We start from the raw sequence: 72,089 nt of genomic DNA on the forward strand, positions 1-72,089 counted from the left end.
ATTGAAAAAAGCAAAACTTGGCTAGTGAAATGTAGCTGAATTAAATAATGCGATGCAGAAGGAATTAGATTAGGAAATGAGACACTAAAAGCAGTACATGAGTTCTGCTATGCGGGCAGTAAAATAACTTGTGATGGCCGAAGTAGATAGGATGTAGAATGCACAATTGGCGACAGGATGAAAAGCTATTCTGAAGATGAGAAATTTGTTGACAACGAATGTAAATGTAAGTTTTAATTAATAAAGTAAGCAGCTAGTCAGCTGCTAGAAGTTTATTTACTGATACTTGACCTAGGTTTCGATACTACTATGAGTATCTTCTTCAGAAGTACGTGACGTTAACTAAATGGTTTCAACTAAACAAGCAATAATTATTAGCTACTAATTATGATGTAAAGTAATTAAAAGTCCCAGTTGGAAACTGAAACCATTACTTACTTGATTACATTAATTGAAATATGTTACATGAATCACGAGCTAACCAGTTCAAGGCACATCCAATAATCCATACATATTATAAAAGTGGAAGTACGTATATACGTGTGTGTGTGTGTGTGTGTATGTGCGTTTGTTTCACATCTCTTACTAAACCACTGGAATGATTTCAATCAAACTTAGCACACGCATCCCTTATTGCCAGACAACAATCGTTGTGGGGGTAAGAACAGCCTACTTATCATTGCTCAGGAGATACGACGTCATAAACAATAAGATGCTTGAAAAATCTGCCACTTAATGCATAACGGTAAAGTGTATTATTTCTGTGCTACTATCTGTATTTGCAACAGATTTCGCAGTCGACATATGCAAGTAGATGCAATAAAAAAGTATATCATGGTACCACACATAGCTCAGGAGATATGACGTCAGAACCACTGAGATGCATGAAAAACTGCCCCACTGTATAGGACGTTTAAATTTATTAGTTATTTTATAATAACTCTATTTGGAATGCATTTTTCAGGCAGTATCCACACGTGTCGTTGAATTTACCTACAAAATTGTATTGTAATAAGGCACATAGTTCAAGAGATATGAAGTCATAAACACTGATATAGATGAAAAAATGTCTTATCATGCAAGACGTTTTACTACATTTATTCTTTACTACTAAGACGCTCCTGCAGTCGAGTCAGCTTAAGGAAGTCACTGACACTTGTCAGTTTTCAACTGCGGAGCGCAAATGGCTGTAGGCGAAAACCATAGCTATTTTTAGAGCTATGAAGAGGCGTTACCATAGAGGTGTTTACAAAATCGCCTTGTACCCACTCGAAGCAGCTGCATCCGGTGTACACAATCTCTCCGGGATTATGTTTCTTAATTTGGATACGGTTGTCATTATTATTATTCACGTATGGGCCCAGTAGGACGAGGCGAGGTACAATCCATCAGTGTCACGTTTGATGGTTGGCCTTTCTTTGTGCCCAAATTTGTTTAATCCTTTCAAAATGAAGTCTCTTTGTTTCATCACACCACGATGTTCCAGTCCGTTTTCTAATTTCCCTCTGACCAACTTCCCAATCGAATGTCTGGATGTTTTCCTATCTGTAGGGTCTGCCTAAGTTATACCGGCTGCTTTAAGGTCCTCCTTAATCTCAGCAATCCATTTCATTGCCTCAGTTTTGGCCTTACTTCCGTTTTCGTAGAAATCTACTATTTGTTTTGTAAACCTAGTGGGTGCCATTCTTTTAATCTGCCCATAAAATTTAAGTCTTCGTTTTCTCATGTCACCATGTATATCTGTGTATTCTTCTGTTTGCCGGCCGCGGTGGTCTAGCGGTTCAGGCGCTCAGTCTGGAACCGCGCGACTACTACGGTCGCAGGTTCGAATCCTGCCTCGGGCATGGATGTGTGTGATGTCCTTTGGTTAGTTAGGTTTAAGTAGTTCTAAGTTCTAGGGGACTGATGACCACAGATGTTAAGTCCCATAGTGCTCAGAACCATTTGAACCATATTCTTCTGTTTCCTTATTACTCCTCAGCCTATAAGTTTCTACATCAGTAAATTGGGTACCTAACATTTTCCTAATAATCTTTCTTTTTTCCTTTTGAATTTCTTCGGTATCCCTCTTCCTATTACACATTAAAGTTTCTGCTTCATAAAGACATTCAGGTTTGATTACCGTATTGTAATGTCTATGTTTACCGAATTTAGAAAGTGATTTTTTATTATAAATATTTTGTGTTAAACTGAATGCAGTTGCCATCTTTTGACAGTGAACTTCATTTGCAGCTTTTTCCACACGGTTTTCTGGTATAATTTCCGCCAAGTATTTAAACTGAGATACCCTTTTTATTTTTCCATATTTTGCGTTCAAAAACTTTGGTGCTTGTTTGTTGCATGTCATGTATTCCGTTTATTCGAATCATATTTGTAGCCCTTTTCCGAGACTTCTTTAAGAATTTCAATTTGTTTTTGTGCTGTGGTAACATCCCTAGTTAAAATTGCCAGATCATCTGCAAAGCCGAGGCAATCTACTCTAATATCACTTCTACCTAACTTGATTGATTGGTCTATATTTTGAATCGATTTTTGTTCTCGCCATTCTGTAATTACCTTTTCCAAAACACAGATAAACAGTAACTGAGAGAGCCCATCTCCCTGTCTAACACCAGTCTTTGTTTCAAATGGTTCAGAAATCTCTCCCATGAATTTGACTTTAGATCTAGTGTCGGTTAGCCGGCCACAGTGGCCGAGCGGTTCTAGGCGCTTCAGTCTGGAACTGCGCGACTGCTACGGTCGCAGGTTCGAATCCTGCCTCGGGCGTGCATGTGTGTGAAGTCCTTGGGTTAGTTAGGTTTAAGTAGTTCTAAGTTCTAGGGGACTGTTGACCTCAGATGTTAAGTCCCACAGTGCTCAGAGCCATTTGAACCATTTTCTACTATCGGTTAACGTTTCCTTAATCAGTGTTAGAGTTTTATTATCTAGCCCTTGTTCCTTTAAAATTGGGAAAAGAGATCCACGATCAGCTGAGTCGTAAGCCTTTTTAAAATCAACAGATGTACATACGATATTGTAACTAGAAATCCTTTGGTGTCTGGGGATTAGTTTTAAAGCACGAATTTGTTTCGGACAGGATCTGTTTGGTCTAAAGCCTGCTTGGTATTCACCAATTTTAGGTTATAACTGTTCTTGGGCTCGATCGAGAAAACACTGCGAGAGAATTTTGTATGAGATTGGGAGAAGAGAGATTTCTTGGTAATTATTAACATCGGTTCTATCCCCTTTTTCATGCAATCGCTGAATTAGGGCAGTTTTCCAGTCCTCAAGTATTTTCTTGCTTTGCCAGATATGTCCTATTAGTTGAGTGATCTCTTTTATAGTGGTAGGGCCAACTGATTTTAGTAATTTGCGATTATATCGTCTTCTCCAGATTCATTTTTTTAAGTCTCTTAATTTGTTTAGTTATTTGGATTTCTTAGGGTTGGTGTTATTAGTTTGCTGTGGTTGGAATTTATTCACTAGTTTTCGGCAGTTCAATAGTTTTTCAAAATAATTAGCAACTACCTTACAATTTTCCTGGTTGTTGAGAGCCAAACTGCTTTCTTCATTTTTGAAGCAAAGACTTTGAGGTTGGTAACCGGTTGGTTTTGTTTTAAATGTTTTATAAAAATTTCTTTTATTGTTCTTTTGGAAATCTTTTCGATTTACAAATTTGGGCATTTTCGTAGTTTCTTTTAGTCTGTCGGATTAATTTAGATGTTTCCTTTCTCACACTTAGAAAGGTGTTGCACTTTTTTAAAGTTTTGTTACTGTTCAAATTTTTGAATGCTTCATGCCTAGACTTAAGTGCTGTTTCACAATCCGCGTTCCACCAAGGGTGTTTTTGTTTATTTCGAAGCTGAATTAAATTTTGTGCTGTTTTGATGAAATTTTTAGACTTTGCCAATTGCTGGATTGTTTTCTGTGAAGTTCACTTGTAAGATTTGGGGTTTATTTTAGCAGTGTCAAATTTTTCGGTGACATTTTTTGCCTTGAAGGGTTTTCTGAGGCTGAAGTTTTACTTTTATTCGCGTTAAATAATGGTCAGACTCAATATTAGTCCCTCTCATAACTTGGACATTTAAAATTTCTTTGTGGTTGGGGTATGACATTGCTACATGATCGATTTGAAGTTGTGCAATAAATGTATTGAGTGCCCGCCATAGTTTTTGTTTAAAAGGGTTGTTTTCAAAATGTGTTTACATGATTTTAAGGTTAAAATTTTAGCACATTTCAACAAGTCTTTGGCAATTTTCTTTGTCTATTTATGCGCAGGAAATCCACCCACAGTTTTCTTATATTTTTTCTCTTTCCTCAATAGAGCATTAAAATCACCCATTAAAATTTTAGCATGGTTTGATGGAATTTTTGAGCAAATGCTTTCTAATGTTTCCCAAGCTTTATTAACTTCATCAGGTTTTTTACGGTTATCCTCATTGACTGTAATATGGGCATTAATTAAAGTGTATGCTTTATTTGCGCATTTAAGAGAAATTGTCATTAGTCTATTATTAATGGATGTTACCTCCGTTATTGAGTTTAAAATATTTTTGGAGACTGCAAAGCCAACTCCCATATGTGGCGCATTATTAAGTATTCTTTTATCAGTTTTACTTTTAAAAAGACGATAAATGCCGAAATCCATGGTGTTACTGTCCGTTATTCGTGTTTCGTGAAGTGCCAAAATTTGAACCTCGTGTTCTTTTACCTGGTTGCAAAAGTTTTTGTATGTTAAGTGTTAGAAAAATTGTATTTGCTTTGGTTTTAAGTTGGCCAGAGGACTCTGACTTCCTGTGCTGAATCACATTGCATTTTAACCTGGTCGCCCCAGAATCCGAAAGACCAGTTCCGCCAGTTATACCGGCGGTGGATTGACTACTTGGGGTAATAATGTGATTATCAAAATACTCCATGATGTTTGTACCTGGAATCAGGTGGGGTTGAGCAGACTCATTGAGTAAACTCAGAATGTTAAAACTGGAAAGGTTATTTCCAGAATATGAATTTCAGCCGCATCACTAGTGAACAGACGCTGACCACTTCGCCGCTTGCTACAAGCAGATACAAAGTGGATTTGGTTTTGTTTTGCTTTGCCTTGGTCCGGGACGACTTACGTTGTATTCGCAGCTGTCCACGATATGTGATGGAACATTCACTATCCGCCACCTGTGACCCATCCAACACCCTAGGCACGGTTGGCTTCTTAGACTTTCAGTTACAAAGTCTTGAAGCCTGGATACTGGTCTGATACGTTTGTAAATTATAGATATTTCTTTGAACGATTGTTACGTAATTTCAGAAGTGTTTTCACAAATACATTGAAATGAAATTTTTTCGATACTTCTATAAAAACACAGTTCCTTTTGTTTTCGTTACTAATAGTAAATTGGGAGGATGAATTCCCAAGGCACTGCCGTGTTTGTCAGATAACTGAAATGTCCGTTGAAACTGATGAACAAAGGCAAACGTCGAACTGTAGTAGTAGTAGCAGCAGTAGCTTTATTCATCCGTAGATCTCTGTTTACACGGATATAGGACATGTCAAAGTATTTACAAGTTTAGATCAATTTAAAATAAGCTAATTCGTATACACATATATTTACAGACTTCTAGTTAAAGACAATCATTAGATTTACTCCTGGTATACAATACTTTTTTTACAAATAACTTATTAAATATTGTAATGCAGCACTGTTGACTCATATCTCACCATCAGTCACTGCACTCACTATATACACATTGTTTCATAACACTTTACTCACTACACAAACACACACACACACACACACACACACACACACACACACACACACTGGTGATCTCTGGGTCATTTTCTGTACTGCAACTTCCTATTTGCTGTCCTGAAAAACTGATTCAGCATCCCTCCATAATGAATGGGATGTTGTTCTCAGAAAGAGAGAGAGGTGTTAGTATTGTGCTATGCATAGCTTGGGGGTAAGTATTTCTAGAAAGGAAAAAAGAAGGAACAAATCATAAAGTGGAGGTGTCATGTGGAATGTTGGATAGTTAATAATCATTATTATTATTATTATTATTATTTATTTGTATAACATTTTTTTATCACACCCCTACTCTTTTTTTAGCTAAGTAATCCTTCAATGTATAAAATGCATTGCATAACAGGTTCTTATTAAATCCTTTTTTAAATAAGTGTATTTTTTGCAATTTCTTTAATCTCTTTTGGTAATTTATTGTACAGTTTAATTCCTTGGTAGAAAATGCTGTTTTGAGTTTTATGTTTATTTTTTTCTTGTTATATGTAAGTTGATTATGTCTCTTGTTGCATGGTCATGGACAGAGCTGTTTGTGCAGTAATTACCAATGTTATTTTTTATGTGTACAGCTGACTGGTAAGTGTATTCACATGGAGTAGTTAAAATCCCCAATGTTTTGAACAGATCTTTACAATGACCTCGACTAGTATTTTGGTTATTATTCTTATGGCTCTATTCTGGTTCAAATGGTTCAAATGGCTCTGAGCACTATGGGACTCAACTGCTGTGGTCATAAGTCCCCTAGAACTTAGAACTACTTAAACCTAACTAACCTAAGGACATCACACACATCCATGCCCGAGGCAGGATTCGAACCTGCGACCGTAGCGGTCGTGCGGTTCCAGACTGTAGCGCCTTTAACCGCTCGGCCACTCCGGCCGGCGCTCTATTCTGGAGTTTGGAAACTGTGTTCATATTTTGTGCATTTGTTCCACGAAAAAGAGTGCCATAGCTAAGAACTGAGTGTACATATGAATAATATGTAACTAAAAGACATTGTATGTTACACACTGATGACAAGATTCTTAGGGAATAACATGCTGATGACATTCTGTTTGCAAGTACCTTTGTGTGTTTACATCCTTTCAACTGAGAATCAATATTCATTCCTAAAAATTCTGCATTTGTTACACTGTCTATAGAGGTGTCATCCACATTTAATTTAACATTGTCATTTTTCCTCTTCAAACTGAAATTCGTGACATTAGTTTTCTTTATGTTCAATGTGACATTATTGCTTATTGGCCAATCGGAAACTTCCTTGAGAGTTTCATTTGCTTTCTCGGCAAGGAGTTCTCTTGTTTTCGCAGTGACTAAATTATTGCTGTCGTCAGCGAAGAGAATTTTTTCGCCATGAGTAACACTACTGGGAAAGTCATCGATGTATATCAGGAACAGTATTGGTCCCAATATGCTACCTTGCGGAACCCCTATACTAATGTATTTTGGTTCTGATAAGTGTTTTTCTAAATGTTTAAATCTATTTGAAGTATGTGTTTGTACACTATTTGTTAGGTATGATCCAAACCAGTCATTAGCTACCCATACGCTACTGAACGCGAAGCATGTAGAAACTATTCGGCCACAGTGTATTGCTGTTGACCTCCAGTGGCCGTTATCGGAAACAGGCGGAACGTTGGAGTAAGCGTGTACACTGGTGACTAAGGAAACCGTATAGCACTGTGAGTGATTTCAAGATAGTTGTACGTATACCACCAAGTGGTTCGGTGTGTCCTCGTGAAATGTCACAATAAAAACTCACGTTAAGTGACCAAAGCACTTTCACTCCCAGGTGCAATAATACTATGGTTGACTAATACAGTGCTTACACAAACTACGGCAGAGCGAGCCACATGTTGCGAGCTGATGCCATAATATAAAGCTCAGTTATGTAATATTTATCATTTTCTGCACTAACGTAGCTTCGTAGAAAACAAACAATAATCTGTGTTGTTACCGATAGAAAATAGTGTAACAGTAATGAAGTAGCAATATGTAAATTAAAAAGAAAAATAGAAAACTAGTAGATGGTCTTAAATGAAGTAACTACTGCATTTTTTCGTAATAACGAGGTTATAAAAAATATGTATGACATGAAATAATAAATTACTCCGCTGCAGGAAGAAAATTTCATTCTGGAATAAATTACATATTTCTCTAATGAAAAATTATGGAGAAAATTAAAGCTCTGAATACGACGTTACAGAAAATACATCGTGTGCGCAGGAGCTGAAATGCAAGGGAGGAGAAGAGGTATTGCAGCGTAGCGGACGAACAAAGGGGTTAGAGACGGCAAGAGCGTACATAAGCGAGCTTATTCTACAAGTATAGCTATTTGAAACATGCAGTTTCTGTCGTAAACAGTAGCTTCACTGTTAAGGAGATAAGAAAACGTTCACAGACATTGCGAGTAATCGCAGACACAACTGCAAATCTATACTAATAATAAAAGTGTAAAACTGTTGTTTCTGTCTGTCTGCTTGAATATGGTAATCTCCAAAACTGTTAGGCGAATTTTCATGGAGTTTTCAGAGCTAACTTGAGTGTAGCTTGGGGCAACGTATAGGCTTTATTCAATCAAAATTAGATCACGGAAGAAAAAGAATTTTATGTGAAACAGTCGTGACTGTCCGATTGTGTATTTGAACACAGTACTCTTCAAAACTGCTGGACAAACTTTCATGCGGTTTTCACAGGTAACTAGAGCGTAGCTCGAGGCAGCATTTGGGCCTTAATTCATCAAAATCAGAACACGACAAAAAAGACGTTGTAATTCAAATTTTTTATGTAAAATCGTCTGATCAGCGTAGTAGTTCGGGTGTTTAATCATCACAGCGTAGTACTCCAAATAACCAATAGATGGCGCTGTCAGTTTTGTTGTGCACCGAAGAACAAATATATGGCAACCTCAGTTTTTTTTAAAAAAATAAGTGACAGATGCAGTTTCTGAAGTTTTGTCAGTGAGAGAAATAAGCACTGCAATCTTTTCTTCACAAATACAGACTAACAGAGAAATTACTCAACTAAGATATATGGATTTACTGATTTCGTTTCGTGTATTAAAAACTTAACGACGTTGATTTGCTTCTTTCAATAGGTTTTATTTAGGTTATTTGCTAGGACAACGAATTTATTAAGTCTGGTTTTGAGTTGGGTGTCTACTCATTTCGTTTTGTTTGCGAATAAGGTTGCCTGCAAAACGATCGAGTCTTTCTGAATCCACCAGAAAGGCTAAATGATTGAGGACTATGCGGTCTCAAGAATCCAATGAAGATTGTGAGGCGAGTCTGGTTGCAGCTTGAGATCATCAGGATTCAAATCGCTTTTTGGAAACTCCTTCAGAAGGTGACGCGCGACGTAAATCTGATCGAGAGTGTCATGCATTATCTCGGTCCTCACAACCCTTCACTCACAGAGACCTGAAGTTACTTCTAACCTGGATAACATCACAGAGGCGGAAATTTGACGGAATATGTTGCAGGAGAGTGAGTTGTTACACCCAAAATCCCGCTTATTGTTAACAAATTACCATTTCGCTTTAAACGCGTACAAATCCCTGTGAGCTTATGCTATGCTTTGACCATAACCAAAGCACAAGGACAGACACTGCGTGTTGCGAGTGGGTACCTTAGTACCAGTTGCTTTTCGCAGAGCCAGCTCTACGTGGCTGTCTCCTGTCTTAATTAATCAAAGAAGCTCTTCTTTTATGTTCCCAATCACGCTACTTCAAACGTTGTATACAAAGAAGCTTTATAATGCATTAGTGAATTTCATTTGTACTGAACTTACAGTTATAAACAAATAGCCAGGTGATATCATGTTGCTAAGGTAGTTAAAGATAATGCAATTTAATATTTGACTTCATACTACGGATCTTACACTGTCACTATTTCCAGACACAAAACGAATGTAGCAGATGGTCTACCCTACGCTTTTTCATTTCAATAGCCGTTTCATTTTAACTTCCACTGGCAGTGTCAGTTGATTAACTTTCGTCTTCAGTCGGGAATCAGTGTTTCTTCCACCGCTACCACTATTCGAGTCTGTACCACCTCCAAGTTCCCGATCACCTCCAGCGAATGGCCGAGTAAACCTTCAATTTAAATATACGGCACTTCAGTTTTATTTGTGTGCTCCTGGCGTTTCTTCCAGACTTCTTTTGTTATGGAGGTAATTTGTTCATCGATAAGTGTTAATAACGTGTCCATTCTTAATGTTACATTACGCTCAGAAGCGCCGTTCTTAACTCTTGCCCATATCGGCCCTATAGCATTCCGATCTGAGTGGTATGGAGGATGTCGTAACTCAATGCGGTCATGTCGAATTGAAGTACTGACTATTTTATAAATGATGTGGTCTGGTTTGTTAATTTGGATCAATGAATACAAGCAGGGTCTCTCCATGCCCTTGTGGAAAAGAATTCACTTTTCTGTTAACCAAGACATCACTTCTCTCCTCGTGGAATTTGATGCTGGAGCATGAGTCTGTGGCTCATTGGGGTAAGATGCGTTTTCTACAGGGTGTTTCGGAAGATCGCGCAAAAATTTAACAGGACATAGGGGATGCTCCACTGAACAATTTTAGGTAGAGAACCTGGGGTCGGAGAAGCCAGCTTAAGGAGATAATAGGAATAAAATCACATTACTCTCTGTGTCCGCAGCTCGTGGTCTAGTGGCTCGCGTTGCTACCTCTGGATCACGAGGTTCCCGTTTCGATTCCCGGCAGGATTGGAGATTTTCTCTGCCCGGGGACTGGATGTTTGTGTTGTCCTCATCATTTCATCATCATCTTCATCATTCGTCACAGTGGCTAGTTTGGACTGTGAAACAAAAAACTGGAGTGTGAACAAATTGGGACTTTGTACGGGCGCTGACGACCGCGCAGTGAGCGCCCCACAAACTAAACATCATCATCATCATCAACAACATTACTGTGTACTTTTTTATTTACATTAGTTAACTCCAAATACCATCGTTGACACAATGACCGTACCATTTGTACTGTGTCTTACAAAATATGCTGAAACTAACGGCTATCAACCTCAATGCAAGGATGACATTGCGAACAAGATTCCGACGTACCCTGACGTGTTTCGAATCACATCGCAGGCACCTGTAGCTTTGGCAACTAATTCCATCTCCTTATACAATGGGGTCTCAAACACAAGTGACTTTGGATATCCTCATAGGAAATAATCGATGAGATTCACATCAGGTGACCTCTCAGGCCATGGAATAGGACCTCCCGTTCCAATCCAGCGATCAGGAAATACTGTGCCGGTACTGCTCCGTCGTATTGTACTGTACGTCTCTGAATAGCACTGAGTAACGAATGGGTCTGCGTTGATTCATAGCACGTTCTGTCACGGGACGATGTAAATACTATATAAGGCACCCACCTTATGGAAAGTAAAGTAAACAAAACCTGCATCATGACTTCCTGGCAATCAGGCTTGTCCTCCTTGTTTCCTTGCAGCAAATAAAGAATGTACACATAAATAAACAGCTCAGTACTAGTAAACTTGTACGCTTTTTAGTTGCAAATAAGCTGGGAAACAGTAATGCTACACAAAGCGGTACACAAGTTTATTTCTATATCTCCTTAAGCTGGCTTCTCCGACCCCTCGTTCCCTAACCTAAATTGTTCAGTGGAGCATTGTCTATGTCCTGTTGCATTTTCCACGCTCATACGGAAACACCCTGTGTAACGAGGACAGTATGAGGCAGCAGGTTAGGTATTAGTATCTCCATGAGGCACTTTTTATAATCTGAGAAGTCCATGTCATTGCGTTAATACACAATTTTCTGGCTAGATTTAAACCTAACGTAGGCATTTGGTACAAAACCGTCCTCCGCGCCAGCACGAATGATGATAAATCTGGCGCGCGGGGTAGTCGTGTGGTCTTGGGCGCCTTGCCACGGTTCGCGCGGCTCCCCCCGTCGGAGGCTCGAGTCCTCCCTGGGGCATGAGTGTGTGTGTTGTCGTTAGTGTAAGTTAGTTTAAGTCAGATTAAGATGTGTGTAAGCCTAGGGACCGATGACCTTAGTAGTTTGGTCCCATAGGAGCTTACCACGAATTCCCAAAAGATAAATCTGAATCCCTTTGAAACAGGTTTCAGCAGATCCTGTGGTGAATTGTCACTGCATCCTTACGATGCTGTGTGGCAAGAGTGAACATATGTATCCTCCATATAGACGACTGGACGATACTTACGTCTGTACTATCGAATACTTTTTACGCAAGCAGTTCGTTTTTCGCTGCTACTATTTTGTTCCTGGAGAACATTTCGGTTATTCGTCGTCTTATTCCACAAAAATACCCGTGTACAAAGAACTTTATGAAGTACGTCTATACATCCTTCAAAATGTATGAAACTGTGCAACTTTTTGTGGATTTCCTTTAAAATGGGTCTTCTTTATCTGTAATGTAGAAATTATTCACCACATGGTGAACGAATTGCACATTAAAATTATCTAAACTGTTCTTCCGGTATCTTCTGGACCCTTCCTGATGAGGTGTTGAAAAAGTCGAATATTCTCCAGGCTGGACTCTTGCAAGTTCTCTCTTGATCCGCCTAACGGAAGTAAATGATACATCAGTTACTTCGGCCACTTGTTTCGATGTGGATTTTAGTTTTAGTGTATCATCTAGTACAGTTTCTTTCTTCATAAACTGGTAGACATTTGCAGCCGGCTGCTGTGACCGAGCGGTTCTAGGCGCTTCAGTCCGGAACCGCGCTGCTGCTACGGTCGCAGTTTCGAATCCTGCCTCGGGCATAGATGTGAGTGATGTCCTTAGGTTAGTTTGGTTCAAATGGCTCTGGGTACTATGGGACTTAACACCTAAGGTCATCAGTCCCCTATAACTTAGAACTACTTAAACATAACTAACCTAATTACATCACAGCATCCATGCCCGAGGCAGGATTCGAACCTGCGACCGTAGCGGTCATGCGGTTCCAGACTGAAGCGCCTAGAACCGCTCGGTCACACTGGCTGGCGGTTAGTTAGGTTTAAGTAGTTCTAAGTCTAGGGGACTAATGACCTCAGATGTTAAATCTCATAGTGCTTAGAGCTATTTGAACCGTAGACATTTGAAATTACTTCACGTGTTTGACAATAAAGAACTCTGCCCTTTAACTTGCTTTGTGCTGGTGGCACCTTCAACTTCGATTGGGTTGTCCCAGAATATTTACAAGTGGAGCACTCCGTCTGAGTCTATGTCAACACGCCCGCCACTGGCGATCGACTGAGCGGGTCTATTGCTCATCTTGTTTGCGGTGTTCATGTCTTTTTGCATGACCAGTAACTGTTTTAAACCGTTAAGGAAATCTCTATTTCTTAATTGTAGCTGTTCATTTAAAAGAAGGCCGTCTTTTCCTATCGCATATCTAAAATATTTCTAATTATTCTGATACGTTTAATCTCCATCCTTTCTTTTATTTATGCAAGATCTCAATTTCTTCGACTCCTTATAGATTACAACGCGATGTTAGCAATGGTTCTGCGAATGTAGCATTATGCACAATAGTACCTTTTTTTACCTAAAAGGTGTTCTTTGTACCTAATTTTAAATGTGCTTCCAGTTTTTCCGATTTAAAGTACTGGATATCCATCACTTGTTATCCTGTAAGCACCTGACCTGCAGAAGGGATAATTTGCGGTTTTAATACGAGGGTAATCGCAAAAGTAAGGTCTTCTATTTTTTTTATAAGTACATAGACCTATTTATTTCTACAATGGTTGAGATCAGTTTACAGGTTGAACATTTAGCTATTTTTCGACATGATCACCATTTCTGTCGATGCATTTTTGTAGACGCTGTGGCAGTTTTTGTATGCCCATGTCATATCAGCTCGCCGCCATGCTGTTCAGAAAGTTATGAACTGGCGTGATTGTTGCTTGGTCTCAGGTGTAAAGTGGTATGCCCAGGTTTCGTCACCCGTGACAATTGAGTCCAGAAAGTTGTCCTGTTCGGGTGCAAGGGGTTGAAGAAATGCGCGGGAAGCATCAACTCGTTGCCGCTCGTGGTCCTCAGTCAGCATGCGTGGCACCCATCTTGCGCACACCTTCCGGTAGTTCAATGTTTCCGTTAAAATTTTGTGAACGGTGCTTCGGGAAACCTCAGGAACTAACATGCAGAGATGATTCAGGGTGATCCGCCGATTTTCACGTATGCTTTGCTCAACCTTCAACACCGTCTCCTCAGAAATTCACGGTCTTCCGCTCCTTTGTTCGTCGTGAATTTCGGTCCGACCAGCTGCAAACTCTCTGTACCACTTACGAACAGTTTTGACATCCATGCACGATTCACCATACACTTTCGTCCATTGGCAATGGATTTCATTCGGCGCAGTGGCCTTTGCGTTCAAAAACCGAATAACTGCGCGCTATTCGCACTTGGCGGTAACATCCAACGGGATCTCCATTCTCAACGCCTGCCAAGCCAAGACTGAGCGCCTCAGCACGGCGTGCGCATGTTTACACATAGCGCGTGAAGCACTCTTCATAACAGTGTGACCGACTGCCACGCAAACAGATTTCTGTACTTATAAAAAAATAGGAGACCATACTTTTGAGATTACCCTCGTATTATGAATTACATTTTTCTTTGGGTTAGTTTCAATGGAGAACGCTACTTTACAATAATGTATTTTAACCAACAATCGTCTGAGTCTATACGATTTTTATTTATTTTTTTGGTCATCAGTCTTCTGACTGGTTTGATGCGACCCACCACGAATTTCTCTCCTGTGCTAACCTCTTCATCTCAGAGTAGCGCTTCCAATCTACGTCCTCAGTTATTTGCTGGATGTATTCCAATCTTTGTCTTCCTCTACAGCTTTATCCTCTACAGCTCCCTCTAGTATCATGTCCTATAATACTGCCCCTTCTTCTTATCAGTGTTTTCCACATATTCCTTTCCTCTCAGATTCTGTGCAGAACCTCCTCATTCCTTACTTATCAGTCAACCTAATTTTCAACATTCGTATGTAGCACCGCATTTCAAATGCTTCGATTCTCTTCTGTTCCCGTTTTCCCACTGTCCATGTTTCTCTACCATACAATGCTGTACTCCAGACGTACATTCTCAGAAATTTCTTCCTCAAATTAAGGCTGATTTTGATATTAATAGACATCTCTTGGTCAGGAATGTCCTTTTTGCCACTGCTAGTCTGCTTTTTATGTCCTCCTTGCTCCGTCCGTTATTTGTTATTTTACTGCCTAGGTAGCAGAATTTCTTAACTCCGTGTACTTCGTCACCATCAATCCTGATGTTAAGTTTCTCGCTGTTCTCATTTCTACTACTTCTCATTACCTTCGCCTTTCTTCGATTTACTCTCAATCCATATTCTGTACTCATTAGAGTGTTCATTCCGTTCAGCAGATCACGTAATTCTCCTTCACTTTCACTCTGGATAGCAATGTCATCAGCGAATCGTATCACTGATATCCTTTCACCTTGAATTTTAGTTCTACTCCTGCACCTTTCTTTTATTTCCATCATTATTTCCTCGGTGTACAGATTGAACAGTAGGGGCGAAAGGCTACATCCTTGTCTTACACCCTTTTTAATATGAGCACTTCGTTCTTGGTCGTCCACTCTTATTATTCCCTCTTGGCTGTTGTACATATTGTATAGTTTATCCCTACTTTTCTCAGAATTTCGAACACCTTGTACCATTTTACATTGTCGAACGCTTTTTCCAGGTCGACAAATCCTATGAACGTGTCTTGATTTTTCTTTAGTCTTGCTTCCATTATTAACTGCAACGTCAGAATTGCCTCTCTCGTGTCTTTATCTTTCCTAAAGCCAAACTGATCGTCAACTAGCGCATCCTCAATTTTCTTTTCCAATCTTTTGTATATTATTCTTGTCAACAACTTGGATGCATCAGCTGTTAAGCTGATTGTGCGGTAATTCTCGCACTTGTCAGCTCTTGGCATCTTCGGAATTGTGTGGATGATGCTTTCCCGAAAGTCAAATGGTATGTCGCCAGAGTCATAAATTCTACACACCAAAGTGAACAGTCGTTTTGTTGCCACTTCTCCCAATGATTTTGGAAGTTATAATGGAATTTTATCTATCCCTACTGCTTTATTTGATCTTAAGTCCTCCAAAGCTCTGTTAAATTCTGATTCTAGTGCTGGATCCCCTACCTCTTCTAAATCGACTCCTGTTTCTTCTTCTGTCACATCAGACAAATCTTCTTCCTCGTAGAGGCTTTCAGTGTATTCTTTCCACCTATACGCTCTCTCCTCTGCATTCAACAGTGGAATTCCCGTTGCACTCTTAATGTTATCACCCTTGGAAGAAAAATGAGCATTGGCCGTATTTTGTTGTTTTATTGTCAGCTAAATCGATTTTAGGTCTTTTAGTGACGATCCTCAGTGCTGTAATATACAATTAAAATTGGTAGGCACTAGTATCAAGCTATAACCACAAGCTTAGAGCGATCACATGATCGCTCTAAGCTTGTGGTTATAGCTTGATACCGAAAATCGATTTTGCTGACAATAAAACAACAAAATACGGCCAATGCTGATTTTCTTTCCAATTCTATCCAATATTTGGTCGTGGTGCACACAACACGCCATGGAGTCACCAATCAAGTTATCACCCTGGTTTTTAATGTCACCGAAGCTTGTTTTGAGTTTCCTGTATGCTGAGTCTGTCCTTCCGACAGTCATTTCTTTTTCTATGTCTTAACATTTTTCCTGCAGCCATTTCGTCTTAGCTTCCCTGCACTTCCTATTTATTTCATTACTCAGCGACTTGTATTTCTTTCCTGAGTTTCCCGGAACATTTTTGTACTTCCTCCTTTCATCGATCAATTGAAGTATTTGTTCTGTTACCCATCGTTTCTTCGCAGTTACCTTCTTTGTACCTACGTTTTCCTTCCCAACATCTGTGATGGCCCTTTTCGGAGATGTCCATTCCTCTTCAACTGTACTGCCTACTGAGCTATTCCCTATTGCTGTATCTATAGCCTTAGAGAACTTCAACCGTATCTCGTCATTCCTTAGTACTTCCGTGACCCACTTCTTTGCTTATTGATTCTTCCTGACTAACGTCTTTAACTTCAGCCTACTCTTCGTCCCTACTATATTGTGATCTGAGTCAATGTCTGCTCCTGGGTACGCCATACAATCCAGTATCTGATTTCGGAATCTCTGTCTGACCATGATGTAATATAACTGAAATCTCCCCGTATCATCCGGCCTTTTCCAAGTATACCTCATCCTCTTGTGATTCTTGAACAGAGTATTCGCTATTACTAGCAGAAACTTGTTACAGAAGTCAATTGGTCTTTCTCCTCTCTCATTCATTTTCCCAAGCCCATATTCTCCTATAAGCTTTTCATCTATTCCTTCCCCTACAGCTGCATTCCAGTCTCCCATGACTATTAGATTTTCATATCCCGTTACATGCTGTATTACCATTTCAATATCCTCATACACTTTCTCCATCTCTTCATCTTCAGCTTGCGACGTCAGCATGCATACCTGAACTATCGTTGTCGGTGTTGGTTTGCTGTCGATTCTGATAAGAACAACCCTATCTCTCAACTGTTCGCAGTAACACACCCTCTGCCCTACCTTCCTATTCATAACGAATCCTACTCCCGTTATACCATTTTCTGCTGCTATTGATATTACCCTATACTCATCTGACCAGAAATGCTTGTCTTCTTTCCACTTCACTTCACTGACCCCTACTATATCTAGATTGAGCCTTTGCATTTCGCTTTTCAGATTTTCTAATTTCCCTTTCCAGATTTTCTAGTTTATATTGGCTATGAAATACGTGAAATGTGCCTTCCATTTTCACTATTCCCGTTTTAACAGTCGCCAAACGTGGTACCTATGTATCTTATGTTCTACTCAAAAATCTTGTTTAATATAGATGGTTCGTATCCATTATTATAGGCTACAGTCTTAATTAAATGCATCTGTTTCTCTATTGTTTCAGGAGTTAAAGTTACTGTCAACAGCCATGTTCAAGAGTGGTAAATTTAAGTGTTTGGAAGACTTTTCTGAAGGCATTTGTCTGTAGTGTAGTCTTTCACGGAACTGAAACGTACACTATAAGCAGACAAGAAGAGATTAGAAGCTTTCGAAATGTGTTGCTACAGAAGAATGCTGAAGATTAGATGAGTAGATCTCGCAACTAATAAGAAGTTCTGAATAGAATTGGGGAGAAAAGAAATTTGTGGCATTACTTGCTAAAAGAAGGGATGGGTTGATAGGAGACGAATGCATTAGGTAGGTTCAAAGGGGATGGGGGCTGCAATGGATACTAGAAGATGAAGAATCTTGCACAAGACAGAACAGCGTGGAGAGCTGCATCTAGCCAGTCTTTGAACAGACCACCACGCCAACAGCATGTACAATGTGTGCAATTTTGTGAGTTTCAGTAAAGACAGGTCGAAGCTATAATACAGGGTAAGGCATATAAAAGTGGCCCAGAGGACAGAGCTCGAGGGCACAGAAAAACCAGCAGAGGAAAGCAAACACAGTACTAATTTGACTTTAGCAGATGTTGAAAGTGGCCACGACTTATCTCTTGGCACTTTTAGGTCCCGGTCAGCAAGTTGCTGAAGGTGAATCGAAGTTCTACTGCTGAAATTGCTGCAAGGTCATACGAAATGCTGTGCTGCAGTTCTTGAAGACTATGAGGGTTGTTGCGATACGTCTTATAATTGAGGGCTCCCCACACAAAGTAATGACATACTGACAGATCTGGTGATGTGGGTGAACAGCTACTAGATTGTCCTCTGCTAACAACTCTGTCAGGCACGAAGATTGTGCCAATGTGCTCCAATGTTCGGCCGGCTGTAGGTGCAGTTGCTCCAGCCTGTTGGAAGTAACTGTTGGTCTTTTCTTCCTCTTTTAATGCTACCACAAATGGTTTCAAAACCACCGAAGTTAGCGGCTGATGAAAGAAAAAGAGACCAATAATGCGGAGTGCAGGCACTGCACACCAAACCCCAACCTTCTTACCATGCAATGGTGTTTCGTGGAAGTTATGCGGATTCTCCGCTGCCCAGAGCCTGTGATTCTGACACAACCACTCAAGAGAACTCAGGCTTCGCCAGACATTAAGAACAGATCCATGACCAAGCCATTCATTGTAATCCCAGTGAAAAGCCACTCAGAAAACTGGAGGCGCTGAGGAGCATTGGCTGGTTTTAATGGACGAACAACAGACACACAGTAGGGATGCTCGTGCAGGTTCAGGGGGAGTATTCGTCCGCATAATCGACGTCGTATGTCGGTCTCTTGTGACTCGCCTCGGGTTGATTTGGTAGGACTCTGAAGCATTCTCTTTTTATTTATTTATTTATTGTTCCGTGGGACCAAATTAAGGAGAAGTATCCATGGTCATGGAACGAGCCAATACATGAAATTATAACACGATAGTAGAAACAGATAAAATGAAATATAAGAAGCATATTCAGGCGACAATTCGTAAGTTTAAATAAAGAAAATCAACAATGTAACACTGGAATTTGCTTAATTTTTCAGCTCTTCCAGGAGCTCCTCAACAGAATAGAAGGAGTGAGCCATGAGGAAACTCTTCAGTTTAGACTTAAAAGTGTTTGGACTACTGCTAAGATTTTTGAGTTCTTGTGGTAGCTTATTGAAAATGGATGCAGCAGAATACTGCACTCCTTTCTGCACAAGAGTCAAGGAAGTGCATTCCACATGCAGATCTGATTTCCGCCTAGTATTAACTGAGTGAAAGCTGATAGCTCTTGGGAATAAGCTTATATTGCTAACAACAAACGACATTAAAGAAAATATGTACTGTCAGGGCAATGTCAGAGTTCCCAGACTATTGAATAGGGGTCGACAAGAGGTTTTCGAACTTACACCACATATAGCTCGAACAGCCCGTTTTTGAGCCAAAAATACCCTTTTTGAAGCAGAAGAATTACCCCAAAAAATAATACCATACGACATAAGCGTTTGAAAATATGCGAAGTAGACTACTTTTCGTGTTGAACTGTCACTTATTTGAGATACTGTTCTAATGGTAAATAAAGCAGCATTTAGTTTCTGAACAAGATCCTGAACATGGGCTTTCTACAACAGCTTACTATCTATCCGAACGCCTAGGAACTTGAACTGATCCGTCTCGCTTATAATATGCCCATTATGTCTGATCAAAATATCGGTTCTTGTTGAATTGTGAGTTAGAAACTGTAAAAACTGATTCTTACTGTGATTTAGCATCAAATTATTTTCCACAAGCCACGAACTTATTTCATGAACTACATTATTTGATACTGTTTCAATATCACACACAAGATCCTTCAATACCACGCTGGTGTCATCAGCAAACAGAAATATATTTGAATCACCTGTAATACTAGAAGGCATATCATTTATATAAATAAGAAACAGCAGTGGCCCCAGCACCACCATTGGGGAACGCCCCACTTAACAGTACCCCATTGGGACTGAACATCACTACCACTCTCAATATTGCGGAGAATTACCTTCTGCTTTCTGTTCTTAAAGTAAGAGGCGAACCAATTGTAAGCTACTCCCCTTACTCCATAATGGTCCAACTTCTGCAGTATTATTTTGTGGTCAACACAGTCAAAAGCCTTCGTTAAATCAAAGAAAACATCTAGCGTTCGCAACCTTTTATGTAATCCGTCCAAAACCTCACAGAGAAAAGAGAATATAGCATTTTCAGTTGTTAAACCATTTCTAAAACCAAACTGTACATTTGACAGCAAATTATGTGAATTTAAATGCTCCAGTAATCTTGTATATACAACCCTCTCGATAACTTTAGCAAACACCGATGGCAAAGAAATAGGTCTATAATTGTCAACATTATCCCTGTCTCCCTTTTTATGAAGTGGCTTGACTACCGAGTACTTTAATCGGTCAGGAAACCGACCACTCCTACAGGAAAAGTTACAGATATGGTTAAGTACTCGGCTAACATACATAGAAGAATACTTCAGTATTCTGCCAGATACCCCGTCATATCCACGAGAGTACTTGGTCTTTAGTGATTTAATTATCAACTCAATCTCCCTCTTGTCAGTATCATGGAGGAGCATTTCAGGTAACAGTCTCGAAATACTTTTTTCTACGAGCGCTATATGATTCCCTGTTGGGACTAGGTTTCTATTTAGTTCACCTGCTATATTCAGAAAGTGGTTATTAAATACTGTACATATATGCGACTTATCAGTAACACGGACATTCCCACTACGCACTGATTCTGTATCCTCGACCTGTCTCTGCAGACCAGCCACTTCCTTTACGATTGACCAGATGGTTTTAATTTTATCCTGAGACTTAGCTATTCTATCTGCATGCCACATACTTTTTGCCTTCCCAATAACATTTTAAGCACCTTACAATACTGTCTGTAATGGGCTGCTGCATTTAGATTTTGACTGTTTCTAACGCTTTGATATAACTGCCACTTTGTTCTACAGGATATTCTTATCCCTCTAGTCAGCCACCCAGGCTGCCTGTTTGTGCTAATACTCTGTTTTGAACGTTCTAACGGAAAGCAACTTTCAAAGAGCACGAGAAAAGTCTTGAGAAAAGCATTGTATTTATCGTCTACTGTATCAGCACTATAAACATCTTGCCACTCTTGTTCCTTGATAAGGTTTACAAAGGTCTCTACAGCAGCTGGATCAGCTTTCCTAAAAAGTTGATAACTATATTTAACATTTGTTGCAGCACAAAAATCTCTGGTGAACTGCAGATGCATTTTCTGGTGTGCAGGCACGTTTCGGATTGTTTTTCACTTGTTCAAAACAGATCCTGTATGGTGAAATATTCGGAGTAAGCGTCTCATGGCACTCTTTACTGGATCTTTGACACCATTAAACTTCCCAGCAAACAAGTGACTAGACCATTTTCACGAATTTCTAGCCACATAACTTCCCAGAACGAACACAAGCTCCTCCATTGTGACTACCATCGTTCCCTTTGCACTGCTCCACTCGCACTGACACATCTCACACTACGCTCTGAACCACTGTGGATCACGTGACTTGCGTACACGTGGTGTGCGCGCTACGGGGTGTGGCTACATCCATACATTCACGTCCAATCGTCTCCACTCGTCCGGGCCACTTTTATTTGCCCCACCCTGTATAAGGAAGATGGGCACGCTGGCCTGGGTCAGTTGGCTTTTCGAGCTTGGTGAGTCAAGGTGTACGCTGCTGGGTGGCTTGCAGTCAATGTTCAAAATATTTCTGGCGACAAATCTAGGGATTTCCAAATCTTCTGCACCTGTTCAGGAACTTAGAGAAGTTTTCAATAGTCGTTTTTGTTGCTTCTAACTCTAAGCAGCAAAGTGGTTTCAAAGCTTTGTAAAATGTCTGAATCCGTTAGGGGAATTTTATCTCTGAACAGCAGCACAGTGTTTAAAGACTTGTAAAATTTATCCTTAAGTGGTTCTTCGAACTTTAATTTTGAACACCTACATGGCATGCCGGAATTTGTGCAGTCTTGATCGAACTTGCTTATCATTCTGACGTTCCGCCCACATTATTGAGGAAGGGTTTAATAAATACGGTAATTTATGAACAATACCCAACCTGAGTTAAGAACATTTATTCATTTCTCCAACAATAATCCCGCCTGCAATTTTTTGTAAGAAGTTAACAGAACAGTCGCCGGATAATGCGACAGTTGTGTGGCCGTCTCCTAGACACTTACACATGCAAAAACTATAAGAACTTGTCATGCATTTAATTAAATCCTTTAATTTAAGGAGAGTGTGTAAGGAAACCGTATAGTCGCGTCCCGGCATAGGTCGTATCACCAGCTTGGACGAAAGTGTGGTCTGCATAGCACAATAAGGACGTTGATGACAACGTGGGCTGAGGTATACGAAGTCAAGTGAAAGGGTGTACGTCTCCCAGCATGTTTAGAACAGGTGATTCTTGAATGGAGAGGAGATGTGGTGATTCGTGAGAGGTGGGAGGTGAGAAAGGGTGCAAACACTTAAGGGTTCGTTTTAAGAACAGTTTACTTTCCCAGTTATTCTGGTTAATATGGAGAGATGTCTTACAGTGGCTGTATATCTTTGCAAATAATGCAAATCTGTATGTTATGCCGTTACAGCAACTCCCGATTCCTGAGTTCTATGTTTCACTTTCAGATATATGCGCCCAGCTTGCAACTCGTTCCGACACTACACGATCAAATCCTTAAGCGCAATTGGAGACAAGTGCGAGCACTTGTTCCTTCCTATACTGACACACAGAAAATATCAAATATTACTCATTGCAACTAATGCAATTACATACCTTACTAACAACAGGCTGCAAGTGTGAGACAGCACGTGATCCTCTTTATTTTCTGCACACAGAAAATATAAAATATTACTCGTTGCTCCTAAAACAAACGCTATAGTTCTTGTTTTTCACTAAGGGGCAGAAAATATAATAACTCTTACTGGGTACTTACCGGAACCTCAGTTCTGCTCCCTGAGATATGTGCAGTCTGCTCGTAGTTTACAGCAGCAGAATCAAACTGTCACTCTGAAGTGACTGTGGTACTGCTTCAATGACTACCAGCTTTGACTGCTTCCTGGTAACGAGTCCCACTGCTTTTGATCCTCTGCGCTAACCGCTTATACACCAGTTTTTTAGGGACAATTGTGCGATTTACTCCCACAGAGAAATACTGAATTCTTCGAAGGTCGTCTTGCGGACGAGATTCTTCCAGAACCTACTTGAACGTTCCCCAACATTCTGATCATATGCCCGTGTCTGTTAGTCCCTTGGTGCCCAAGGGTGCTGTCCTCGCTTAGCTAATACAACGCTGTCATTTCCTCAACAGGTTGTCAACAAGTCTTAGTTCACATCTTCCTGATGTCCACCTGACACCACGCCTTGTGTGTTGCCTTAATGTTACTCTTAATAAAGTTTATCTTCTTTCCCCGCAGCCATCCCACTTTTTACATTAATAAAATGTGACACGTCTTCCCTAAAATAATTAATGTCAGCACGTACAGCGTGCCATTAATTCTTTTCAGTTTACGAATACATTTGTTTTCACATGCTGTTTCTTGTAACCTAGTTACATGATGTCTATATTTCTCTTCTACTTCTGTTCTTTAAGTACATTTCCTCCTCTTCTTCATGAGGATGTTCCTCTTAAATGACAACATAATCTGTTCTTCTCAGTTGAGGAGACTATGGTGTATTAACTATAATAGTATTAGTAAGTACTAACTGGCAATAATTTGCACCACCAAAACAGTCTGTAAGAAACTTATGTATGTGTGATGGCTAATCGGGTTGGGTTTAAGGAGGCTAGATATTTCTAGGATGCCTGTTTTTGAGTTTCTTAGAACAGAGTTTGTGTAAATAACCAGCTCCTTAAAATCAAGTTTTTGCTTGTCGGCAAGTTTCTCTCGCCCAAATCACTCAAAGAAAAACAAGTGTATCTCAATACAAACAATGTGAGTTTAATGTCACTCAGAATTAGTAATGATTGGTACTAGACTAATGTCTCTGATTAGCTGTTAAGGAAACTGGAGATCTTTCAAGAGAGTTATTTCTGCTGGCTGTTGAAAGGAATACTTTAACTCCCTGTTAATATCAATGAAAATAAAAGGTTTTGTCCAGGACTGTATATGATACAGTAAAAAGTGAAAGCAGATACACATGCAGTAGTAAATGCCCAGTCAGAGTCAATGCTTGCTTCAAACGGTCTGTATGGTAAATTTATATCCTGTAAATAAGCGTGTGTGTCTAAATGTGTTCCATATGCAAACAAATTACATAGCTGAAACATGTTCGTATATTAGAAAAACAGAACGCAAACTTCTCTGTAAACATCTACGGTATCTAATATTTATATTATGAATGTATGACTGTGGAAGACAAGAGAGATGAGAAAGAATTTCGGGTTGTACCACTATATATCACAAAGCATTATGGTGAGAAGCGCATTTACCTATTAATGATTTAGATTGATAACACAGATACAAAACATTTCTACTGCATAAGAAGACATTTCGAGGGTAACAAATAGTACTACTGTCGCAGAAGAGACTGAATAACGCAGTCGCCGTGGTGTGGTGGTTGTGATGCTGCATGGAGGTGGTCGTGAGTTCAAAATTCACCTGGACTGTAAAATTTTAATTTCTATATTCGGTTCGAGTACATTCTAGAAGTATCCACAAATGTCAAGAATCATTGTATTGGAATGTTCTGTAACTGTAAATATACTATATGTGTTCTGGCCGGTGGCAGTTCGCTCCGCGCTCTTGCATGTGCAGGTGCTGAATAAAACTTCCTTAAGTGAAGTTAGTATTCGTCATTCATCTAATTACACCTTCCTCTAGGTGACAGTATTACTGGTCATCACCATTGAGTTTTAGTATGTCAACGCTGTCAGCGCTACTTTAACTCCAGAGAAACGTTAGATGCACATTTAGTTGATTGTGTCCAGTCAACAGTTTCATGCCTAGTGGCAAAACCAAGTTTATAAAATTTACCAAATTTAGCAACAAACTTGATGACGGACATATGCAAACGAACGACGGATCGTGATAAAGAAGTTAAACTAAATCCACCACATGTTTTTCTGTTGACACCGAATTTGAAGAAAAATAAATTATTCTCAAGAAGTATTGTAGTAATGCAGCAAGAGAGGCACGGTAATATAAATTTACAATATATCGATTCAATAAATTGCTTGAAGTGCTCACTGAAAAAGTGTGCATCGTACCTGACATATTTTCCTGACGTTACAAAATTAATCTGATTAATCAGAAATAACTTTGCCATGTAAGTATGTGAACGATGAATCGTTTTCACTGGAAGATCATTTACTCTCAACTGAAAAGTTTAAAAGTTTATTAACAGGTAGAACGATAACAGAAGATGAGTTCCAAAGAGCTTGCAATGTGTGAAACACATTCAACTGTAAAACACTTGGGGACTGTTGCGATTTATATTTGAAAATTGGCAAGCTGCTCTTTACCGACGTATTCAAAAACTTTAATAGTCTACGTCTTAGCTTCCTCAATCTTCATGGAGCATATATGCAACTTCCAGTTTTTTCTATCTCAGTCAACTAACGCAGCTTTCTGTGCCTGATTGTAGCGTGTTTTTCATGCCATGTGCTTTCTGTGCATTGCTTGTTTTCGTTTCTGCAAGCTCAAAGTATATTTCGGTAGTGGGCCAGGGCGGGTGAAAGCACCAAATTCAAGGTCACAGAGTAACCAACACCCCCCTCACGCCTCTTCGGCAAATGCATGTGCTATATTCAAAATCACCTTGTCACATGATACATGTCACATGTCAAGATAACCTTCCGCCCATATCTCTCGGGCAATTGTGTGACATAAAAATGGTGGGAAAGTGAAGGTCACCCATCCAGTATTCCGGTTCTTGCCCCAAAATCAACGCCGTGCCCTTCCCCCTACCATTGATCTAACCCCACTGCATAGCTCAAACTGGAGGGACACCAGGTTCACCAACCCTCCCTCTTCCCCTTCTTTATCTTATGCAATTGCGTGAGCCTCGCCATTTCTGCTCCCTGCACTGTACTGACAGGATCATCAGACAGAGATCAGCTGAAGATTTAAATGAAATGGTGAAAATATTGTATTCATTTAAGATATCATACACTTTGACATTACAGTGTGTGACGGAAATTCGGAGGGGTGGGGCACTCCAGAGTGAGACCTACTCCCATTGTAATTTAGAAATTTTGGTTAACTTTTAAATTTTTGGACCAATTGTCTCCCATTTTTCAAATTGTATCCAAAGATGCACATAAATATGAGTCTCTTAATGTTTAACAATTACCACAGACATTATCTGAACAAATAAGCGATTGCTACTACCAAATTTACAAGGAACGTGTCCTTGCATTATTAATGTGTGATGTCATAATTTGTCAAAAATAATGGCATTATTTGTAAGTGCCCCAACGTATGACCACCCCCCATTGCCATTTAAAATTTTACGATGATTTTGTTACATTTTCCGTCTATTTTCTCCCATTCTTCAAGATCGCCATTCCAAGACACATTTAAATACAAGACTCTGAATGTTAAACAATAAGAACAGTGCGATATTTTAACAAATACTTCAGAATCTCACGTTAAAAAAGTTAGCACAATGCGATATTTTAAGAAATACATCGATATCTCACGTTAAGCAATCAGCACAGTGTAATATATTTTTTTTAAATACACCGATTTTCAATGTGTGGTGTGCGTACTGTAAGACCTTCGGTACACACACCATCGGATTATATGACTTGTCGCTCTAGCGAAGTAGGCGAGTGTCAGCAATATGTCTCGTGGTCTTATTGTGGCGTGTTTATCTTCTGCCGTTAGGTCTTCTGCCACTTGCACGCTTAAACTAGCAGATTGACGGTGACCAACTTTAAACAGAACTTGATTAATTTTCACACATGTTTATTAAAATAATAAAAAGCATAGAAATAACTTAACTTGGTTCTGGATGCTATTTGCAATTGACAATCTGAAGTTCCTTTGGTCTTGGTACGTTAATCTTATTCTCACATATCTCTAATACTTGACAAAGTGTCTATTCATTTATCTTCATGGCTATGTACAGGAATATGGTAATCTTATTAGGCGCAGACTGAAACTTGACTATAGACTAATGCAGACTGACTAATCGGAGGTCTGTACAGTCGTCACAATACCTCGAGCGTTCAGGTATCACTGCGCGAGTGTGATCCGCGAGGAGAAAAGGTTCTACGTTAGCAGCAATCTCATTGGCTGCGTTACATATTAATACGCGGATCGGCGGAAGCAGAATTTGCTCTGTCTCTAAGACAGCGCCATCTCGCAGTGTGGAGACGGACGAGCGCTGCGCCTGCGCTGTTGTGCTTAGCGCAGTTGAGCGCGCGATGCCGAAGAGTGCGGACAACGGAACGCGCGCGTCCGAGCCAGCCGGTTCGGTCGCGCCGGGGCCGGCCGCTGGCCGGTCGGTGGGGCCTGCCCCGCCGGCCGTCCCGGCGGCCGCTCCCCACAGGACGGATACAACGACGACGACCCCTGCAATGACAACGGATTCTGACGGGCAAGATAATGAGGACAGGACCACGACGAGCGCTATGCGAATGCAGAGCGGAGGACACCGTACGTCAAACCCCTGAGACGAGAGAAATCAGCTAACACAGAACGATCGGCAACAACGGGAACTAAGACGTGAAATACAGCACATGATTCTGCAAATTCAGGAAGTATACGACAACCGGACTAGTACAGTTCCTACTTCACAGCCTGAAGAACAAGTAGGCGACGTGGAACAATTTTCTCCACCGGAAGACGACGACGAAATGGAGGGAATCTCCTCTGAAGAAGTTTGGACCATGCAGCCCACCGACGGAGAGGGCGATTTTACACTAGTTCGCCAAAGAAAACGACTCAACGCTTCTCCTAAGCAGAACAACTCTCGGAAGCGACAACGTCCAGAAGAACTGAAAACTTCCAACCGTTATGCGGCTATTGCGACGGAAGATACTACGGATGCTCCAGAACGTATGGACCAGACGAGTGACGTCAATCTCTAAGCAGATAAAGAGGGGACAGATGGCTCTGGCCGTAACTTACTACGCAAAGTCCCGCCAGTTACTATTTACCATACCAAGAACTACATGGAACTCAACAAGGCGCTGAAAGCGAATATTGACGGCAGTCTTAAGGCCATCTACCAACGAGACAGGATCAAATATCATTTTGACTCCTATGAAGATCAACGGCGGGCCATAAATTTCTTTGTGTCGAATGACATCCACTTTTTTACACATCAAGCAGCAGAGGACAAGGACCTCAAAGTGGTTGTCAAACGTCTACCTGCCGAAGTTACGGAGGAAGAACTGAAAGACGCACTGATAGAGAAGGGTTTTCCTGTCATCAACGTCCACCAGTTTAAAAATCGAGACGACAACACGAAGGAATTACGACCTCAAGATGCTTACTGTGTCACGTTGCCAGCCCAAAAGGAAAACTACAAGATTTACGACATCAAATACCTTCTATATACTAAAGTCGTTATTGAAACCTACAACAGACAGGAAGGACCTGTTCAATGTCGCCACTGCCAGCGATTCGAACATACGGCTATTTATTGCAGCTTGCCTGCTCGCTGCGTACGCTGTGGCGGGCAACACCGATCTTCAGCCTGTACTCATCCCCGAGGGGCTCCGCCGAAATGTGCTAACTGTGAAAAGGACCATCCTGCCACATGGCGTGGCTGCCAGAAGTACCAGGAACTTCTCAGGAAATACAGACAGCGGTCTTCCCCACAGCCCTCTCAACGGAGGACTCGTGTAATACGGAACTCCAACCTGACGCCACACCCTCCGCCCCATCGTCAGCAACCGCCACAAGAACAGCCGGAAGCGACACGGCGGCCGGTAACACAGCCTCCTCCTGACGCACTTCCACCTCGACAGCACCGCCAGCATTACTCATACGCCCACGCAGCATCACCAAGCCGACCGGAACCGGAAACCTACGTCTCACCAGCTCATTTGATGGAATCTATAGCTCCAGCGCTCTCTGATGTCACGAAACTTCTCACCGCCGTGCAGCAACAACTAGTGGGGATACTTTCTTTAATCGAGAGTGTATTGACGGCCTTTGGAACACCTTCAGATGGATCGCCCTGGGACCACGAGAAACCTGAAAATCTGTATATGGAACGCCAACGGAATGAAACACAAGAAAACAGAATTCACTGAATTTTTACAACGTCACAAAATCGACATCGCACTTGTATCGGAGACGCACCTTCGTCCAACAACTGAGCTCAGATTTCGTAACATGTACGTCTATAGAACGGACAGACAAGGCCAACGAGGTGGAGGGACCGCAGTTCTGCTTAAAAGGGAACTGCGGCACCATCATGAAACACTACCACACCTCCAACATCTGGAGGCAACAGCAGTAACGGTTCGATCGGCGACAGGCAACGTCACTTTCATTGCGGCGTACAACAGCCCCGGTAAAAAGCTGGTGCCAGACGACCTAAGGAGTATCTTCACCAACTTTGACAAAATATTCCTCGGAGGTGACCTCAACAGCAAGCACGTCGCGTGGAATTCCCGGCGTACGAAGCCTCGTGGACGAACTTTGATTGCCATGGAAGAAGAACTGGGCATCACAGTCCATGGCCCACGAGAGCCGACACGGATTCCTTACGTCGATCGGCAAGAAGCAGACGTCCTAGATATTGCTATCATCAAAAATATTGAGACGAACCTCCAGCTCCGCACCGTCGACGATCTTTCGTCTGACCACCGACCTGTTATCAGCATAGTGGAACACGCAACGGCCACCCTTCCGCCCCCAACCTCACAAACTCTGAACTGGGGTCAATTTCGGAAGCCATCGAGATCGCAGTACAAACTTTGACGCAGAAGATAAAGGCAGCCAAACGGAGGGCAACTACTCACACGGTCTACCCTGTAGTAGCTTTCGATGAGTTCCCGCCTCTACTCCAAGAACTGAAGACACAGAGAAACAGGCGTAGGCGACGTTGGCTCCGCTATAGAAACCCGATCGATCGACGAGAAACACACGTCTTAACACGAGAACTGCACAGGAGAGTGGCCGAGTGGCGACAGCAGGTCAGGGAAGATGAGATGGATGAGTTCTTACTTCGAACCAAGAACGAATGGCAGGTAGTCAAGAACATACGACACCAGCGGCCACCTAAACCAGCCATCAGAGGACCAGATGGCCTCCTCTATGACGAACTCGCCCAGGCGGAGCTGTATGCTACGACTTACCAAGAACAGATGTCTACACCAGCGACCCCCGTGAACGACGTCCGCCTGCAAGAACAGGAAGCCGTCGTTACAGCAGAATGGGCTGCTTTTCGTGCTGCGCCTGTGCAGAGTCGCCCACAACTCACCACACCAGCAGAGATCCGTAAAATTATCCGGAAGACTCGGAATAATGCGCCGGGCAACGACTCCATAAGCAACACCGACTTAAAACAGTTGCCCAGGAAGCCAACTGTGCTCCTTACCCGAATTCTCAACAGCTGTCTTCTGCAGGGATATTTTCCTACGGCATGGAAGACCGCTCGAGTAGTACCAGTACCCAAGCCAGGTAAAGACCAAGCAGAACCCAACAGTTACCGGCCAATTAGCCTCTTGCCGACCCTTGGCAAGGTGCTCAAGAGAGTGCTGTTGAAGAGGCTCCATGACACGCTTACAGCGCTTGATGTTATACGACCCGAACAATTCGGTTTCAAGGACAAGTTATCTGCCGAACTTCAACTTTTACGGATCACCGAACGGATACAAGAAGGATACAACAAGCAGCACTTCACGATTGGTGTCTTCCTTGACATCGAAAAAGCTTACGATAAGGTGTGGCGGCCCAACCTTATCGTCAAACTGCATCGCACTACCCCTATTGCGGATTGTTACATTAGACTCATAGACAGCTTTCTGCAGGACAGGAAACTGTATGTCCGAGTCGACGACAAAAACTCCGAAATGAAACTGATCTCCGCAGGAATTCCGCAGGGCTCTGTCATTTCGCCTCTGCTTTTCAACTTATATATAAATGACATCCCAACAGTCCCCCTTGTTACGGCGAGTTTTTATGCGGACGATACGGCTTTTCTGACAACTGGACGACACTTGGACCAGCTAATCGCTAGGATGCAACGGCAACTTGCTGTAATGGAACGCTGGGCGCTGCAAAATAAGATAACGATCAACCCGACGAAGACGGCAGCCGTTCTGTTCACACGGCGGAAACCAGTTCTGAACGACAGACTCCAAATAGCTGACCAATTTATCCCATGGTGGCCGGGAGTGAAGTATCTCGGTGTCTACCTTGACAAAAAATTACTCTTTACGCAGGATATTGACGACAGGAAGACGGCAGCCCAGAAGATGGCCAGGTCATTGATTCCGTTCCTGAAGAGTAAGGATCTCAACCCTAAGACTAAACTCCAATTGTATAAGGCAACAGTGGAACCCACAATGTTGTATGGCCCCACCTCGTGGGGAACTACGTGCGTCTCCAACTTCAACAAACTCCAAGCGCTGCAAAACATTTGCTATCGATGGATCACAGGAGCTCCATGGTGGACAAGAAACGTCGACATCCGCACCGCACTCCACGAGACCACTATACAAGAGAAGGTCCATGACAAAGCTCTACGAGTTTTTGACAAGATCGATGCCCTTAGGGACGCAGTTCGACAGTTAGAATCGGTAGGAACGGTAAACCCTGCAAGATGGCACAAGTATCGAGTACCGAAGTCAATAACGTTTCACCCCCCCATAGGCAATCTGTCATAACACGAGGAAGCAGTCACACATAACAGCCTTGACACATTTCACCCTCCACAGGAGATAGACATCACCAAAGACAGCAGGCTAAAGGACCCATTGCGTGCCCAAGCCTAACTGAATGTGTAATAAATAATGTGTTTTCCTTTTATCCTTACATCCCATCCTAGAAGAATAAGTCATCAAGGATGATCTCTTCAGTCCACACCACAACCTATAAAAAAAAAAAAAAAAAAATTGTGCTTAGCGAGGCGCGCTCTAGTGGGAAAGTTGTGTGCGCGCTGACTACGCGGAACTATGTACACAACACAATGTTAAGCACTTGCGCACAGAAACAAGTACACTTTTGCTGTACATCAAGTCTATGAGGAATTTGTCCCTGAGTCATTAGGGTGTTATGGACAATGACGTCAATATAAGGTTGCCTTAGAAGAGTCTGACACAATAGAATACAGCAGACTTGTAAATAACAGCTGAAAAACCAACTATTTATACACATAACACGTTGCTAAATTTACACTGGAAACTTAACCAAAATTGACATCTTACAGGTTGAAGGGTGAAATGTTAGTTCCTTAAAGGGAAATGGATAGGTTGAAGTTAGACATAGTGGAAATTAGTGAAGTTAGATGGAAGGACAAACCGGAATTCTGATCAGTTGAGTTTAGGTTTATAAGTACAAAAACAAATAGAGGCAATGCAGGAGTAGGTCTGATAATGAATAATAACACAGGAATGCAGGTAGGCTACTACACTACTGGCCACTAAAATTGCTAAACCCAGAATAAATGCAGATGATAAACGAGTATTCATTGGGCAAATATATTATACTAGAATTGACATGTGATTACATTTGGGTGCATAGATCCTGAGAAATCAGTACCCAGAACAACCACCTCTGGCCGTAATAACGGCCTTGATACGCCTGGGCATTGAGTCAAACAGAGGTTGGATGGCGTGTGCAGTTACAGCTGCCCATGCAGCTTCAACACGATACCACAGCTCATCAAGAGTAGTGACTGGCGTATTGTGACGAGCTCGGCCACCATTGACCAGACGTTTTCATTTGGTGAGAGATCTGGAGAATGTGCTGGCCAGGGCAGCAGTCGAACATTTTCTGTATCCAGAAAGGCCCGTGCAGGACCTGCAACATGCGGTCGTGCATTATCCTGCTGAAATGTAGGGTTTCACAGCACAGGGATCGAATGAAGAGTAGAGCCATGGGTCGTAACACATCTGAAATGTAACGTCCACTGTTCAAAGTGCCGTCAATGCGAACAAGAGGTGACCGAGACGTGTAACCAATGGCACCCCATACCATCACGCCGGGTGATACGCCAGTATGACGATGACGAATACACGCTTCCAATGTGCGTTCACTGCGATGTCGCCAAACACGGATGCGACAATCATGATGCTGTAAACAGAACCTGTATTCATCCGAAAAAATGACGTTTTGCCATTGGTGCACCCACGTTCGTCGTTGAGTACACAATCGCAGGCGCTCCGGTCTGTGATGCAGCGTCAAGGGTAACCGCAGCCATGGTCTCCGAGCTGATAGTCCATGCTGTTGCAAACGTCGTCGAACTGTTCGTGCAGATGGTTGTTGACTTGCAAACGTCCCCATCTGTTGACTCAGGGATCGAAACGGGCTGCACGATCCGTTACAGCCATGCAGATAAGATGCCTGTCATCTCGACTGCTAGTGATACGAGGCCGTTGGGATCCAGTACTGCGTTCCGTATTACCCTCCTGAACCCACCGATTCCATATTCTGCTAACAGTCATTGGATCTCGACCAACGCGAGCAGCAATGTCGTGAAAGGATAAACCGCAATCGCGATAGGCTAGACTCCGACCTTAATCAAAGTCAGAAACGTGATGGTACGCATTTCTCCTCCTTACACGAAGCATCACAACAACGTTTCACCAGGCAACGCCGGTCAACTGCTGTTTGTGTATGAGAAATCGGTTGGAAATTTTCCTCATGTCAGCACGTTGTAGGTGTCGCCACCGGCGCCAACCTTGTGTGAATGCTCTGAAAAGGTAATCATTTCTAATCATTTGCATATCACAGCATCTTCTTCCTGTCGGTTAAATTTCGTGTCTGTTACACGTCATCTTCGTGGAGTAGCAAGTTTAATGGCCAGTGGTGTATGAACAGAATAGTGGATGCATTATCATAGTCAAGGTAGACACAAAGCCAACACCCACCTCATTAGTACAAGTGTATAAGCCAACTAGAACTCCAGATGATGAAGACATTGAAAGAATATATGATGGGATAAAAGAAATTATTTAGATAGTGAAGGGACACGAAAATTTAGTTGCGATAGAGGACGGAAATTCGATAGTACAAGAAGGAAGGGAATGAAAAATAGTCGCGAGCTTTCGGTCTCGGAGAAAGGAATGAAAGAGAAAGCCGTGTGGTAGCATTTTGCACGGCGCTTAATTTGGTCACCGACAGCTGTTGGTTTGAGAAATACGTGGAAGAGACCTGGAGACACTGGAAGGTTTGATTTTGATTACATTATGGTAAGACAGTGTCTTCAGAACCAGATTTTAAACAGTAAGACATCTCCAGGTACATATGTGGACTCTGACCACAAATTATTGTGTATGAGCTGTAGATTGAAACTGAAGAAATCGCAAAATGGTAGGCAATTAAATAGATCGGATCTGGATAAGTTGAAAGAACCAGAGGCTGTTGAGAGTTTCCAAGGTAGCATTAGGGAACAATGGACTGTGACGAGGGAAAGAAATACATTAGAAGAGGAATGGGTAGCTTTGAGGGAGGAAATAGTGAAAGCAGCAGGGGATCGAATTGGTAAAAAGACAAGGCCTATCAGAAATCATTGGATATCCCAGGAGATACTGAATTAATTGGTGAAAGGAGAAAATGTAAAAATGCAGCAAATGAAACAGACAAAAGGGAATACAGACGTCTAAATAAAAATAGCTAAGCAGAAATGGCTCGAGAACAAACGCAAGACTATAGAAGGATATATTACTAGAGGAAAGATAGATACAGTCAATATAAAAATTAAAAAGATCTTTGGAGGGAAGACAGGTAACTGTATGAATATCAAGAGCTCAGATGGAAAACCACTACTAAGCAAAGAAGGGAAATCCCAAATTGAAAGGAGTATTAGAGGGGCTGTACGATGTAAATCACTTTGTAGGTAATATTACACTCCTGGAAATGGAAAAAAGAACACATTGACACCGGTGTGTCAGACCCACCATACTTGCTCCGGACACTGCGAGAGGGCTGTACAAGCAATGATCACACGCACGGCACAGCGGACACTCCAGGAACCGCGGTGTTGGCCGTCGAATGGCGCTAGCTGCGCAGCATTTGTGCACCGCCGCCGTCAGTGTCAGCCAGTTTGCCGTGGCATACGGAGCTCCATCGCAGTCTTTAACACTGGTAGCATGCCGCGACAGCGTGGACGTGAACCGTATGTGCAGCTGACGGACTTTGAGCGAGGGCATATAGTGGGCATGCGGGAGGCCGGGTGGACGTACCGCCGAATTGCTCAACACGTGGGGCGTGAGGTCTCCACAGTACATCGATGTTGTTGCCAGTGGTCGGCGGAAGGTGCACGTGCCCGTCGACCTGGGACCGGACCGCAGCGACGCACGGATGCACGCCAAGACCGTAGGATCCTACGCAGTGCCGTAGGGGACCGCACCGCCACTTCCCAGCAAATTAGGGACACTGTTGCTCCTGGGGTATCGGCGAGGACCATTCGCAACCGTCTCCATGAAGCTGGGCTACGGTCCCGCACACCGTTAGGCCGTCTTCCGCTCACGCCCCAACATCGTGCAGCCCGCCTCCAGTGGTGTCGCGACAGGCGTGAATGGAGGGACGAATGGAGACGTGTCGTCTTCAGCGATGAGAGTCGCTTCTGCCTTGGTGCCAATGATGGTCGTATGCGTGTTTGGCGCCGTGCAGGTGAGCGCCACAATCAGGACTGCATACGACCGAGGCACACAGGGCCAACACCTGGCATCATGGTGTGGGGAGCGATCTCCTACACTGGCCGTACACCACTGGTGATCGTCGAGGGGACACTGAATAGTGCACGGTACATCCAAACCGTCATCGAACCCATCGTTCTACCATTCCTAGACCGGCAAGGGAACTTGCTGTTCCAACAGGACAATGCACGTCCGCATGTATCAAGTGCCACCCAACGTGCTCTAGAAGGTGTAAGTCAACTTCCCTGGCCAGCAAGATCTCCGGATCTGTCCCCTATTGAGCATGTTTGGGACTGGATGAAGCGTCGTCTCACGCGGTCTGCACGTCCAGCACGAACGCTGGTCCAACTGAGGCGCCAGGTGGAAATGGCATGGCAAGCCGTTCCACAGGATTACATCCAGCATCTCTACGATCGTCTCCATGGGAGAATAGCAGCCTGCATTGCTGCGAAAGGTGGATATACACTGTACTAGTGCCGACATTGTGCATGCTCTGTTGCCTGTGTCTATGTGCCTGTGGTTCTGTCAGTGTGATCATGTGATGTATCTGACCCCAGGAATGTGTCAATAAAGTTTCCCCTTCCTGGGACAATGAATTCACGGTGTTCTTATTTCAATTTCCAGGAGTGTATATAAAGAGAAGAGGGCATAGATGAAGATGAGGTGGGAGGTTATTGTACTACGGAAGAACTTGACAGAGCACTGAAAGACTTCAGCTGAAACAGGGTACGCTCTGCCACCCACTGTACGATGGTTTGTGGAGTATCTATGTAGATGCAGATAAAGCAAGGCCCGTGGAGTTGATGACGTTCGGCCGGAACTACTGATATCCTTGGGAGAGCTAGAAATTACAAATCCCTTTCACCTGGTGTATAAGATGTATGAGACAGGTGAAGCACCCTCAGACTTCAAGCAGAATGTGATAATTCTAATTCAAAAGAAAGCAGGTGCTGACATGTGCGAATATTACCGCACAGTCAGTTTAATAAGTAATGGTTGGCAAATACTGACACGAATTATTTACAGAAGAATGATAAAACTGCTAGAAGGCGACCTCGGGGAACGCCAGTTCGGATTACAGAGAAGTGTAGGAACATGAGAAGCAATAATACAGACGCTATGACGTCTGTTAGAAAATAGGTTAAGGAGGCCAAACCCACGTTTATACCTCCTGTAGACTTAGAAAAAGCATTTGATAGTGCTGGCTGGAATACACGCTTCGAAATTCTGAAGATAGCAGGGATAAAACACAGATATCGAAAGATTGTTTACAATTTGAACAGAATATAGAAGGCAGTTATAAGAGTCAAATGACATGAAAAGGATACTGGTTGAGAAGAGAGTGAGGCAGGATTGTAGGCCATCCCCAATTTTGCACAACATTGAGCAAGTTGTGAAAGAAAGTAAGGACAAATTTGGATTGGGAATTAAAGTTCAAGGAGAAGAAGTAAAAGCCTCGAAGTTTGACGATGACGTTTTAATTCTGTCAGAGACAGCAAAGGACCTGATACAGTAGTTGAACGGAATGGTCAGTGTCTTGAAAGGAGGATATCAGATGAGCATCAATATGGGTAATGGAATGTAATCGAGTCAAATCAGTTGATGATGGGGTAGTTAGATTAGGAAATGAGACATTAAAAGTCCTAGACTGATTTTGCTGTTTGGACAGTAATATAACTGGTAGTGGCGGAAGAGAGGATATAAAATGCAGAAAACAAGAAAAGTGTTTCTAAAGAAGAGAAATTTGTAAACGTCGAATATAAATTTGTTTTAGAAAATGTTTTCTAAGCGTATTCGTCTGGGGTGCAGCCTTGTATTGAAGTGAAACGTGGACGATAAACAGTTTAGACAAGAACTCAATAGAAGCTTTCGAAGTATGATGTAATAGACGAATGCTGACGATTAGATGGGTACATCGCGTAACTAACGAGGAATTGCTGAACAAAATAGAGGAGAAAAGAAATATGTGGCACAATTTACTAAAAGGGGGGTTGGTTGACAGGACATATTCTACGATATCAAGGGATCGTCAATTTATTATTGAAGGGATGTGTGGGGGATTGCGGCAGTGGGACAATTGTAGACGGAGGCCGAGAAGTGAATACAGTAAGCTGGTTCGAATGAATGTAGGCTGCCGTAGTTAATCGGAGATGATGAGGCTTGTAGGAGATAGACTAGCATGGAGAGCTGCATCAATTCAGTCTTCGGACTGAATACCGCAACAACAAACAGTTGCCCCCTCCGGCATGTAATGGGAACGGGATAGACACTCTCTTTATTTCTAAAAGAATACGAGATCGTAATCGTCTCTGTGGCGTGCGTGAGTTCAAATGGTTCAAATGGCTCTGAGCACTATGCGACTTAACTTATAAGGTCATCAGTCGCCTAGAACTTAGAACTAATTAAACCTAACTAACCTAAGGACATCACACACATCCATGCCAGAGGCAGGATTCGAACCTGCGGCCGTAGCGGTCGCTCGGCTCCAGACTGTAGCGCCTAGAGGCGTGCGTGAGTCTCCAGATAGCTGATGAATGGTTGATTGCCACCACCACTGCCTTGCATGCATCGTAACAGCGTCAGATCCTATGAACTACACACATCAAAAAAAAGTTTTGCATCACCTCTGTACCGAGAGTTGCGGAACCTGTTCAGAAAATTGGAATAGAGATCAATATAAACACCATTTCCGCACTTTTTATTGCTCATGAAAACCACACATTGCGTGTTGTACCAATATACAACGAGACCTTCATAGGTGGTGGTACAGATCGCTGTAAACATCGGTACCTCTAAGACGCAGCACAACGTCCTCTTGCACTGATGCATGCCCGTATTCGTCGTGGCATACTGTCCACAAGTTCATCAAGGCACTGTTGGTCCAGATTGTCCCACTCCTCAACGGCGATTCGGCGTAGATGCCTCAGAGTGGTTGGTGGGTCAGGTCGTCCACAAACAGCCCTTTTCAATCTATCCCAGGCATGTTCGACAGGGTTCATGTCTGGAGAACATGTTGGTCACTCTAGTCGAGCAATGACGTTATCCTGAAGGAAGTCTTTCACAAGATGTGCACGATGAGGGGGGGGGGGGGGTCGAACTGTCGTCCATGAAGACGAATGCCTCGCCAATATGCTGCCGATGTGGTTGCACTATCAGTCGGAGGATGACATTCACGTATCGTACAGCCGTTACGGCGCCTTCCATGACCACCAGCGGCGTACATCGACCCCACATAATACCACCCCAAAACATCAGGGCACCTCCACCTCGCTGCACTCGTTGGACAGTGTGTCTAAGGCGTTCAGCCAGACCAGGTTTCCTCCAAACACATCTCCGAAGATTGTCTGGTTGAAGGCATATGTAGCACTCATCGGTGAAGAGAACGTGATGCCAATCCTAAGCGGTCCATTCGACATGTTGTTGGACCCATCTGTACCGCGCTGCATGGTGTCGTGGTTGCAAATGTGGATCGCGCCATGGGCGTCTGGAGTGAAGGTGCGCATCATGCGGCCTATTGCGCACAGTTTGACTCGTAACACGACGTCCTGTGGCTCCACAAAAAATCATTATTCAACATGGTGGCGTTGCTGTCAGGGTTCCACCGAGCCATAATTCATAGGTAGCGGTCATCCTCTGCAAGAGTAGCCCTTGGGTGGCCTGAGCGGGACATGTCATCGACAGTTCCTGTCTCTCTGTGTCTCCCCCATGTCCAAAAACATCGCTTTGGTTCACCCCGAGACGCCTGGACACTTCTGAGAGCCCTTCCTGGCACAAAGCAACAATACGGACGCGATCGAACCGCGGTATTGATCGTCTAGGCATGGTTCAACTACAGACGGCACGAGGCGTGTATCTCCTACCTGGTGGAATGACTGTAACTGATCGGCTGTCGGACCCCCTCCGTCTAATAGGCGCTGCTCATGCATGGTTGTTTACATCTTTGGTTGTTGACATCTCTGAACTGTCTGTGATACAATATCCACAGTCAACGACTGTCTTCAGGAGGTCTGGGAACCAGGGTGATGCAAAACCTTTTTGATGTGTGTACTGGCAGGAGCCGCCAACGCCAGAGGCTGCAGCCAGCAGGCATCAACTCGCAGATCGCCAACATCACACACCCCGGCCGCCAGCAACCATGAGGTTGGATTGCACATATGATAGATAATGCTACTGGAGGGCGAATGAGACGGGAGCTGCCGAGGGCCTTACACCTGGTAGATAATGCGACTGGAGGGAGTGCCTCTTGGGCCCTCCCTGTCGCACGGTCGCACGTGCTAGCAGTGGCAAGAAGGGTTCCACGCGCCTGATAGATGAGATGGAGAATGGCTCCTCTCCGTCGTTCCGGCAAGTAAGCTAACGGCCATGGAGATAACAGTCCGACCTCCTCCCGCGGCTGCTGCAGCTCCGATAATAACAATAGGCCGTTACCTCTCGAAGACATTTCATGCAATGAGTTGTTAACATTTAATTCCCTTGACATACTATTACCGCTTGATAAGGTCACTTGTACAATAGCAATGAAAAAAAAACCGAAATCTACTGTAATGAAATAAAGTTAATGGGCACTGGTTATGACAATTATACAGTTATTTGAGTCATGGTGACTACCTGACAACGACTAACAACCGTGATGGAATCGTTAAATTTACGTATACAGCGGTTAACTACGATCGCTATAAATTTTTTATGATCGTTCAGTAATACTGTGACGCCTTACGTCATTTTTTTACCATCTTTCATTTCTTATACACGTGGAAAGGGCGGACCGTTGTAAAACTCTTTCGTTATACAAGCAATTCACGGCTAGTTGGATAAATGTGGTTCTCAACTTGGAGCGAAAAAGGAAAAAGAAAACCTGATGCAAACGTAACCTTGTAAGGAAAGCTCCAGTTGCGTGTTATCATTGACCAATCATATTGAGTGCTCGTCCTTTCTCGTAACCCGCTGTATTTTCGATTAAACACACCACGAATAATACACAAAAAATGCACTCCACAATAGGAATCATTATCAGAGACGTGTCATGCAGGTGATAAATAATTCTAGATTAGATCACTCCGGACTGTTAATCTTAGATAATTTACGGCGGATTATTGACAACAGCACAGTGGAGACCGCAACACGTTTACACGTTTACCGTTCTGTGTTTGAAGCGTTACAACAGTGAGGACTCAGACATACGGGTGAGGGTATCAGCACCTAACTCATATTAAAGTCATCATGAGCCAACCAATCAATTAACGTAATTTTATCAGTTGTGTCAATATGTCTTCTAATTTTAGGAGTCATAGATACATCTACATCTACATACATACTCCGCAATCCACCATACGCTGCGTGGCGGAGGTTACCTCGTACCACAACTAGAATCTTCTCTCCCTGTTCCACTCCCAAGCAGAACGAGGGAAAAATGACTGCCTATATGCCTCTGTACCAGCCCTAATCTCTCTTATCTTATCTTTGTGGTCTTTCCGCGAAATGTAAGTTGGCGGCAGTAAAACTGTACTGCACTCAGCCTCAAATGCTGGTTCTCTAAATTTCTTCAGTAGCGATTCACGAAAAGAACGCCTCCTTTCCTCTAGAGAGTCCCACTCGAGTTCCTGAAGCATTTCCGTAACACTCGTGTGATGATCAATCCTACCAGTAACAAATCTAGAAGCCTGCCTCTGAATTGCTTCTATGTCCTCTCTCAATCCCACCCGAGCAGTACTCAAGAATAGGTCGTATTAGTGTTTTATAAGCGGTCTCCTTTACAGATGAACCACATCTTCCCAAAATTCTACCAATGAACCGAAGACGACTATCCGCCTTCCCCACAACTGCCATTACATGCTTGTCCCACTTCATATCGCTCTGCAATGTTACGCCCAAATATTTAATCGACGTGACTGTGTCAAGCGCTACACTACTAATGGAGTATTCAGACATTACGGAATTCTTTTTCCTATTCATCTGCATTAATTTACATTTATCTATATTTAGAGTTAGCTGCCATTCTTTACACCAATCACAAATCCTGTCCAAGTCATCTTGTATACTCCTACAGTCACTCAACGACGACACCTTCCCGTACACCACAGCATCATCAGCAAACAGCCGCACATTGCTATCCACCCTATCCAAAAGATCATTTATGTAGATGGAAAACAAGAGCGGACCTACCACACTTCCCTGGGCAACTCCAGATGATACCCTTGAAACATCCCCTTTGAACAATTATACATGACTGTCTTTAACCTGACACACAATATTTTTAGCGCAACGCAATCTGACTTTCAGAAATCCCTACAAAAGAATGGCCCTGACTAACATTAACCTATGCGTTTCACAAATCGCTTACCTCACAAAAATCTTGGTTACTCGAACTACTGCAATACAGATAGCGCCACTACTGCCAGCTAAATAAAAGATTCAAACTATGGAAGGCACTAACTACTGATAGGGATAGTTAGCAAATGAAAGATATTAATAGAGAACAAACAATGTATTTACCTTAATAGTCATAATATATATAGCAGTTAATGACAAATTACAAAACTCCGCCATCTCTCTCCCCACATCCACCACTGCTGGCGGCTCACCTCCAACTGCGCAACGCAACGCGCTGTTCACATCCAGCTGCCGCTGCCCAACACTACAATGGCAGACAACAATGCAAACCAGCCACAGACTGCACACAGCACAGCCAGTGATTCTCACACAGACCGCTACGTAACGTTGCCAATAAGAAATATAAACAGCCTACTTACATAGCCCCCATGCTCCCCACAAAAAATTTTACAAACTGTTTTGGGCAGTGGCCAATAATGATTTGATAAAATTTTTCATAATTACAATAACAAAGAAATCAAAGGCACACACATATTGATACAATGTTGGTCAAAAGCTAAAATTTTCTCACAGTCCATAAAGACAGTTCTCATCATTCGTCACAGTAAAATTGCAGTGTTTTTCTCAATGTCTGAGCAGTAAAAGAAAATGCACACAGAAGTAGTGGATTTCCATGTAGTCTTGAAGAAGTAGTGTTGACCTTCCAACGGAAAGACAGTGCTGACTCTCGACATGCAGACAGGTAATGCGCCGCAACAGAGCGAACCCACAGCAGATTCAGTCGAAGTTTTGAAGAATATTGGTAGGTAGGTCATCACATTGCAGACCCACTGTAGTCCTGGTAGAGATTACGGTACTGGTGGGCCACCAGAGGTGCAGACCCACTGCAGTCCTTGTAGAAATAATGGTATTGATGGATCATCAAAGATGTAGACCCACTGTAGTCCTTGTAGAGATAATGGTACTGGTGGGTCATCAAAGATGCAGACCCACTGTAGTCCTTGTAGAGATAATGGTACTGGCGGGTCATCAAAGATGCAGACCCACTGTAGTCCTTGTAGAGATGGCCAGCAGCCATCTGTTGTGACTGTGCAGGTGCACAATCACCATTGAAGAGTCTTGCGGATAATATAGCAAGTCCATAACCACCACTTGTGCACTCACAAAGTTTTTGGAATTGTCCTTAAAACCAGCAATGCTGTTATCCAGTCCGTTTCTGAATTACCAACACACGTGCAAACACTATCAGTCCCTACTTCTCACATATTGTCCATATACTATGACCAACAGAAATGTGTGCAGTGAAATGTAACTTACAAGTTAATAATATGATGAACTGGTGACAATTACAATTTTATAACATGAGAATACAATTACAAAGATACAGAAAACATCATTAAAAACATAGCAATACAGATAACATTTGTAGTAATACAGGCTTTACAAAAGAATAGAAATAAACATATACATCAGTGTTACAAAAATAATGACATAAGTACATACATAAAGATCAGAATAACTTTTGAAACATCAACTTCACACCTAAGCATTAAAACAGAACAGAATAAATAATGTCTAAACATCTTTACAAAGAAAATAACATATTATAAATGCAAATTATATTTGAGGATAACAGTATTCCTCATCATAGTGAATGTAGCTTAGTACTAGAACAGAAAAAAATTTCTATGAAACAGTACACAGAGACAGGAAGAAAAGAAATACACAAGGGTACACAAACACATAGCATAATAATACAAAAGGAAAGGACAGGGTTTGTTTTACTGCAGTATTTTGCAAACAAAACTTTCTTTACTTCTTGGAGATCCCACACATAAATTCTAACCTGTGCTCCAATGACCAGTTGGGAGGAAAACAATGAGAGAATTGATGGAGCCATGCTTGTGGATGAATGTCATTGCCAGAATTCTTAAATGTTTTGAATTTACGTGTAGTAATGAACAGCTTATAGTCAAAATCATCGTGTCGGCGAGTCGCATATCGGTCATTGTTACGTTGTTTCGGTGGTTCCATCTCAAAATTCGGTGTGCCTTGCCAATTTCTTTCATAATTTCCGAAGTGCCCTGAGTTATTATTTTGTGGCTGTTCCGTACTTCTATGTCCCTCTTCCCGTGTTGGAGCGCGAGTGTCCTCTGAAATATGAAATTTTTGTATTACTTGTGCCAACTGATCTTGTACTTCCCGGATTTCTCTTTTGTATTGCGTATTAATTTGATTCTGATTTTGTTTGAATTTCTTAATTTGTTCATGCTATTCTGTGCCAGTGATGGCTACAGGTCTTGTGTCATTCAGATCATCATCTACCTTTGTAGATAAGTTAGTGACCTGATCCGAAAGTTCGGCTACTTTCTTCGATAGTGAACACATTTCCTCAGTGTGTTTTTCTGAACCAAGTTTCAGAGTGTCCATTTGTGTTGAAATCGAATCTACTGTGTCCTTTAAGTTTTCCTGAGTTTTTGCAAGTTGCGTAACCGAATCGGTAGATGTAACTGAGTCAATTTTAGCCCACAAGGTCTCATGATTTTCATGAACAATGGTTTGCAGTTCTTTTATGGCTGCTTCGTGATTCTGTAATGCATTTTCATGCCGCGAAAAAATAGGTTGAAAATGCTCACAAATTTGTGTTTTTACGTCATTACAGACTTTTTGACATTTCGATTCAATGTTATGTAACTCAGTAGTTAAATCTTCACGTGTTTGTTCAAGTGTGGTGTCTAACTTTTGAAGATTTTGTTCCATTGTGTCTAACTTTTTAAGATTTTGTTCCACTGTGTCTAACTTTTTAAGATTTTGTTCCATTGTGTCTAACTTTTGAAGCCTTTGTCCCATTTGTCTCTGATTTTGTTCCATTTGTTGCATTAATTGCAATAATAGTGTATTAGTGTCTGGAATCTGTTTCTCTATGCTTTTTGGCAGTGCATTTTCACCGGCAACATACACATTTTGACAAGCAGAAAATGTGTCTTGACTCATTTGAGAAAACGGTGAGGACCCAAAACCTAAGTCTACAGTATTTGCAATATTGTGTTCTGTCATTTCGGATTCCTGAAGCGAGCTGTTGCCGAGCGATCGATCGATAATGCTTCCCTGTTCACTAACTGTTTCACTGCCTACGCCATTGTTTGCTGCCCGCTCCATTTCCCTATGCACATTTACCAAATTACTACTTTGAACATTAGTTAATTCATTACTCGGTGGCGCTAACACACTGCTTTCGTCTTCACTGTCATTTCTCAGTTTACTTTGGAGCCTAGTATTACGTTTTTCACACGCCATTATTGTCACAATATTTCACACGATAACACAGAAAAGCACAACTTGAAGAGCAAAAATAAGAGAACACATTAACATAGTACTGAAAATAATATCTCGTTAATTGCAAGCGCAGCAGCGAAATACTTGGTGCAAATTAACATGCATGCCACAACAACAATGAAAGACTGCAACTACAAAGGAGATTCTCTCTACAATTACGCGCTAGCAATAAACAAAAGCTACACTAATTACACAAACTACAAGAAAAAATCAGAAGGTTCCAGTGAGGTATCCTCGGCTAAGGGTCGACATATGAAACGTCCCCTTTGAACAATTTTACATGACTGTCCTTAACCTGACACACAATATTTTTAGCGCAACGCAATCTGACTTTCAGAAATCCCTACAAAAGAATGGCCCTGACTAACATTAACCAATGCGTTTCACAAATCGCTTACCTCACAAAAATCTTGGTTACTCGAACTACTGCAATACAGCTAGCGCCACTACTGCCAGCTAAATAAAAGATTCAAACTATGGAAAGCACTAACTACTGATAGGGATAGTTAGCAAATGAAAGATATTAATAGAGAACAAACAATGTATTTACCTTAATAGTCATAATATATATAGCAGTTAATGACAAATTACAAAACTCCGCCATCTCTCTCCCCACATCCATCACTGCTGGCGGCTCACCTCCAACTGCGCAACGCAACGCGCTGTTCACATCCAGCTGCCGCTGCCCAACACTACAATGGCAGACAACAATGCAAACCAGCCACAGACTGCACACAGCACAGCCAGTGATTCTCACACAGACCGCTACGTAACGTTGCCAATAAGAAATATAAACAGCCTACTTACACCCTCACCTCCGATGAACACTCACCACCGAGGACAACGTACTGCGTTCTATTACTTAAGAAGTCTTCGAGCCACTCACATATTTGGGAACCAGTCCCATATGCTCGTACCTTAGTCAGGAGTCTGAAGTGGGGCACCGAGTCAAACGCTTTCCGGAAGTCAAGGAATGTGGCATCCGTCTGATACCTTCATCCATGGTTCGCAAGATATCATGTGAGCTGGAAGTGATGTGATCATGTGACCAACTTATAGGCATAAAGTGGTATAGTGTTCAGACAGGCATTACGTTCTTATGTGATTCCTTGTATAAAGATATGAAATGAACGACTATCTGCAACACCAAGAAGGTTAACAATTGTGCGTGGAATGTTGAAGTAAGAAGAATCCATGATATTATTTATATGCGATTCGAGGGTAAACAGGATGTAGTTATGAGAACATAATGTTCCGTCCAAGGATAGTTTCTGCGGTGGACACTAAAAATTCGTCCAAGTTCTACCTTGGCAGCTCCTGGGAGCCAAACCGCCTACGTCAGTGACCAGTGAACAGACAGGTAGGGGGCAAACACTAAAGCTATCACATCAGGGGGAAGCGATCCAGCCCATGTCTGCAAGTGAATCATAATGACATCATGGAAGTCGACCATCATACTAGTGACAAAGCAGAGTACAACGCAACAAAAAGTATTCAGGTGTCGAGCCGGCAGAAAACAGCCTCTGAAGGGTGAAGTTGCGAAAGTCTGAAGTCACTAGGAGAGCTGAAAGCTAGTGAAAACCAGGACACATGACATCATAGACAACCCCACCATCGCAGAGCTCACAGGAAGCGCCAACATAAACACACCACCTTTCTGAAAAGTGTCTCATTGCTGAGTACTGATTGTGGACTGCCCTGTGCGCATTTTCAGTTCTTGTGTCAACATGCAGCTATTCACCGAGAGGTGAGGCTACAGAGGTCGACCTTCGGCACACATACTTGCCTTCGATCGTCTATGGAACCACGATATGGCTGGAACGATGCTAGCGGCACTGCCAACTTCCGAGGCAACACTGATGGGGCACGGAGGCAGTCAACAACCCGCAGGTTTGCTGGAGGTTTCATCTACATGACTTGGATGCTGTCTGTCATCTGCCTTCGAGAGGGTGGGCAACTGCAGCTGCTCATCTCGTTCCTGTCACGGACACCAATGCTTCCAGATCCTGTCTCCTTAACGGAACTCAGAGCTGACCCCTAAGTGCCAGTGAGTGCTTCAGGTGGACCTGGGGTGTAACTCCTGAGTGCAAATCTTCGACGTCAACGAGAGTACTTCTGATTCATAGAGCTGGAGGCTGCTGGAGACTGCCCCGTGGCGCAAGAGTTGCCACCTGACACTTTACTGTGCTGGTGGTACCGCAAGTCGAGTACACACTGGCTTTCCACTGCTGTCGAGGAGCTGCTCCGCTACCCTGGCTGCGGTGCGGTGCTTTGGAAAACAATCCTGTGTTATTTCCTAATAAACGTGTTATTGTCAATGATGTTTTGTTGGTACTCTTAGGCGTAGCTACCGCGCGAGGTGGTGAATTACTTATCACACTGGACTCGCATTTGGGAGGATGAGGGTTCAAATCGCCACCTGACCATCCATATTTAGATTTTCTGTGATTTCCATAAGTCGCTAAATGCAAATTCCAGGATGGTTTCTTTGAAAGGGGATTGGCATATTTCCTTTTGCGTGCGTCCTTGATCTGAACTTGAGCGCCGTTTCTAATGACATAGTTGTCGATAAGATGTCAGATACCAATCTCCTTCCTACTCTTCCTCCTCGAGTGTAACTAGGACCTCACGACCACATCCCACCTGGCTCTTTCCTGACGACTATAGGAGTTTGGTACCAGACTCATGTAATGCACTTAAAACTACACTCCTGGAAATTGAAATAAGAACACCGTGAATTCATTGTCCCAGGAAGGGGAAACTTTATTGACACATTCCTGGGGTCAGATACATCACATGATCACACTGTCAGAACCACAGGCACATAGACACAGGCAACAGAGCATGCACAATGTCGGCACTAGTACAGTGTATATCCACCTTTCGCAGCAATGCAGGCTGCTATTCTCCCGTGGAGACGATCGTAGAGATGCTGGATGTAGTCCTGTGGAACGGCTTGCCATGCCATTTCCACCTGGCGCCTCAGTTGGACCAGCGTTCGCGCTGGACGTGCAGACCGCGTGAGACGACGCTTCATCCAGTCCCAAACATGCTCAATGGGGGACAGATCCGGAGATCTTGCTGGCCAGGGTAGTTGACTTACACCTTCTAGAGCACGTTGGGTGGCACGGGATACATGCGGACGTGCATTGTCCTGTTGGAACAGCAAGTTCCCTTGCCGGTCTAGGAATGGTACAACGATGGGTTCGATGACGGTTTGGATGTACCGTGCACTATTCAGTGTCCCCTCGACGATCACCAGTGGTGTACGGCCAGTGTACGAGATCGCTCCCCACACCATGATGCCGGGTGTTGGCCCTGTGTGCCTCGGTCGTATGCAGTCCTGATTGTGGCGCTCACCTGCACGGCGCCAAACACGCATACGACCATCATTGGCACAAAGGCAGAAGCGACTCTCATCGCTGAAGACGACACGTCTCCATTCGTCCCTCCATTCACGCCTGTCGCGACACCACTGGAGGTGGGCTGCACGATGTTGTGGCGTGAGCGGAAGACGGCCTAACGGTGTGCGGGACCGTAGCCCAGCTTCATGGAGACGGTTGCGAATGGTCCTCGCCGATACCCCAGGAGCAACAGTGTCCCTAATTTGCTGGGAAGTGGCGGTGCGGTACCCTACGGCACTGCGTAGGATCCTACGGTCTTGGCGTGCATCCGTGCGTCGCTGCGGTCCGGTCCCAGGTCGTCGGGCACGTGCACCTTCCGCCGACCACTGGCGACAACATCGATGTTCTGTGGAGACCTCACGCCCCACGTGTTGAGCAATTCGGCGGTACGTCCACCCGGCCTCCCGCATGCCCACTATACGCCCTCGCTCAAAGTCCGTCAACTGCACATACGGTTCACGTCCACGCTGTCGCGGCATGCTACCAGTGTTAAAGACTGCGATGGAGCTCCGTATGCCACGGCAAACTGGCTGACACTGACGGCGGCGGTGCACAAATGCTGCGCAGCTAGCGCCATTCGACGGCCAACACCGCGGTTCCTGGAGTGTCCGCTGTGCCGTGCGTGTGATCATTGCTTGTACAGCCCTCTCGCAGTGTCCGGAGCAAGTATGGTGGGTCTGACACACCGGTGTCAATGTGTTCTTTTTTCCATTTCCAGGAGTGTATATGTAGTTGAATATCGTTAATAGTGTTCCATTGTGTAGGTATGTAAGTGCAATGTAGGGTATTACACAGCGTTTGGGCAACCTACTTTAATGCAGAACTGCTATACTTCACATACATCTTAGTTTTATGGACTATAAACAGGGAATTCAACTTGATGTTTTTCAATTTTGTATGTAAACCAACGAATTTTTACGTTGAAATAGGTTTTCCAGCAGTCCCTATCTAACAGCGAATTGCGGAGGATGGATGATTGCTACAGGTAAATGTAGCATACTGCATATAAATAGGCGAAGGGATCCATCACTGCTCTATTACACTGTTGGTGATAAATTACTTTGCATTTCTATATATGTGCAATAAATACAGATACTTGCATTCCTCTTTCGTATTCAGATTTTTTCCGTAGTCTATGTGTAAATGTAAATGCAGATTAACAGAGATTTTGTAAAAGAATATCTGCGTTCTTACTGGATATCTTACCAGGCATGGGTTGCTGTCTTGACTATCCAACTGTGGTACAGATACCTCATCGACTCGGAGTATCTACACAGTGTATGACCTCCGAATTTATACCCCGAAAAAGCTTCTGTAAACACACACCGCAAGCTAGCAAAGCCAACCCTTGTGTGTAATAAAACACATGGATTTTGGTGGATGTAGAGTGTGCCAATTAGTGCAATATTCGCTCGTATGTCAAGATTATCTATCATAAATACAGTTTATTGCTTAGAAAATATAGCGACATGACCATCTAACAACGATGACATTCATTTGTATTTTTCATCTTTGTTGATAACATAGAAGACTGTCCAGCTAGGCTGTCAAAGTTTCAAATATATACCGAAGACCTGCCGCACATTGTGTGTGCCGCGCGGTCTTAGCCGAGCGGTCTAGGGCGCTGCAGTCATGGACTGTGCAGCTGGTCCCGGCGTAGGTTCGAGTCCTCCCTCGGGCATGGGTGTGTGTGTGTGTGTGTGTGTGTGTTTGTCCTTAGGATAATTTAGATTAAGTAGTGTGTAAGCTTAGGGACTGATGACCTTAACAGTTAAGTCCCATAAGATTTCACACACATTTGAACATTTTTATACCGTAGACCCACTGGAAATATTGTTCAGGGGATCAACTTTGTTGTAAACAGCTAGGCCAGTTGCACTATTTTGTGTATGTTTTTGTTTGTGTGTGTTCATTTGTCATGGTGTGAGCAGGGTGCCCCACTGTCCAGGCTAGTTTTGGGACACACGGGCATTGTTTCAAATAGTGCAGTTCATGGTATAAGTTCATGGCTTGTAGAAAATTAACTAATTCTAAATTACAGTATGACTCAGTTTTTGCATTTTCTAACACACAATTCAACAAAACCCGACGTTTTAATTTCACAGAATGGGCATATGATTAGTGAAACTGAACAGTTCAGATTTCTTGGTGTTCAGATAGATAGCAAAATGTTGTGAAAAGCCTACGTTCATTTTTACTATTCGAACGATATCTGAAGTAAGTGATACTTCGACACGAAAAGTAGTCTACTTTCGTTATTTTCATTTGCTTATGACGTATGGTGTATGTTATGGGGTAACTCTTCCCATTCCCAAAGGGAAACAGGCGGTTCAGGCAATAAATGATGTAAGTTCGCAAACATGTTGTCGAGCTCTCTTCACTAGTCTGAGGATCTGATACTGGCCTCTCAATTTATTTATATTCTTTACTGTCGATTGTTGTTAAAATATCAGCTTATTCCCAAGAATGAGCAAGTTTTACTCAGCTAGCACTAAGCGGAAGTCCAATCCGCATTTCGATCACACTTCCTTGATTCTTGTGCAGAAAGGTGTGCAATATACTGCTGCATCCATTTTCAGTAGGCTACCACAGCAATTCAAAAATCTTAGCAGCAATCCGCGCACTTCCAAATCGAAGCTAAAGAGTTTCCTCATGGATCACTCTTTCTATTCTGTCGAGGAGTTCCTTGAAAAATTAAGCTGATTCCTGTGTCATATTGTTGATTGCGTTTACATAAACTTATGGCTTGTCTTTTCTTGGGCTCACAAACGCTTTATTTTATCTGTTATTACTTTTATGTTGAAATTTCATGTACTGACACGTTCCATGGTATTGGAGATTTGCTCCGCAGTTTGGTCCTACGGAACTAGACATGTAAAATAAAAAGAAATAAGTAGGTTCAGAGTTGGATCCAGCTGTTTTACACCCAGGTGTGGCTTGGAGGTGTATCCACTAGAGTTCGGTATGGGGTAGCGTCGTGATGTGGTTCCACCTGCACTGTGTCTGGAGCAGTATTCAGGGGTGGATCTACTGGTTTTAGGTACAGGGTAGGGTATGGGGGGTTGGTGGTCACGCATGACAAACCAACACGCTCGCATACACACACACACACACACACACACACACACACACACACACAAATAATTAGCCCAGCTGTGTAAAATAAATATGGTTCCTTGGCTTAGCTGTTAACAATTGCAGTCAGTTCCTCCAACATTACTCCCGTCATTGATTTTTAGTGTATATATGAAACTTTGACAACTACAGTTCGATAGTACTCAGTGTTATCAACGCAGGAGGAAAGCGTAAATGAGTGCCACTATTGTTAGATGGTCATGGAGCTAGATTTTGTAAGCAGAAAGATGTTTTACTGGGCGCATCCTCGAGAAGTAACAGCGAATTGGTGTTATCGACGCTGCTGCCACTGTGGGAGGACGCAGGACTGGTATCTCCTTGGCCGTTGTCTTTTACTTGTCAGAACGACAAAGTGTGGCCATTCTCTCTCTCTCTCATCTGCCAGGAGCGTGGGACGCTTATTACTGTTGCTGCCACATGCGACAGACAGTGCATAAGGGGCCATGCTCCTTCTCAGTCGCTCTCGCTCCAGAGCATTATCCATCAGGCGTGTGGGGGCATGGCTACTGTCTGTCTCATTCACACACCAGTGCATAATCTATGTCGATGATTGTGATGGGTGCTGGTGGCCAAGGTGCATGATGTCTGTAATCTGTGGGTTGAGGCCTGCCTAGTAACTTCTGGTGTGAGCTGTGGCCAGCATCTCGCGGCAGTGAGCCGTTGCAGTAGTTAGTATTACTTCCCCTAGCCGGACGTTGTTACGATTTATACGAGGAAGGAATTAGGGCAGTCGACTCTTTGCCAGCTATTTGGAGACTCGTGCACGACCACAGAGATGGTTACATGTGGGACTACTCGTGACGTTCCTTTATTTTGTTTTAAATAAAGGGCATGTCTATCCTCAGCTGATCCGCTATCGATAGGCAAAGATCTGCAGTCACGATCGAGGCTGCGCTGTGCCAACGCCTCTCTAGGAGGTGGCCGAGTTGCATGATACGGGATAAAGGATCGCAAATGGCCCGACTCACTAAGGAGTCTCTGAGTGTCCCATCCATGTGTGTCTTGTCCGTAAAGGACTTGGCTACCAGTGCCTTTTCGGGCTAGTCAGTTGTTGTCTCTGTTGGAGGGAAGAGCTAGTGCATGCTGTGTGGCATCACTCTGAGGGACACATAGATGGATGACACAGTGCACCTTGGAGGGGAGCGGAAATCGTTACCATATTGTACAGTTGGCGATTAGTCCACTGATAAAGGTGTTATTTGTGTACAACAGGCGTACCAGATGGAACTGTCAGCCACTGTGTCTACTAGCTACAGATTGTGAACGCTTCCTGATAGAAAACTGGTGGATTTTTGTGGCAGAGAACCAGCAACATTTCAGTGCAAGAAACGTTGGTCAATATGTTTACACGTAAACAGTTTTGTCTTGCACTGGGACAAGTGACTCACTTATTTGCTTGTTTCTGTGGTGCGTGACTTTGCTTTCATTTTTGAATATTCAGTGGGCATCAGGCACCTGCATGCTTAGGAATTTTGTCTGTTGTAAGAATGGCAGAGAAACAGCTTCACGCTTCATTATGTGTTTTGTTTAGCATAATGTTTTAAGTTGTTCACTTTACTTTTGTATAGTCAATATTTCTCTAACCAAAGCTCGGGGCAATGAGAATTAAATTGTTTCTTCATGATTGTGTTTTGAAGTGAGTCTTATTGAAAGATTCTAGCTAGGCTGTAAATTCTGTAAATTCGACTGACTATTGTGAGGCGAGAACAAGAACTAAATGGTTTTAAATGTGTTTAACCTTAGTATTTTAAGATGTGTTTCAAAGAAAGCTTTCCTAGAACTTTCTTGGGCAAGAATTTTGATTTTCTCTTAAGAGTAACGGTACTTTTGTCTGCAGTTATTTTAGTAAAGATGATGTAGCTGATTTACTGATTGTTAAGCTTTATTAATTATAGTTTTTTTAGTATGGCAAGATTGGCCCAGCAAGACTTGGTGTTTTTAAAGCAGTTTTGTGGTTTTTAAATTATAGCGTTATTGAAAGCTTCGTCTGTTAGTACTATGTTCTGTAATGATTTTATATATGTGCTTTAGATTTTTACTGAGCCTTGTATTATTACTTGAGAAGGCAGCTGTCGGGAAGACCGTATTCACCATTTGATTGTGAAGTCTATGCCCCTCTTGCATGTGCAATGCCAAAGTCATTTGGATTTGTTGTGAATTGTGCAAGCTATGATATGTTATAGATGTTTGTTGTAACCAAATTTATTTGTAATTTACTGTTAAAGAAATGTGTGCAATTTATTTGTGTTTCCTCTAGGTTTTTCCATGACCCACCCATATCCGAACTAAGTGTGGTTGACAGTGTAGTTCAATGGCATTAAATCTACAGTTCACATCCTTTTTTCATCCTAGGTCGGTGAAAGTAATTGTTTACATTGTAAATTTTGCGATGTGTTGTTTGTGTACATACTTGGATTTTCAGCCATTATTTATAGTTATATGAATGAGTGGTGTTTGTTCTTTCAGACATGTCCGAAAGAACAGACACCACGTGGAATCGACAGTATATGTGAACTGAAGGTGGAGATGGTAGAAAGGAAAGGAAAGGGAAGGGATTACTGATGTCAGCTGCTTCGGGACATTACGCGGAATCAGTGACAATGAGTGAAAATGTGTCCTGGACCGGGATTCGAACGCAGGATTTCCTGCTTACTAGGTAGGTGCTCTAACCACTGCTCCATCTAGGGTACAGTGTTATCACAACTGTGCAGACTATCTCAGCATGACACAGGACGTTGGACATATTTTTGCGTCTGCGCTGAAGAAAGTGGATCCATTGCCCATCTAGATGAATCAGACATATATTCATATAATTGATTATCCAATGAGCAATGGATCCACATTCTTCAGTGCGGGTGCACAAATTTGTCCGACCACCTGCGAGAATCTCACAGTAGCAAGCATGGAGGACATAGACAGGGACTGTGGATAGATGGTGCTCATTGGGAATGTGGGTCGTCTGAGAGGCGTGCTGAGATAGTCTGCGCAATTGTGATAACAATGTGTCCCGGATGGCACAGTAGTTAATGTACCTGCCGAGTAAGCAGGAGTTCCCAGGTTCTAATCCCAGTCTGGTATACATTTTCACTTGGTGCCGGTGATTCCATGTAATGCCCCGATGTCCTGATGCAGCTGACATCAGTAATCCCTTTCCTTTCTTTTCTAACCCTCGCCCCCCCCCCTCTTCCTTCAGTTAACATTATTTATGAGTCTACTATAATCCTATAGTAATAGAAATCTCCAAGGCAGTCTTATAGTGACGTCATTGTTTATTGCCAATTATAACATCATTTTTGTATACCGGTGGTGGTATTTAGCAGCACAAGTGGGTTGGGGTAATTTTTCATAGCGTAAGTTTAGTGATTGGTGCGTGTGTGTGTGTGTGTGTGTGTGTGCGTGTGTGTGTGTGTATGTGTGTGTCTGTGTCTGTCTGTGCGTGTACGTTCTTGTATTTTCTGCAGTTATTTACAAGTGTGCTATAATGCTATAGTGTTAGAAGTGTTAGACTTCTCTAAAGCAACCTTACAGTGACATCCTTGTTTTCAACACACTGGTAATGCAGGGATAAGTTTCCCATAGACTTTGTACATAGCAAGAACGTATTTGTTATAGTGCGCTATTTGTTCAACATGGGCTATCAGCGAACTTGTTAAAATTCACACTGTGCTAATTTTCTGACGTGGTAATTGGCAGATGTCGTAATTGTTAAATTATTTCACTGCGAAAACTGTTTAATTTGGGATATCGGTGCATTTGTTAAACTACCACACTGTGCTAGTAGTCCAACGTGGGTTTTGGTGTATTTCGTTAAAATATTGCATTGTGCTCATTATTTAGCAAGTAAAGTCCCATTAGCTGAGCGGCCTAAGGCGCTGCAGTCATAGACTGTGCGGCTGGTCCCGGCGGAGGTTCGATTCTTCCCTCGGGCATGGGTATGTGTGTTTGTCCTTAGGATAATTTAGGTTAAGTAGTGTGTAAGCTTAGGGACTGATGGACTGATGACCTTAGCAGTTAAGTCCCATAAGATTTCACACACATTTGAACATTTGAAAGTCCCACATTTATGAGTGTCTTAGAATGACGATGTTGAAAATTCGGAGAAAGCTGGACAAAAGTGTAACAAATTATCCTAAAGTTGTAAATAGGAATAGGAGTTGGTCATATGTTGGAGTGCTTACAGAAAATTCCACGATGCCATTAAATTAAAGTAATTAAGCCACATTTCTTCGAATTTCTCAATCACTCTCTGTAATGTCAAGTGTCTTACATCATATGTTGTGATAATATTTACTGCCATGGTTTAAGTAGGATAAGCCTGCAACTGATTGCTGTCTGATGATACTCTCGCTGTGGTGCACACAGCAGAAATGGCAAGGCTCACACAACTGGACTAGAGAGAAAAGGGGGAGGAAGAGGATGGGTGAAGTTTACTTCCCGCCATTATTCTGCCACACAATTGGCGTAGGTGAATGAGAAGAGGGTGAACTTGATTTTGGGAACAGAACCCGCACAGTGGATGAGTGATCTTCATTTTCCTGTCATTTCATGACACAATATCCCAAGAGGTGTGACATGAGTCAGTTGAATATACTACATGCAACTGACCGAGAGGTGTGTGTGGTGTATCAGGTTACACTGTGACCTTGAATTTAGTGCTTGAACATGTTGTGAACCACTGTTGTAGTCTCAGGCAGTTTCGTGAAATAAAAATGGCGGAAAAATGAAGTTTTGCCGTGTACCATGTGGGTTCTGGTCTCAAAATCAAGATCAGCCTTCCACCCCCGAAATTGAGCTAGGGCAGGGGTGGCCAAGATTTCGGCTCACGGGGTATGCCCAGGCTCGAGTACCAAACCGCTCAGCCTCGCTTCACATTCCCCCTACCGACACGCCACGCTGTCTGAGCCCGAGGAGGGGTAAGAGGGGAAAAGAGCAAATGAACCGCATTTAAATGTCAGTACAGTTGTCTCGCATATGACTTGGTTTTATGTTTCACATTTCTCAACAACATAGGTCGCAAACAAAACGAGTTCCCAATGTTAAAAAATTAGTTATTTTCGACGCACTGCAGACATATAATATAATTTTTACCTGGTACAAACTGTCAGCATACGGACAGATGCCGATGATTTCTCAGACTTTCGCACTCAAGTTGCCATGTAATAGTGCTTCATTTATTTTCATAATCGAAAAAAGGTCTTTCACATAAATATGTCGATCGAAAAGTTATTGGACTTCTGCAATCTAATAATGGAGACTTGGAAAATCTACCTGAGAAAAGAAATGTAGACATCATGGACAGTTTTCACGCAAAAAGATTTGTCATTAAAACTGGAATAACCTTGCAGGTCAATCATTTACATCTGCACAAGCACAGGGGCACTTTCAACTGAAAGGGCAAGCGGTCTTCAAAACAGCTCGAAAACAGATATAAGAATGACACTGTCCTCAAAACCTTCATAAAACTATCGTAATTCTAGCAAGGTCTTCAAGTACTTTATAGATGATTCTTTAGTAGTATATTATGTATGTCCTTGCTCCTATGACTGCATGTAATGCTCATAAAATAAATTTGAGAGGTTTTTCGTTATTTTAGGAGCACGTTACTTTCGAGCAGTTTTTATGAGTGTGACTTCAGAAATTTTACTATTCATACCACCAGTTTCGTCAAGCGCTCCTTGCATAGAAATTTAGCACAGTGTACTTTTTGATGTACAGTACAATGAATCGCGTCTGGGGATCGTCTTAATTTTTTGCTCTTTCATTGTCATCTAAAAGTTTAAATTCTTTCTGCTTGGTACTATTATGTCGTTCCGTAGTAAATAAGCAATACCTATTGCTAATGCGAATTGAAAATTCTCATGCCTCTCTTGTGTCATTCTCATTCATTTTATAGGATTGTGATGGCAGATCGCTAGATTGCCTCTTTTTGTGCAAACAGTCACTGGACATGTGAAAGCCCTTTATACCAATAACAAATAGCGAGGTTTAAACAGCGCTGACATCATGATTCTGCCGAAGTCAGAGAGTTGTGCTGACCACGAAATGCCGCACCGCAATGCTAAATGAAATGCCACACTGTTCCAAGTGCTTTCGAGGAGCTCTGACAAAGCCAAGTGACAGGCCAGGCCTTGGCTTGCACGTGGCTCACACAGGCTCCACGCATGAAGTTCGGCACTCCAGGCCAGCCCTGATCTAGGCCACTTGTACTATTAAAAAATGCTGGAAATCAACGAACGTAGGATGACAGAGAAGATAGGAAAACATGTTTCACCTCCCTTTTCACTGTAGACCAGTTGTGCGATTGTAGACATTTGAGCTCTGCGCATCGTAGTGAGAGGATCAACTGCAGCTGAACTGACAATTTTATTTAGTAGCACTGAGGTCGGTTTTTTTTCGTAAATAATAACAGATATATAGAGCCTGATAAATTAATTTCTAGTTTATTAAGAATATGTACATAAAATATTTTTTCAACAATTTTCGAGAAGTACATTTATTTTTTTGGCATTTTTATTTTTGAAGAATAGAAAACTTCTGCATATGTTGAAAGAATTTTTATACATTATTAACAGCAAATTTTTATTTTTACAGAGATACGTTGACCAGAAAAGTTGTATACATATATACTCAAAGATACTATGTTTTAAACTAATGCTGCCAAAAACATATCTCCATACCACATCTCCAACGGCAGTCTTAAAAAAAATTACAGTGATGGTTCTTGTCTGGTACAGTTTTTTACATAATTACATTATTTTTATATGATTACCGTTCTTTTACACCAGTGTTTCAATACAGAAGCTTTTATTATTTACATAGGAAACGATACGTATATTTAATAATAATAATAACAGTGATGACGAGAAACAGGTGAAACACACACACAATATATATATATATATATATATATATATATATATATATATATATATATATATATACAACTATTTACATATTGACAAGTGGGTCTTATTATCCTTCATACACTCATGCACGCATCCACTACTTACATAAAAAGGTGAATCCGCTCTCTTTCTGTCAGCTGAGTGAACAGTATGAGGACAAAGGGCATCGATTCCATTACAACAAATGAAGCGTCTGTCATTATGGCGTGATAGACTGACTTTCAGCTGTGATACAGTGTGTGCCACATGGTACCATGATCGAATGCTTACTTGTTGCACCATAAGCAGAAGTTGAGGCTGGCTACTGCCTACACCACTGAGCAGGGATCATTCGTGAAAGACATTGAGACTGCGATGATGGACAACACTAGCCCGCCTTTGGGTGGTACCTGTGTCTGTGTGGTAGATGTACATTTTTCATCTGAGACCCAGAAACTCCCAATACTTGTGTAAAGTCTGGTATACTCCCCTAAATTGAAGATATTGAACTCCTGAGAAACATTCACCACATGCCATACTTCACATCCATTATGGCATAGCCTCTAGATTTACTAGTGAATGTGGGTATGTCAGGCAATGTGGTTTCATTCAGTCTCTCCATCAAATCCAGATACTGGACTGGGAAGACACCCTCCCGTCTCACAAGTTGAAACTTCGAGATGTGCACCTATAGTCATGTGCATATCCTCCTGATGGATTGTTTCAGCAAGTTCCTGAAGTGTTGCGTCCATAAATCGGATCGAATCCAGAAAGCTGATCGTAATTCTCGGCCGGCGTGATTCGCTAGTTTACAACACTTTGAGCGAGGATAATAACCATATAATTTCTCAAGCTGAAATCAGCTAAATGCTCAATAATGAAATGAACATCATGCCCATTCAAATTGTGGAAGAAATTGGATACGTGTTGTGACAGTTGCCGCTTCAAGTTGCATGCATTACGTGCTGTGCCACGGTAACTTTCCCGTTAGATGACAGTGATCTCTACATGGAGTTTCTGCTTTCCTGTCCAACGACAACCCACAAATTTGACAGTGAAAGGCTTTCTTGTATAATTCATCATTCTCTTGTGATTTGGTCATGGGAATTTTGTTGTGATAAATCTCATCAACACTCGTTGCAAGCTTTTCAGCCTCAGAGAGCAACTATCTTCCAGGATTATCCCCAATGTGTGAATCAAAATCATGTAGACTGGAACCATATGAGCATATAACCTGGTATGCACCCACATATGTTACATGTCATTCTGTGAAGATATGGAAGATAGTGGGGTCAGCTTCATAATGTGTCACATGAGCTAGGAAGCACTCGAAATCCACATATACTACAAAGGGACGATGTTCCTGGTAGTGTGCATTCTTAAACTTTAGTAACCTGTTTGCTTCAATAGTCATTTCCACAAGTATCATTACATACATAGAGCAGTCAGTCAGAGACTTTGATAAATGCTCATTCAAATTAAACAAGTTGAGACACCTATGACAAAATTTTCACACACTTTCTTTTTTTACTCAGTTGGAAGGAAAGTAGATGGGACATGTTTTTGATCCATATATAGTGTTCTTTCTCCACCTCAGAGAATAACAACAGATCTACAGGTTTGGGACAATAACTGGCAAAATTGGAAAATCAGAGGGCGTCTGACGACTTTATGTTATACATCTTTTTCGTTCCGCACACTGTGCTCCTCTTTCAGGAAGTATAATGACATTCAAATTATAATTCTGCTACACCTTAGATGTATGGTATGTTCTTGTAAGCTCTATATGATTCTTGTAATTGCTCTTGGAAGCCAGACGCGACCACACAAAGCAAAATTCATCTTCATCTGGATTCTGGAAATTAATACATATGTGTTTTTAGCAATATCCTCTGGAAGTGGGATAAAGCAGGACCCCCATTTACTGGGTTATAAAAGTGGGAGTGAATGTCGACGTGAATTTCACAGCTGTGGGAGGAGACGATGAGACCATAATCTCTCAGGTATGCGTGTGTAGGCAGTAGCCGGAAGTTGGCAAGTGCCAGCCTTGACTAGCTCCGGCCAGCAGAGCTGTTATCTCCTTGTGCATTAGCCGGAGCAAGAAAGGGCGCCCATTCTCGACCTCTCTCTCTTGCTCTCATCTATCAAATGCAAGTGACATTTCTTACCTTTGGAATGGGTCGGCATATTCTACGTGGGCGGTGGCAGCGCGTGATAGCTACAAATTTCAGCTGGTTGTCTGTAATTGAGAGTGCAGCAGTTTCTGCTGTGCGTAGCTAGATATCTCTACAGCGGTCTGTGACAAGGCAGCTACAGATCTTTATAAATCGCATGAATGATAGAATGGTATAGGGGAAATAAAACAAATTGACAGGATATTATTTTTATATTATATATTTATACAGAGTGATAATCATCTTAATAGTTAAAAATTTTAATTGTTTAGTGTTTTACAATATTCCGCAAATAAATTCTCTTTGTATCGTATTCAGCCTTGCAAGGGCAACAAAATACACAGGTATTCCATCTGTAAAGTCCGCTTCTGCATACGTTATGCTTATGGGGGCAACAGTTGCATAATTTGGTACCGCATAAACATAGGCACTTATACACTGTTCTAACTCACTCGCAGGTACAGTATATTCATCCAGATAGCCATAGAATATGGTTCTGACATGTGGCTGTCAGCGACTCAACTGTTTGTCGCAATTACTAACACACTGTAAAAGTCGCACAAGTTCACAACACTTGAATGTTTAATGTAAACGGACATGTCTCCAGAAGCTAATTCCATCACTGCTTCTCCGTACATATCGATAATGGCATCTTCCTGCCAAACATATGAACGTTGATAAGGTTATGATATGGACCATAATCAGTTGCCATCTTCCTCTCAGTGTGCTCTACCATGCTACATTGACAATCCAACTCATACCGTATATACTGCACTTGTTGAACATTCTCAGTTTCAATTGATGCATGAAAATCTCTATTTGGTACTAAGCCTACATGGAAACATTTTGATCCAATGCCAGTCATGTCTTAAGTATTGGCAAAGGGCAGTATCCTGGAACCACTTAGCAGCAGCTCAGTGGATTAAGGAAACTGATAGCTACCGCTGCTGGGGAGTATGCGCTGACTGCATTTCCTGGCTCCATAATTCGGATATGTGCTGCTGTGGTGGTACAGACAACAGAAACTCGAACACAACTGTGTCTTGGTGCAACATTTCAACTAGTGGTGATTCCCAATCCACTGGATCGGTTGCCTGTTGCACTGCTGGAAAAATCGTAAGTAAAAACACTTAGGATATACAGGGTGATTCAAAAAGAATACCACAACTTTAGGAATTTAAAACTCTGCAACAACAAAAGGCAGAGCTAAGCACTATCTGTCGGCGAATTAAGGGAGCTATAAAGTTTCATTTAGTTGTACATTTGTTCGCTTGAGGCGCTGTTGACTAGGCGTCAGCGTCAGTTGATGCTAAGATGGCGACCGCTCAACAGAAAGCTTTTTGTGTTATTGAGTACGGCAGAAGTGAATCGACGACAGTTGTTCAGCGTGCATTTCGAACGAAGTATGGTGTTAAACCTCCTGATAGGTGGTGTATTAAACGTTGGTATAAACAGTTTACAGAGAATGGGTGTTTGTGCAAAGGGAAGAGTTCTGGACGGCCGAGAACGAGTGATGAAAATGTAGCACGCATCCAGCAAGCATTTGTTCGCAGCCTAGGAAAATCGACTCGCAGAGCTAGCAGAGAGCTGCAAATTCTACAGTCAACTGTATGGAGAGTCCTACGAAAAAGGTTAGTTATGAAACCTTATCGTCTGAAATTGGTTCAAGCACTGTCTACAGCTGATAAGATTAAAAGAATCGATTTCTGTGATTTTATCCTTGCTCAAATGGAAACAGATGAATCTTTCGTTTCAAAGATTGTGTTTAGTGATGAAGCAACTTTCCACACTAACGGGAAAGTCAACCGTCACAATGTCTGTATATGGGGCACTGAGAATCCGCGGGAAACAACTCAGTATGAACGTGACTCGCCTAAGGTGAACGTTTTCTGTGCCATTTCAGCCAATAAAGTTTTTGGTCCCTTTTTCTTCGAAGGTGCTACTGTAACTGGACTACAGTATCTGGAGATGTTAGAAAATTGGCTGTTCCCTCAGCTCGAACAAGAAGCACAACAATTCATATTTCAGCAGGATAGAGCGCCACCACATTGGCACTTATCTGTCCGTAACTACCTGAACGTCAACTACCCGAGGCGATGGATCGGCCGCCAGGCAGCCCGTGACAGAGCACTTCATCACTGGCCTCCAAGAAGCCCTGATCTTACCCCCTGCGATTTTTTCTTATGGGGGTATGTTAAGGATATGGTGTTTCGGCCACCTCTCCCAGCCACCATTGATGATTTGAAACGAGAATAACAGCAGCTATCCAAACTGTTACGCCTGATATTCTACAGAGAGTGTGGAACGAGTTGGAGTATCAGGTTGATATTGCTCGAGTGTCTGGAGGGGGCCATATTGAACATCTCTGAACTTGTTTTTGAGTGAAAAGAAACCTTTTTAAATACTCTTTGTAATGATGTATAACAGAAGGTTATATTATGTTTCTTTAATTAAATACACATTTTTAAAGTTGTGGTATTCTTTTTGAATCACCCTGTATTAATACATGGATAATGTGGAGAGAGATGGGCAGACAGTCTTCTTATTCTTTTTATACTCTCTGGAGTTGGTGGCTGATATCTGCTGGTACTTCTTGATGATGATGCTTTCACTAAAGCGTACAGACCTTGAACAACGAGACTCATACTATTGGAAAGTAATAAAAAGGGGGATGTGAAAAGGAAACTTCTTTCCTGCTATATATATAATATGCCTAGAGGGAAATGGGGGAAGCAGAGGGGGAGAGTGATATTGATTTTGGGTTCATAACCTGAACTGTGCATGGGTAGCCTTCATTTTCTCATCATTTTTGTGTCACACAGTTGTCTGAGAGGCGTGGGCGGAAGGTTATCTCGACATGTGACGTATCAGGTTACGTGGTGCCTTGAGTATACCACACGATATTGCCCAACAAGCGTGGGCAGAGTGTCATGTTCCATCGTGACGCTGAATTTTGAGATTGAACGCGCCATGATCCGCTACTGGTTTCAGCCTTTAACTGAAGAAAGCTGTTTACCGCAGTGTTGAAAAGAAAGAATTTCTACTCTTTTAGTAAGTACAGTGTGTTAAAAATACGCTGTAATGAGCTGATATACCATACGCTATCAACTAAGTGACTGGATATTTCCTCGCAACAATACGATGATACACTTTTTTTGGTGTCCTACATTCGGCAAAGACGCCTCCACATTCACGCGAGAATAAAAGAGGACGAAGAGCGTGAAGAAGTGGAGGACGAATATGACGATAAAGATGATGCATCGCCAGTGAGGAAACGCCCCAGATCACAAAAGCCGGCACCAGCACCTACTGCAAGGATGGTCCATACTATATATTTACCTGAAATGTCGTCTCAGATGTTGGTTGTCCGGATATAAGGATTTCGCATTTGTGGAGTGTGTTAAATGCAAAATACATTCTTCTATCACAGAAAAAATAATTGTGTTTTGCAGTTGCATAAAAAAATAGCAGAATGTACCATGTACGTTAGGACTTTGCAAAGTAATTTACGGATATAGTCCCACTAAGATGACTGCGCAACAAGAGTGACGCATTTTCAGAAGAGTGTACATGTACTGGGTAAAATGTTTTTTATTCCAGTCTTTGACCACAAAATCACTTCTTTTGACGATGACCGGTTTCAGTCCGTAATCACCATCCCCAGATCTTTTCTACGCCATGTCCTAAAGTGATCAGGCCATAATAGGACACGGTGCAGAAAAGATCTGAGGATGGTCATTACGGACTGAAACCGGTCATCATCAAAAGAGTTGATTTTGTGATCAAAGACTAGAATAAAAAACATCTGACAGTATTGGATCTCTGCTCGTATACGCGACTGTGTCGCAGCTGGTGAAACATGTACTGGGTGTTGTGCAGACAGCTCTGCTGCGGTATGAGCTACAGGTGCATCACAGTACGAGAGTGAGATGCAGTTGGCAACTGGAAATGTACTCAAAAGTGGAAGTACGTCGACAGTACGATTCTTGCGGAGAAAACATCTAAATTGCGCACAGATTCCCGTAAAATTCTGGCACTATGTAGACCAGGTGCAATATCGTATTCAGCCATAATGAAATTGTGGCAATAATTTGACCGAGACCAAACAAACGTGGGAGATGCTGATCGGGAAGGAAGGCCACCACAATGTACACTGACCACACATGACGATATACAGGCAACCCAGGAACTGATTCGCAGCAATCGCATATTTTTTGACGACGAAGATATTCACACAGCTTCCCTGTAACAGCCAAGGAACGGATTTCTCTCATCGAAGAATTTAAAAATAATGAAGCGATATTTGGCATTATTGACCAAGAGACCCCCATATGGGATTGTTCGGCCGCCTGATGCAAGTCTTTCTATCTGACGCCATTTCTGTGACTTGAGTGTCGATGAAGATTACATGAAATTATTATAACAGAGACACTCAGTCCACGAGTTAGGAAAATCTTCGGCCGATTCAGGAATCGAATCCAGGACCCCGTTGTCTAGACGCGGCTACACCGACCACTAGAGAATGAGTTGTGGACTTGAACGATTGGTGGAACGTTCCAACTTTGTTTACGGAGACTCGGTGAATGTATTGGAAAATAGTTATGTATCTGTATCACTTCGAAGAGTAGTGCAGCATTCAATAGAAGTTATTTGGCACCCCATTACAAAGGGTAAATTGCATTTTGAAGTTCCCTCGTATGAAAAATTTTCTGATTGTATTTTCAGGTACAGTAATAAAATAACCTTTTGTATAAATTACATAAATGTATTTATGTATTTCAGCTGTTTGTTTATAAATAAAATCCATCGAAGGAATCCTTGAGAACACGTCTTTACTAGTACAAAAAACGTATTTCAGACCTGATGTAGCGTATGTGCTACTTGACTTAATACTTCGCTGAATCATAAGAATTTCTAAATTTAATATTTTATTCTCATTTTGTCCCAGCACAATGCAAGGAGAATCAATATAAAGTTCTCATTCACAAAACCTACGCTCAGGACTGTGAAGATCGAAGTTTGGGTCCTGCACTATACATAACTTCGTCTGGCTTTGCAGTGGGTGCTCTGCTGAAAATTAAAGCAGAATTGCAGCTTAGTACCGATTTTGAACAACTCCACTTTATTGAAAGAGGCATCAGAGACGGTATTTTCCACTGTTCTTGTAGCCCTGCCATTGCCAACAACAGAAACATGGCTAGTAATGATGAAAGAATTGATGAACCTTGCATCATATAGGGTGAGCCAGAACTCCACCCACAAACTTTCCGACTGGTATCAATAGAAGAGATGTGTTTCACAGAAGCGAAGATGAACAAGTGCTCAAAGCTCTCAAGATATGCATAGTAGAGCCCATTTCTACTAGATATTTTTTTCTTGTTTTCATCCACACTACCGCCTCTCCATGGAGAGCTGCATCAAACCAGTCTTTGGACTGAAGACCACAACAACAACCGCCTCTGAAAGTTCGTTAGTGGAGCCCTGGTTCACCCTCTATATTTTGATAGGAACGGCCTTTACAAATGGGAGACGTTACGGTATCTTCTTCTGTCCAGCGTTTTATGGCGTTCTCACAATAAGTGGATCTTGAGTGTCCGAAGACTCTTCACGATTTTCATTTAGGTTTGCCCTTATGTCCAGAAAAAAATATCAGTACCATCGGATAGAAAGAAAGGTAAGAAATTATTTTCTACCTCTTATGATCAGAAAAACTATGTTATTCACAACAAACCTGAAACAATATTTACAACATAAATTCTTTTTAACAGAGTTTCGTAGAATTTCTTCATTAACCAAGCTCCCTGTATGAAGCAATATACTGACATTAATGAACAAAAATGCATGAGTGCAAGCCGTGATTACTTACTAGAAGCAGTTTCCTGACCTGGTGAATAACGGAGTGTTTGGAAAAACTGTGCAGAATTTGCAAACGATACGGGGCGTAAGACTAGCGACATTCTGGGATGTTTGATACGGATCTGCTTCATTGACTACTAAACCAAATTTTCAAAGACTTTTTATTTTTAACTAAAACTTAGTAGCACTGAATTTAAGAAGCTTAATTTAGTCTTTGATAACCCTGTTGCTGCTTTGGATATTAGAAAACCTTTCTCACTGACTTTCATTAGAGATGTGCATTAAACAAACATACAACTGCGAGGAATAAAAGAATGATGTCCATAAACGTTCGATAGTTTGTCTTTCCCTATGAATGAAAGATACAGTATTCCACTGGCAAATAAAAAAGAGCTTGGATTAGCGAAAGATGAATTGAATGGTGAACTTATTATAGAATTTGTCAATCTGTGAACAAAAATGTATGTACACGAGACCGAGTCTGCACACATTTTGTGCAGACCAAAGGGTGTAAAACAATTTGCCGTTATTAGGTTAACCAACGACGATAACAGGAAATGTGTGTTGGATTCAGAAGTTAAATTGATTGTGCAGTATACAGGGTGTTACAAAAAGGTATGGCCAAACTTTCAGGAAACATTCCTCACACACAAATAAAGAAAAGATATTATGTGGACATGTGTCCGGAAACGCTTAATTTCCATGTTAGAGCTCATTTTAGTTTCGTCAGTATGTACTGCTCAATGGAGGACGTTATCATGATTTCATACGGGATACTCTACCTGTGCTGCTAGAACATGTGCCTTTACAAGTACGACACAACATGTGGTTCATGCACGATGGAGCTCCTGCACATTTCAGTCGAAGTGTTCGTACGCTTCTCAACAACAGATTCGGTGACCGATGGATTGGTAGAGGCGGACCGATTCCATGGCCTCCATGCTCTCCTGACCTCAACCCTCTTGACTTTCATTTATGGGGGCATTTGAAACCTCTTGTCTACGCAACCCCGGTACCAAATGTAGAGACTCTTCGTGCTCGTATTGTGGACGGCTGTGATACAATACGCCATTCTCCAGGGCTGCATCAGCGCATCAGGGATTCCATGCGACGGAGGGTGGATGCATGTATCCTCGCTAACGGAGGACATTTTGAACATTTCCTGTAACAAAGTGTTTGAAGTCACTCTGGTACGTTCTGTTGCTGTGTGTTTCCATTCCATGATTAATGTGATTTGAAGAGAAGTAATAAAATGAGCTCTAACATGGAAAGTAAGCGTTTCCGGACACATGTCCACATGACATATTTTCTTTCTTTGTGTGTGAGGAATGTTTCCTGAAAGTTTGGCAGTACCTTTTTGTAACACCCTGTATAATCCAATCGAAACACCATGTTGTTTCTACTATTAAACAACACAAAGTAGATTTGTTTGCTAGGCTGATAAACGTTTTAAACTTCGGGATTAGGTGAATATATTTGCATGGGGACACTACCACCCGAAATATGATAATGATGATGATGATAATGATTATCATGATGACTGAATTAGTTACAAACAACGTAAATACATGTAAAATATAAAAAAAACGTAAAATTTGTTTGCGCGTGTGTGTGTCCATGTGTGTGAAAATGTAAATTTAGATGTAAATTACAACTTGAGGTCACTACAACCTTTGTAACTGATGTGAATACACACACTCATATGGTAATACTCCTTTCTGATTGACTAGGTTTCACTCGCAGTTGTCAGGGAATTATATTATCCTTGTATTAAATTCATCTGAATGCAGGTACGAGGAAATCTTTTTGATAAATAGAAAATATACATAACTTAATTTGCTCACACTTGTTTGTGATCTAGAAACGTCTATTGTAATTGCTCAGATAGTGACTGTGTGAAAAAATGTAAAAATATTGTACAATTTAAGGTCTTAATATCCCTTATCATAGATTTAGTGTATGTAAATGTGCACAGTCAAACAGTGTGTATCTAAATTTCTTTGGAACTGTTATATATTTATATCGTTATGTCGTTTTTTACAAAAAAAGACTTGGTTGACTGATCTCATTTACGTACACCACAGGGTGAGTGACTAACTATTGCCACCAAGAATAGCTCCGAAAGTATGATAGGAGCTGAAAAGTTTGTTGGACAAAAGTTGCATGGGAAAAATGGGCCATAATATGACATTACTTTTTTGTTGCTAGGAGGGTCGCTTCAGAGGTATGAAGGTCTAATTTGTTTTTTTAAATGGGATGCTATAGGTTGGTACTTATCTTCTGATAGCGGCTATCGAGACGAATCCAATGATGTGTAACAGTAAGGTCTTTGAAGGTCACAAAGGTGGCATGAACGTCCATTTATAGAAGGTGTTCGAAGTGATGACCATTGGAATCAATGCAGTACTGCAGTCTTCTTATCATGGATCGAGTGGTATTCCTTATCACTTCAGCACTTATCGATGACATGCTCTGACAATTCTCTCTCGCATATCTTCAGGTGTAGTTGGAACATCTTTATAAACAATGTCTTTTACGAATTCCCACAAAAAAAATCCAGAGGCGTCAAGTCGGACGAACGAGCCGGCCACGGTTTGGGAATGGTCTCTGCAGTTCATTTGTAGCCATCAGCGAAAAATGTGCCGGACAGCCATCGTGTTGTTATCACATTCTGTTTCTTGTTCCTAAAGGTATTTATTCCAATAACAGACCTAATGTTTCTTGCAGGAATGTGGTGTACTTCCTACCATTAAGATTTCCTTCGATGAAATAGGGATCTATAATCCTGTCCTCTAGGATCCCACACTATATATTCAGCGACCACGGTTTTAGGTGTGCACCTTGCCGCAGCCAAAGTGGATTTTCAGTTGCCCAATAACGCATCTTATGCAAATTAACATAGCCATGGTTCGTGAATGTAGCCTCGTCAGTAAATAAAATAAAATTAATAAATGTGTTATCCCTCTGAATTTGAAGTTGAGCCCATCGGCAGAATTTAATGCGCCGCATACAAAACGTACCAGCTAATTCTTGGTGGAGACTGAAGTGGTTATGATGATATTTGTGGCGATGCAGTGGACGAACAACACTACTTCGGCTCATTCCAGATTCCCTTGCGATTTGAAGCGAACTAACACAAGGATCTCGAACCACAGTGGCAAGAGTACCAATTTCTGTTTCCTCGTTAGTAACTTTCCTTTGCCGGATATGTTTCCGATGCGTTAAAGTTCCAGTTGTTCTCAATTTATCATAAACACATTTAAATGCACGACGTGTAGGGTGAGTACGTTGAGGATATCTTTCAGCGTATAAGTCTCTAGCTCTCACATTCTCCATAAATGAGAAGCATATCGACTTGTTCTTCGAAGGAATACGTCATTCGCATTTGCTTGATTCGACGATACTAGTCTTACCGTCCATGTTAGTGTTGTATTCCGAAACCGTGTAATGGTGTTTTCATGTCAATGGCACGTTAGATGGATACCCCGTATTCGGCGAGTAATTACTGTTTGCACGATATATGAGAAAGCATTGTCAGAGCATGTGCTTCGATAAGTACCGAAGTGATAATGAATACCACTCAATCCATGATAAGAAGATTGCAGCACTGCGTTGATACCAGTGGTCATCATTTCGAACACCTTCTGTAAATGAACGTTCATGCCACCGTTTTGACCTTCGTCGACCTTCAAAGACCTTAGTCTTACACATCATTGGATTCATCTCGATAGCCGCAATCAGAAAATAAGTACCAAACTATAGCATCCCATTAAAAAAAAAAAAAACGTTGACCTTCATATCTCTGACGCGACCCCACCTAACAACAAAAAACCAACGTTATATTATGGCCCCCGTTGTCCCATGCAACATTTGTCCTACAAACTTCTCAGCTACTATCATACTGTTAGAGTTATTCTAGGTGGCAATAGTTAGTGACTCACGCTGTATATATGGGAAAAAGTCGCAAAACCAAAAAAAAAACATTAAAGCAGAGTACTGAAATTCTGGGAATACATTTGTCTAGGTGACATGTTTAAGTGATAAACATTGCAAGATCGCTGCTTAATGTAAGCACGAGATAAGCCATTGCAGATGTGAAATGCTGGTACATCAATACCCGTTGTAGCTGCCAGCATATTGAATGCAACCATGCAAACATCCAAGAATTGTGTTGTATAGCTGTCAGATGTCAGGTGTAGGATGGAGTTTCATGGCTCTTGCACTTTGCCAGTCAGTGGTTAATGTCGATTGTGGGAGACGCTGTAGTTGTCACCCAATGATGTCCCATATGTTCTCGATTGGAGGCAAATCTGGCGATCGAACAAACCAAGGAAACATTTCTACACTTTGTAGAGCATGTTGGGTTACAGCAGCGGTATCTGGGCGAGCGTCATCCTGTTGGAGCACACCTCCTGGAATGCTGTTCATGAATGGCGATACAAGAGGTCGAATCACCAGTTGGACATACAAATTTGGAGTCAGAGTGCGTGGGATAACATCGAGAGTGCTCCTGCTGTCATACAAATCTAACACCAGACCATAGCTTCAGAACTAGGTCCAGTGTGTCTAGCATGTAGACAGGTTGGTTGCAGACCCTCAGCTGGCCAATACCTGCCATCACTGCCACACAGGCAGAATCAGCCTCCATCAGAAAACACAATGCACCTCCAGCCCACCCTCCAATTAGTTCTCGCGCGACACCACTGAAGTCACCGATGGCGATGTTTTGGGGACAGTGGAATGCACACAACATGGCGTCTGGCTTGTAACAGTCCTTGAAGTAACCAATTTGTAACAGTTCTTTGTCACTGTGGTTCCAACTGCTGCTCAAATTGCTGCAGCAGATGCAATGCAACACGATAGTCTTCCCTCTTGGTGGTGCACGTGGCCGTCTGGA

This window comes from Schistocerca serialis, chromosome 3, assembly GCF_023864345.2.
Source record: "Schistocerca serialis cubense isolate TAMUIC-IGC-003099 chromosome 3, iqSchSeri2.2, whole genome shotgun sequence".
NCBI lineage: Eukaryota > Metazoa > Arthropoda > Insecta > Orthoptera > Acrididae > Schistocerca > Schistocerca serialis.